The sequence below is a fragment of the Natrix helvetica genome (assembly GCF_964273705.1).
Source record: "Natrix helvetica genome assembly, chromosome: 1".
Lineage (NCBI taxonomy): Eukaryota > Metazoa > Chordata > Lepidosauria > Squamata > Natricidae > Natrix > Natrix helvetica.
In genome coordinates this window covers 35627399-35699487 of record NC_138548.1, presented here as the reverse complement: position 1 = coordinate 35699487, position 72089 = coordinate 35627399, and the positions used below count along the sequence as shown (strand labels likewise).

Sequence of the window (72089 nt, the reverse complement as noted above, 5' to 3'; positions counted from 1 at the left end):
GGGCAAGATGATGTCTGCTTTCCACATCGTGCCATGGGCCAGATTCCACAGTTGCCAGCTCCAATGGCTTCTGCTCCTGTACCAGAAGGCAAACTGCAGTTGTTGCCAGCTCCAATGGCTTCTGCTCCTGTACCAGAAGGCAAACTGCAGTTGTTCTACTCACAGAATCTCCCTGACCTCGGAGGTAAGGCTATCCCTACGCTGGTGGCTATCCCCTGCAGTTACACGGGGCTCTCTATTCCGCGAAACCCCATACATCACGCTAACAACAGACGCAAGTCTGCAACGTTGGGGAGCTTACATCCAGTCACAGACAGCCCAAGGTCTTTGGTCTCGCTCCGACCAAAGGAACAGTATCAACTGGTTGGAGCTGAAAGCCGTGTTTCTTGCCCTGCTCCGGTTCGAATCTCTCGTGGCTAATGCGTATGTGCTCATCCTTACGGACAATACCACCACCAAAGCACACATAAACCGGCAGGGCGGGACCAAAGCACACATAAACCGGCAGGGCGGGACAAAATCCCGACGTCTGATTACTCTTTCTTTCCATCTAATATCCCACCTGTTGTCGCTCCGGGTCGAACACATATCGGGGATCCACAACACACAAGCAGACGAACTCAGTCGCATGCACATAGATCCAGCAGAATGGAGCTTGCATCGCTGCGTCTTCCAACAGCTGACGGTCCGGTTTGGGATGCCGGTCCTCGACCTCTTTGCCTCCCAGGACAACACTCAGTTATTAAGGTACTTCACCCGCTTTGCAACTCCTGGGGCAGAGGGAGCGAACGCTTTAAGGAACTACTGGCCTCTGGGCCTTCTGTATGCCTTTCCACCTACCCCACTCATTCAGAGGGTGATCCGAAAGCTGCTGGTGGAAAGGGCAGAACTAATCTTGATCGCTCCTCGGTGGCCCCGCAGACCTTGGTTTGCCGACCTCATGAATCTCTCAGTAGCCCCTCCATGGCAACTGCCCCAATTCCCCTCACTGCTCCTGCAAGGGGCATGCCAACATCCAGATCTTCCGTGGCTGCGCCTCAACGCTTGGAGTTTGAGCGGGAAGCTCTAAGGACTGTGAACCTCTCCGCGGAAGTCATTCGAGCAATTCAAGCCTCCAGACGCCCTTCCACTAACCACATTTATGACGCCACTTGGACTCAATTCTCTCTCTGGTTCCAATCAAAGGGCGTTGCTCCCCTCAAGGCGTCTGTTCCCCATATTCTACAATTTCTGCAACGGGGGCTCAACCTAGGGCTCTCGCCAAACACTCTTCGCCGCCAGGTTGTGGCCCTGTCCCCAGTCCTCTCTGACCACGGCTCAGTCCCTCCCTCATGATCCTCTGATCCAGCGTTTCTTGAGAGGGGCCACCGACAATACACAGATTCCCTACCTGGGACGTCTCCAAAGTCCTGGAATAATTAACAGTCTCCATTTGAGCCTTTGCATTCTGTGTCCTTGCATGTTTTAACATTAAAAGTGGTTTTTCTTGTAGCCATTACTTTGGCGAGGTGAGTTTCAGAGTTGGCAGCCTTGTCCGCCAGGCAAGATTTATGCATCTTCCATCCGGACAAGGTAGTCCTTCGGCTTGACCCGACCTTTGTGCCTAAGGTAAATTCTGTATTCCATAGAACCCAGGACTTGGTGCTTCCAGACTTCTGCCCTCGGCCATCACACGAACTGGAACGTAAGTGGCATTACCTTGATGTACGTTGTGCTCTACGCATTTATATTAAACGAACTGCTTCTTTCAGGCGATCTGAGGTTCTTTTCATCAAGTTCCAACCTGGAGGTAAGAAAGGATCCAAGGCCTCCTCTTTGGACATTGGTCGTTGGGTAAGGGCAGCTATTTCTAGGGTGTACTCTGCACTCTCTCTGCCTGTTCCTCCTCACATCACGGCACATTCCACACGCAGCGCGGCCACCTTTGCGGCATGGTCCACTCAAGCCCCGCTAGAGGACATTTGCCGAGCTACATGGACTTCAATTTCTCCATTCATCCGACACTACAAGCTGGACAGATACGCCTCAGCTGAAGCTTCATTCGGACAGCACGTGCTGCAGTGTGTGGTTGTCACTTAAGTCTCTTCTCTATTTTTCTTTCCCTCCCAATGGAACTATTGGGCTTTGGTATGTCCCATGTCTGAATGATGTCTCCACCTACTTGGAGAATGGGCGTTGGTTCCTACCTGATACGCCCTTTCTCAGGATGGTGGAGACATCATCCAGCCCCACCCTGTTCCTTTGACTTACTACCTTCCTTCTACAGTGTACATTTCCTTTCTACTGTGTTCCTTGGGGAGAGATATTATATATCGTTTCAGATTGCTTACACAGTGGTCTACAAGTCACTCCATCTATTTCTGGGGAGTAGCCTCGTGGGCGTGTCTTTAATACTTGTAGACCCAGTCGTATTGGATCCTGACGGAGTCATACCCATCCCTGGATGATGTCTCCACTGTCCTGAGAAAGGGCGTATCAGGTAGGAACCAACACCCAATTCCTCTTGCATTTAGGATGATTCCTGTTGAAAAGTCTGATCCTGCTTATTCTACGTGTACTCAATATAAAGCTTGACTCAATGTTTCCAATGATCAAGACTTTCACATAGCTAGAAACATTTAGGGAACGATCAATAATTCAGGCTGTGCTTCATCTCTGCTGATTGTCTACCAACAATCCATACCTCAATGACCACATGTCTAATAATTTGCCACAGACATATTGCCAAAACTTGCAACACCAATTTGTAGGAGAACTTTCAACAATTTCAGCCAAGGAGACCAGTACAAATTTTGGTCAAAGTGCAAATTGTTTATTATGGTACTAGAGGCAGAAAAAGCAAATTTAAAAGGGGGAATGCAAATTCCATCATATAATTATGCAAATTAGAATACATATGATTTACCAATAACACAGGGTTAAGCATACTATATGTGAATGATGCATATGGTTGGCAAAATCAGGAATAGAGTGGCGTCTATATGGTAACCTTGGAATTAGAAAAATAACGGTGTATTGAGATAAGAAACAGTATTTTAGTAGTGCAGTTTCTAAAGAGATAATTTTATGGGTTTATCTTATAGCGGCCTTGCTTCTCAGAAACTTTGCTTCTAGTATCTTTTCTCAGCTTAATCAACATTGCTTGGCCTTCTAAATGTTAAGATGACATGGTCTATTGTTCGGAAAGGTAACTTGGGGGGGGGGCGCTTGGCTTGTCCTAATCAACACCTAATTTTCTCCTATGATAGTATACCTATACTTCAATAAAGCTTTCATCAAAGTGCTTCATGATATCTCTTTCATACCATAAAATATGGACTAGAGTATACTGTTAGATGGGCTCAAAGAGGGATAAATGATCTACCCTTATTAGCCTACATTGCAGCACGATTGCTGGTAGACCGGCAGATTGCTTTATGCAGTTGGTTGGCCATGATGAGAACAGACTGCTGGACTACATAGGTGCAGGTACAATAAAGCAAGGCATTGATTATGTTTTTTATTAAACAAAATTTTATTGGTTTTTAAAAAAATAAACAAGGAAAGGGGTAGTGGAATAAGTTACAAATTTTGGCAGTTACAATATGCAGGAGGTGGTCCCTCCCCCCGTACTCATACATTTCATTTATTAATACATTAGATTATTACAAATTGATGGTATTTTGTCAGCATATAAACTTTTATCTTCAAATAATTTCAATCACTTTACATCAAACAGATTTTCTTGTTCATTTTTATGATCTGAGTTTTCTCGATATTGCCCCTTCTCCCCCCACCAGCAGAGCTCCGCCCCCTCCCGTGTCTTGTGTGTCTGGTGTAGTGTCGTCAGGCTTATCTAGGAGGGCTCTATTTTTTTCCATAAAGGCCTGAGCCTCTATGGTTGTATTAATTCTGACTCTTGTGTCCTCCCAGAAAATTAGCATACCTTCAGGCATCAGCCATCTAAACCACACCCCTTTCTGGTATAGTTTCTTCGCTAGTAGCGAATAGTTTTTTCTTCTCTCTCTCACTTTCTTAGGGATCTGTTTCAGAATGGCTATTTCTCTATCCTGTTATTTTAGTGCTTGCCCCCTTTGTGCACTCAGAATCTCATCTCTTGTAGTCTTTCTAAGGAATTTAATGTGTACCTCCCTTGGAACATTATGTGTTCTAGCGTATGCTGAGTTTACTCTATAAACCAGGTCCATGTCCCACCCAATCTGTTGTTTGTCTTTTTTAATGTATTCAGCCAGAAGATTTGTCGTGATGTCCCTTAGATCTTCATCACCTGCCTCAATCACATTTTGAAACCTAAGGAAAAAGGACATTCTTTCAAATTCCATTTTTATCTGGTGGTTCTCTAGCTCTTGGTTCCCTTTCTGCACTCCCCCCACCTCCCCCCTCATCTCAGCCGTCTCCTCCTCCAAAAGATCCAGTCTCTGTGAATTATTAATCGCCCGGTCTTGGTTCTCTCTAAGCTGCTCATTCATCTCCTTAAATTGATTTTTAAAATCCTCCTGTCCCTTTAAAATCTGTTGAAACATCTGCTGAAAGTCCACCTCAGAAGGCTTGGGCTGAAGCAGGGAGGTTAGAGTCTGTTGTCCGCTGGGGCTGGACGCTGAGGATGTCGGGGCGGAGACTGCAAAGCCCGGCTTCCCCGGGGGTGGTCTTTTGGGTGGCATTATAATGAGCAAAGAGATAACAATGTCAATTCAGAGAGGAAACAATTAGGTAGGAAAACCGCCAAGGAGGTTACGAGGCAGAGTGTCCAGGCAGATAGGAACCCTTTCTGTATTCAGCTCCTGGCAATAAAGTAATAAAGTCCTTTGTTCCAAGCCCAGATTCCAATGTAACAAGAGATTTGTCTGAGTGTCACGGAGACAAAGTCAGGATGCCTGAAGCTTCTATGGGTGGAGTCATGTTTCAGTGTCTATGAAGATGACGGAAGTGTGCCATCTTGCCCTGCCAGCTCCGGGATCAGAAGGCAAAGACCAAAAGTTTTCAAAGTTTTCAGATCATCACCTCATTTACACAATTGCAGTCCAAAATCTGCCTTTGCTATGAGCGTGATTTCGTTGCATGGCTCTCCCCCCTCCTCCTCCTCTGGGGGCAGAGAGCAAAACCGTTTAAAGCCGCTTGTCCAAGGGGGGGGAAAAATCCCCCTCCCTCCAGTCACGCTTCTCCAAAACAAGTTGAAAGTCAGTTTTAAAAAGCTGACAATTTTTTTCCCCTTTCAGCCAAGTAAGGGAACGGGGGAAAGTTTCCACCTCACCACACAGCAGCTGCGTCCTTCAAATCTTGCTTTCTTCCAGCTGCCTCATTGCGAAGAGGCCGCGGCGCCTCCCCTCTTGCCTCCCGGTGCCTAGGGCGATGCGGGTAGCCCCCCGCGGCCGCCGCCGACTCAGGAGGTCCCCCGCTACGCCGCCCCCTTGGCAGGAGCCCCTCCAGGGCGTCCTGTGCCCCCCAGATCAGTGGGGAGCCCACCAGGAGTGCGCGGGGCGAGCAGAACCTGCCCGTCGCGAACCGCAGCCGGAATCGGAAGTTGGCATTGATTATGTTTTTATGTTATAGTTTTATGATCGCACTGGAAGGAAACATCAAATGGAATGCCACTGGGCAAATCCCATTTAGTGTTCTCTGTTCAGTTCTGGGTACCACAGTTCAAAAGGAACAGTGAGAGCAAGTTCCAACTAGGTTGCCAATATAGTAAAGGGTTTGGAAACCAAGTTCTGGGAGGAACAGTTAAAGGTTCAGGGTATATTTAACCTACAGAAAACAGACCTAATTACAGTAAGTGACCTCTGAACATCCTTTCAACCTCTTTCATTCTATGAATGTAGTTATAAAATATTGAAGATCTAGGTTTTTTTTTCCACCTGGCTGGTTTTTATAACTGTTGGGGGAAAGTGCTAAAATATAGATAATCCTTGTTTAGCAACCATGGCAAACTTGGTCATTAAGCAAAGCTGTCACTAAATGAAAATGCAAATGTGCGTATGACCTTCCTTCAGCTTTCCTTTACAGACCTCTGAAAGTCATACATGGGGAAATTGGACACAAAGTTATTTATCATTACATTTGTATCTGCAAAAGGTCCCTGTACAAGGCAATAGCTAAACGAAGACTTACCTGTTATTCAAGTTGGGCTTTGTGGACAGTGAGATATCAGGGCAGTGCAGAAATGATTTGGAAGAAGTACTTAAGAAGTATGAGCATAGCACCTTCCTGTATTCATTAAAACAGCTCCACCCTATTTTCAGGTTTCTGAACAAGACTAAAAGCAAATGAGGATGCTTAACAATTTACTTTGATGACAATCAGCAAAGCAGATATCTTCTTTATAGCTTTCATGGAAACTGAAAAACACATGGTTGAACTAATTGGTAGTAGTGACTCATGGTCATATTAGTGCAAAGTCCAAAGCACTTCTAAATCCTTTTTGAAATTGCACAACCCTATTTGATATTTGCATATAGCATGGGTCTCTATAACTTGTACACATAATCATAGGCACTGGAGGTAAAAAAGACAAGATAGCAATCACAGTATAGTAGCACAGCTGAAGCCTGTCTATTTGAACATGAATGCAACAACTTTGTTAACAAGAGCCAGAGCTGTCTTGTCTTTTTCTGACGACTGCCCTATCCCATGAATGCTTATATTCACATCACAATGAACCAAATAGCCATATTTTGTGTAAAAAGCATATCAATCAGTCAGTTAATCAATCATTTACTCAGGGCATCCCGAGCCAAAATAAAAAAGTTGCAATGGATGTAGGAACCTCAACAATATGCAATATGTGCCTTGTAATCTGAGTTTATATGACAAGTATATAATATTTTAAGGGCAGTTTGCTGAGCTTTTGCATCATAAGTCAGGATTGCTAAACTTTTTCGGGCAGAAAAGCAGAAATTAGTATGCTTTGGTATATTGATATGTTTTAAGAAGAAATTATATAAATTCTGCTGTGAAAACAATCTCCTTTGAGATGAACTCAGTTCCTGATGACATGTCCTTGCAATGATAAAAAAATAGTTTCCCATTGCATTCATTTCTAGACACAATAAAATAGCATCTCAAGGATACTGCGCTGAAATTTTTTTACAGCCCTATCTCCTGGCCTCAGTCTATTCAGCAAAAAATGCAGCCCAGTAAAACTTTACTGTTTATTTCTGCTAAAAGTTTAAATCTGTATGCCACATGTAAAGTATTTTGTATGAGTTTGGATTAAAGGATTGTGGGAAGTCAACTGCAGTGATTTGTAGAATATGGCTTATGGCTTTTATGAAGCCTGTGAATTCTATCTTATTCAATGACTTTTGTGCCATGTTCATTTCTTTTGTATTGTTTCTGGAGCTTGAACCGCCCCATATTTTATCCCATTTGCAACACTAACAATCCTTTTTTTCCTCATATATATGTTCTTAAACAGTGACTTATTTTTTAAAGGTTTTTCAGACTCCACTTACATGCATCATTTATATTTGGTCTTTAAAAAGAATAATCTTCAAAAAGGTGACATAACACCTTTGTATATATATTTGAAAATGTATATAAGAAAGAGGATTGGATTTATGTAATTTGAAATTATATTTTGCACTAAAATTATATTTTGCAGTTTATTGGAAATGGGTTTAATCTTTTTTTTTTAAACTTTTGTGATATGTGTTTTTAATGTTGTACGCCGCCCTGAGTCCTTTTGGAGAAGGGCGGCATATAAATCTAAACCTAAACCTATTTGATCTTGAAGAAAGAATAAATGTGCTGAGAACAGAATGCTTTTGGAGTTAGAAATGTATGACCTTGAAATTAGGAGGCATGGATATCTATGGTATGATAAAGCCAAGGTAAATGTAGATTTTAAAAATTGTCAAATTTTTATGGAACAGATATAAAACTAGGTTCTCAAAAAATACCTTGGTGTTTTCAGATCAGGAAGCATTTTACAATCGACAAATGATGTGTGTGAAATCAGAAAATTAAAGATAAATAGTAGACTTCCAAAGACATTTTAGAATTTTGTCAAGGAGAATGTAGAATAAAGATAAGTGTTGGGAGTAGAAGGATATACTGTACATGACAGGAGTTTTCTTGTCTACAGTTATGAGAAAGATTTTTAAAAGCTACAAAAGCTTTTGATTTTGAGTAATTAAGACTGAATTTGAAATGGAATTATGTACAAATGGTCAAAATATTATTGTTAAAATGTATAAATCTTTTGCTCAAGTATGAAACAAGAACAAATGGAAGTTTGTAATGATAAAAAGTCAAACATATGTATTATTACAAAGTATATAAATAGATCAGTGGGAAATATGTGGTTGGAAGGATAGAAAATTACACTAAAGAGAATTTTTATAAATTGATGTATTGCTGGTATACATCAATGGAAATACTGTTTTAATGTATAAAGGTTCTTCAAACATATGCTGGAAGTGTAACCAACAACAGTCTTGGTTGGATGTGTGAAATCAGAAAATCAATTACATTTACTAATAGAGAAGTTTTTAAAGATTCATATATAATTGAAAACAGAAACTTTATTTTGGAATTGTTGGATAGTTAAGTAGCTAGGGAAAAAACATGCAACTTTGGTTTTATAAATAACAACTATTTACAAGACTATTATATGCACAAAAGTGGAAGGATTTGACTTTACCTGCAATATAGGAATGAATGGTGAAATGATGAAACTTGGTAAGATGGCCAAATTGACTACTTTAGAGATAAGACATTGTCTAAATTTAATGATGATTGGAAACCATTTAATCGACTTTTTACAGGAAATAAAAAATTTAAGATAGATGGTTTTGATTTAAAAAAGCATTATAAAATGTAACCATAGAATAGTAGATTAATGTTTATTTATATTTATAACTACTATAAATGAAAATTGAAAGTCATTTTTTATAATCAGTAAAGGATAATATTTGTAGCTCAGGTTTGAAATGAGAGGTTCGTGGTGGTTTTGGAGCTTGGTCTTAGCACTGGTAATAACTGATGATATTATATAGTTTTGGTAATGAGAGTCTGCAAGAAAACAACTATGCTCAAGAGAGCACCAAGGACCCCTCATTTTTTGTAATCTCCCTTTTTCTTTTCTTGTTTTCTGCACTTGTCTTTGCTTCCCCCCCCTCTTTTTCATTCTAAATATAATTTCCTGTTACTTTTTATTGTTTTCAAAAGTCTAATAAAATTCATTTTTTAAAAAGTGAGTCTTCACTTTTTAAAGCAAAGTTATTGTCCAGCTTTGCAGAATAGAAAATATGTATTTCATTATACAAATATTCAATACCCCTCCCGCTATCCAAGATAAGTACTGTGGCATTCATGTAACTATATTGCACTTGCATCCGCTTAAAAAACTTGCACCATCAGAGTATCTTGGCACAATTGTCTATGGCAAGCAAAACTTGTGTGTGCACTTTTGAAATCATTTGTAGAGAGCAATTCAAGTGAATAATTAAACAATGCTATGACTCAGAGTAAATCATTGCTAAGCAACACCCTTCATAGTCTTATATACTTGTAGGAAAATGTTCAAGATAGCCTTTTGTGTAGGCATGTATATGTGTATGTACTATATATATGTATACATATACCCACACTATCATGGAACTTAAATATCCAATTTCATACAATCAACAAAAATAAGTTTTCTTATACAGTATTCTGTCAAGTTATGAAGTGTGTTGTCATGTATCCTTTTTTAAGGTACTTATTGAGGTGATGCATATATACCCCGTGCCCAAAGCCACAGATGAGGAAAAATCTTGTAGTTTTTGGAGATGGTACAAATCAGGAAAATGTTTATCACTCATTTTGCTGATTTGAGCTAAGAATCTAGTTGTGTGTCACAACGTTATGTAACCAAGGTCCAAGGTACTTTTGTAGGGGAGGGCTTGTGAGCATTTTGAAATAGAGCAGCTCCACTGCCTAGTTTGTATTTTTTATGGACTTTCTTAACAATGCTTTAATTTTAAGGGGAAATAGTTTGTAGGGATAGGGCTGTGAACATTTTGAAATGGAGCAGTTGCTTTGCTTTACTTTGCATGCCTGCATGCATGTATATATGTATGTATGTATGTATGCATTTATTTATTTATTTATTTATTTATTTATTTATGGACTACTTTTTAAACACTTTTAATTTTTAAGGGAGAAAATGACAAAACCAGATACCTGTTGATGTATCTTGGTGTGTAGTTATATCATATAGCAACTTTTGCTGACCGTTACCCTCAAAAAATCTGTTGGATCTCAACTCCTATAGTTCTCTGTCATATGACCTTAAATACATAAGAGACTATTTCAGCTCCATCATTTATGACCAGTGGAACAAGGATAGTGAAAATGTAATTCCAACTATATCTCAAAGGCTAATTATCCAAGAGCCCCACAATTTTTTGTAATCTATTGTTTTTTCAACAATATTGATGAGGTCAGAGAGGCCTGATCATAGAATAATGTTGCTGTGTATAATTTAAAGAGAATGAGTTTAATCAGTTGGTATGCCATGAACCTACTATGTGTTTATGGGATAATAGAGGTGGAGTTCAGTATATGAGAGCTTTCTTTTCTGGAGAATCAATTTCGTTTTCAGTTATTACTTATTATTAAACTTTTTTAAAAAAATAATTTTATTTTTACATCAACATCAATGCATGAACAGTGTGGCATCTGGGTATCATTCATTTTGATACAAATAATAATGATATGAATAATATTTGTTAGGTCAATCAAGCTTTTGTGATCTTAGTATCGATACACATATTTGTATTAAGATATAATCCTTCAGTATTTAATTGTTCAATGTTTCAATATGTCATTCTAATGCCAATCACATTAGTTGAACATATATAATACCATCTTTCAACCTCTGGTCTTCCCAGCTAGTTATTATTTTTATTCTATTATATTAAAGCATGTATACTAATAACCCTTTTAATTCTTCTTTCTAAGACAGTTCCTTTTTATCCATCATCTCTTGCCCTTTTTAATACTTCAATTTTTATTCGCTTTTTGGCTTGCCTCCCATATTCCTCTTGGATTTTTATCTCTATCTAGTTTAAATATTTCTCCCATTTCTACCGTCTTATACTGCCAGTCCTCCAGTGTATCTACCCAAGCCCCTACCTCTCTTTCAAAAGTATCTTCCTGCTTATCTGATTTCATTTTTAAATCTTTTAAAAGTTTTTTTCCCTTGATTTATTTCATCAGTCATTATTATTTTATCCATTTCTTCTTCTCTTGTTTTATTTGCTGATTTTTCTGTTCTATCTTTTCCTCCATTCTTTCGGTTGCCTTCTCCTTTCCCTGGACATTTTGATCTTTGTTTATTATCTCTTGTGAAATATTTTCTATTTTCCCATCTATACCATGTATTAGATTTCCTTATCTCCCTGTGGTTTTTTGTCATAGTATCAATGCCATTTTTTGTAAAAGTCCACTCATTTCCCCCTGAAGAAGTATCTCGTCATTTTAATAAGTCCCACTCTTTCTCAATATTACTATTTATTCAACTTCTATACCCACCTATCTCAACCAATGGCTCTGGGCAGTTATAATTCTAAAATTATAAAAACAATTAAAACAATGTTTTAAAACAACAAAAACATCCAAAAGAGAATTATGTAGCAACTGAAATAATTAATCGGTTAACAGTAAACCCAAGAAACAATGCCCTTAGCATATTAAGAGCCCCAGTCTCTGTTAGAATTATCATACTACTTCTGTTGATCTACCTTTTTCCTGTATTTTGTAGAAATATTCATGGATAGATTATACTGCACTTAATTTGCTTCAAGGTGGTAAAAATGGTCTGCGTAGATCAGTGGTTCCCAACTTTTTTGGGCAATCTCTAAAATCCTGATGTCCCCGTGACCTATATTCTTACTTTACTCAAAAAGTGAACTGTACTCTCACAGAGGAAGCCTAAAAGACCATTAACTTGGTTTAAACAAGGTTCAAATTGCCCCCATTAAAAATCAAATTCCCTCCCTATGGGATGTGGCCCCACATTGGGATCCACTGGTGTAGATTGAATGTTGTCTTTCATTATGCAGCTTTTCTCTTCCTTTTTTTACAGGCTTCAGTTATATCCCAAAGAAAGACTTCAAGGGAATTTTTCTCCCCCCTCCCCAGCAGCTTGGGAGACTTCAGTGTTGGAAAGATGGGTAACAGAAAGCAAAGCCTGCACCCTCCATTGCTTCCAATGGTAGAATAACAAAAAGTATCACCATGGAAGTATAAGATAGGGAAATCTATGTAAAAGTGAAAACCACTCACGCTGGATCACTAAATCTCCAGAACCGTGAGGCCTACAAACTTGAAATGTGGCACATATGTTCATCTTGGCTTCTAGGTGCTCGCTTAGAAAGGATTTTTTGAAATGACCATTAGATCATTAGTATTTGTTATATTAACATGCTCAGATGCTAAGGATTTCTATTTCCCCCTCTCCAACTGAAAAGATTTCTGTTCAAACTGCCACTTGGGCATGGCCAACGCATGATTCATCTGGCCTGCTGGCTGGGAGTTTGGAGAGGAGCCTGAGAGAGAGAAGGGGATAGGATAGGGAAGGATTCTGTGGGGCAAGCCTGAGAGAGAGAAGGGATAGAGGCTTCTGTGGGGCAAGTCTGAAGGAGAGGAAAGGGGATGCCGATCGTAGCTACCCATTTATTTTCAAGCTATGTCAATTTATCAAGCCTGATCACAGTTTCGTGTATTCACAGATATTCAGCTAGTGTATTAATAAAGGAGAATATTTGCAGCTCAGGGTTGACATGAGAGGTCCTTAGTGCTCTTTGAGTTTGTTTTCTTGCAGATGGTTCATTACCCAAACTATGTAACATCTTCAGTGCTAGACTAGCAATAGTTTGGGTAATCAAACATCTGCAAGAAAACAAGCTCAGAGAGCATGAAGGACTCCTCATTGGGAAATGTACTATTGGTTGCTTGTTCCATTGATAGGTGATCCTAAGAGACAGAAGCTATCTACCAAGTCATTAAGAAATTCCACTCATTTGAATGAACATTTATTTGCTAGAAACATGAATTGTGGCTAGGTGACCATAGAAGAGCCATAAAGCTGACCTGCTTGATATGCAGTCAAATGGGGGGAGTGGCACAACCATATACAATGGCCAAGGAGTGCTTTACGGATTATAAAACATCCATTCAATGGCTGTAGTAACATGACTGGTCTTAAGTCAAGGACTTTCTGTAGTAAACAAAATAGATTGCCTTCACTATTTTTTTTGACACAGCCAGGGCCAAACTCACCTGTTGCTTTCTTTGGCTAAGCCTATCGGACCCAAACTGACCCTCCTAATCTTCAGAGGAAGCTCACTGCAATCAGAAGGAAGCAAAGAATAGAAGCCTCACTCACCTGCTCATAGTACAGCCCGAAGTTAGCCCTAAGAAGAGAACTGCAAAAGTAATAAGTAGCATATGAATTAGGCATATGAATTTTGCATGAAGGCAATGAGAAGGTCAGCATAAAAACCTTTCTATAGCCAATGAAGCACATACTGGCTTCTTTTGGGTAGCCTTTGGCTTTCACAATTTCCCAGTGTTCATTAGCAGTGTTCCTTAATCTTTTCTAAACCCAGTTAAAACATACATCGTCTAAATTTTTTTCAGCAATGTTTTATGTTGTTAGTTCTGATTAGTCATATACATGGCACTCGGCATGCAATTACGACTGCAGCATCCCACGGTCACATGGTCAACATTTACAACCTTTTCTGCCAGCAGTCACTGGGGAAGCTGACTGGAAGTTGCAAGTCATGGTCACGTCATACTTTATGCCCACACAATTCGCTTAATGACCACAACTGGAACTTACGTCATTATTTTTTTGCTTTATGCCTGTGTTGCTGGTCCCAATCTTGGTCATTAAGGACTACCTGTAGTTCCTTTCTATATAGAAAATATTGTTTGGACTGTGTGGTAACTGGTTTTGTAGCCATTTATGTTTTTATTCTTTTTATAGGGTAGTGTTACTATTAGAAATGTGATTTATGACATCTTTGGGACTGATACAATGCAAGACTAGTCTACAGCTTCAACTGTCCGGTTTGCAAAAAAAAACACCTAAAAAACATTTTTACATTAGCCAGTCAGAATTTTTCTGTTTACTGTTTCGGATTTTGTTATGGAAAGATCCAGAGTCTGTGAATATTTTACAGAACAAAATAGGGTGAAGTTCCCAAACACTAAAACTAGATATTGAGGGACCCCCCCACCCCAAATCAAGCTTAGCATCTATATCTGGAAGATAAATGTTAAGGATATGTTTAAGAATAAGCATAAAATTCTGTGATGTTATGTTCTTGAAAGGTTCCAATGGATTTTCTCTAAATCCTGTTTTGGTAAATATAACATTTTGCCCTAAAAAGAGCAAGAATATTTACAATAAATATTTTCTACTTTAAAACACTTCATTAAGCTACTACTAAGAAAGAAATTTCATCAGTCCCTTTCTCATAAGATCAAAATTAGTACACAAAAATTACTAATATCAGAATAGTAATTTCATATTCAACTTTAATATAAAAAGATATTAGTCACTTCCAAATGTTTAAGAAAGATCTCCTTACAAATTGTGTGATCTGGCACAACTGAATTACAAAATTAGACAGTATTTGCCAAGATTAAAAAACATACAGTGCTATTTTCAAATTAGCTGTTTCAAAAGCACTTAAATTAATAATTAAGGCCACAGTCATGAAGCTACTTTCATATAAGCTGCCCCATTAAATCTCAGGAAGGGATAATCATGCAAAATGGTCTTAAGTTCTAATATATAAACAAGGACAAAGACATTTAATGATGTACACAGAAGACATGGATCTTTATGCATAGAACAGTTGCTTTAATTGTGCATAATGAACCTTACTGGTTAGAGTTAGGGTTAACTTCCTTTACACAAAGATATACTGCACCTATGACATGCTGGGAGAAAATGTGTCCAATATTTTGAAATCTATATTTGATCTCAGCATCACCAGAGAAACTATTTTCAAAGAATTTATTTTAAATAAGCAACCAATCCAATTTTAATCACAGGGAACAAATGCAAAATAGCTAAAATGGCCTGTGATGGTAATAGTTATATTGATATTGAAGCAAATGTTTATTTTGCTCAAAATAATTGTTTAGTTCTTTTTTTCCTCACCTTGCAATTGTTTTATCTATATCTCCAGTTGACAAGGAAAAAAATGGGCAATTTATTATAAATGGTATGTACTAGAATTTTTAGTAGATAATTACATGCATGTGAATGTATGTTTCTCTTAAATAATAATTTGCTGAGATAATATGTTTATAAAGACTCACAGGAATGCACATTTACAGACTGGCAAATAGAACAATTTAAGTTTGGAGAACTCGAAGGCCTCTGTAACAGTTGGTTAGTAATTAGTGCAATAAAGGGGTGTTTTCCCCTAAATATAAAAGTAAATGGTAAACTTCAGCCAATAATTTGTTTGATGACATAGTTATATAAATATTTATAAATAAAACCCATATAATTTATGCTTGAAGATAGCAAAAACATGGCTTGAAGTGAAGTTTAAATGCATCAAGAGTTCCTGAAGCCTATTGGAAGCTCTCCTCAGATGTTTAGGTTTCAAGAATAACTTGATTTCTAATACTCTACTTCAAGGCTGAATGCTGATAACAGCTCAGCTTGTAGTTAACAATTACACATACTTCTACTGTACTGCACTATGCAGGGGTAGTCAGTTATAAGGGAGAAAAGTCCCTTTTTCAACACAATTAAAAATACAACTGCAAATATTTCAAGATATTAAATAAGCAGTTTTGAGAGAGAATTCATAGCAAAAATATATCTTCAGAAAATAGCTATAATATTCTGAACACTGATACTTTTAAAAAAACTAATTTTAAAAAGAAAAAACAAAAATGAGAAATAGCTGCTTTACAATTTTTTCAAGAGCTCATGTGGTAAATAAACTTACAGAACATAGCATTTATGTGAAATTAAGGAGGGAAAAACGAAGCATTTTCTCTTTATACCAAATTAATTCCATAAAACAAAATAGCAGGTACTAATGCCAGGGGTAGTTGAAAGTTTCTTAATTTGAAATTATTAATAATTTTTGTTGGGCTAGGATGCAACTTAGTCCCTTGAGTAAGATGATATCACTAGAAGTGATGCACTGAAATTTTTAGTTCTGCCCCTTTTCCTGGGGTGGTTAAGAAAATACTTCTGGGAAATAATGTACTCATGGTGGTCACTTTGCTTCTGAATGGTGGTGGTACAATCTCAAGGTTCTGGTAGGCTGCAGGAAGCACTCCTAAACTAGACATTATGGGATTTGACTTCATTTGTGGTATTTTAAAGACTGGAGTGTCTTTAACAGTTGCACCCTGCAGTTATGAGATAGGCAAGAAAAAAGAATCCTGATATACTAATTTGCCCTTAATGTTAGAAGAGCCTCCTGGTAAGTTAGGCCTCAAAACTAGAAAAATACATGGTCAGAATACAGAGTACATGATTACACCTAGAGATCTTTTGACATGTCAGTGTGCTGCTGAAAATTAGGGAGTTCCCAAAGTAATCTGTAATATAGAATGGGTTGTAGTAGATTTAAATTAATTTTTTAAAAGCTTGGGCATGACAATTTAAATGTATGCTTTTGATTATCTCTGAACTGTGGCCACTAAAATATATACTTAACAAAACTGAACACTAGAAATCGTGGGTTAATTTTATAAATTAACTCAGTTTTGCAAAATGATGTGAATTGGGGGCAAGTCAGTAAGGGAAGATCACATCCAGGTTTAAGAGAACAAAATATCTCAAAAAGTTTTATTGTTTACAACCTAGCTTCTTCAAGGAATTTTTCTTAGTTTCAAGATTCAACCAGAATCTCTACAAAATGATCAAGCTCATTTAGATCAGACTTACAGTTAGAATTAGAATTTGTGGCTCCTTGAGGAAAGGTTTCAAGAACATCACAGTGTCCCATTTTTGTATTGCCCATCATCCCTGTTAATACAGTATCAAGATTGTAATAAGAACTGTCAACTTCTGAAAAAAGATCTTCAACAGCGTCAGAAGTTTTAGTTTCTAAGGTTTCAAATATTTGATCTAATGATGACTTATGGAAGTTTACTCTATTTTCTGGAATGCTATCCATCTCCCACATGTTTCCCTGCAAGCTTCTGGATGCTTGTAGTACAGCAGGCCTTAAGATGTCTACATTCTCTTGTGATTGTGTGTCCTCAAAATTCTTAGAGAAACCACTATATTCTTGAGCAAGCTTTTCTTCAGTTTGCTCTTTGGAAGAACGACAGAGAATATCTGTTGAAACAAGACGGTCCAGAGAGGCTGGTCCTGTACTCTGAGGATTTATCATCTGCCAACTTCCATCTTGAGTCATTTCTTCTTGGATCTGCCGTACGGTGTTTGCTATAAGCACTGAACGATACAGATTAGGTTCAACAAGCATGTGGCAGAGTTGAAGTTTTACCAATGACATGTCTAGCAGTGACTGGCGCTGAAGGTTATACGAAGGAATAGCTTTAAAGCCAGTAAAACTTCCTTCAATATCATCTTCACCTTCAATACGTTTCCTCTTCAATCCACGTACAAACATTGTGTCCTAGTGAAAACAGAAAAAATATCATTAGTTAACTATCTTCTAAAAAGGCTTTGCATATTAAATGAAAGTTGTTTAACATAGTGACAAAAACCTGTACTAATCGTAGGTGCTAAGAAAGCTTTTGATAATTTGAATTGGCAACTTTTGCTTAAAGTTCTGGAAGATATGAATTTTATTAAAGGAATCAAGCTTAATATATACATCTCTAAAGACCTGAATCATAGTTAATGGTATTTTGACTAAATCATGTGACATATACTATATGTAATGTGATTGTAGAAATATTGTCAAAAATGTTAATTTTAAAGTAAGAGTTTGATATATTTGTATTCATAACCATATTAAACCAAGTCAGAAATCATTCTTTTTCTTTTTTTCTTGAACCTTTTATCTATCTTTCTTGATCTTTTTTCTTTTTAAAACCTTTTCTTTGTCTTTATCTTTTAACCTTCTGTATTTGAAAATCAATAAAGTTAAAATGAAAGCAGCTTGGATATGCAATTGATAGATACATACCTTCACTCTGGAAGTAGAATGTCTAAAGAGAGGTATAAATATTTTACCCTAGTTAGCAATAGCAGGGGGTGTCAAACTTGGTTTCATTGAGGGTCGCATCAGGGTTGCGTTTGACCTCGGGGGTGGGGGGCGTGACCATTGTTTCTGTTAGTAACATATAGAACTAAAACTAGGATCTAGCATGAGTTACAGAATGAAAACTAAACTTTCTGCTTTATGATGCTCCAGAAACCAAGTCTATGTTGGCAGGAAAACATGGCACAAGTGATAAAGTGACAAGTATTGTTTGTTTGTTTTTGATTACAAACAAGTGATAAAGTAACAAGTAATTGTTTAATCCATTTTTCTTCCATTTTACTTCAGTTTATATACACTCATTCATTTTAGTGAAAAACCTTTGTCTCCTGCATTTATTACTTACCAATAATGGTGCTTGATGCAGTCCTTCCTCTTCTCCCATTTTATAGAAGATTCCATACAGCAGGTGGTCTAGCACCACCTACCTGAGACCAGTAAGAAGTGTATTCAGTAATTGCTAACTAGAGACTTTCTAGTTTGAAATTCAGTCCAACACATTGCATAGATTTCCTGCAAGAAATTCATTGTGATAACTGAAAATGTCTTCTATACATCTATATGTACATGTGTACACACACACACACACACACAGTTGAATCATGTTTTAAGTTGCTACTCATTAGTTGTATACAGGGTGGATTTGATTTAAATCATAAGAGCAACTGTCATCTCTGTCCCGTAGCAGCTCCTCCTGATCTACTGTTGATTCACCGACAATCCCATTCATTTTAATGGTAGGGCTGGTGATGCGGCAGTGACACAACAAGGTGAGGGATGTGGCAGGCAGATGTGTGGATGCCCCCTAACCGGCGCTGCCATGATGGATCTGAAATGACAGGTGCTCTTTAATATTATATTTATAAGCTGCTTAGAAGGTTTCACTTTCATTTTTACTGTTTGTCCTTCTTCCTCACACTTAGACCCTGGTGGTACATATGCATTTCTCTTCAAACAATCATACAGTTTGTAGTGTACATCAATTTGCAAAACAATGGGATAAAGAAATATTCCTGAACTTTGTTTTATGATTTATCTCATGGTTACTGTGAAATTGTGTGAATGCATCAATGCAGTGCATGTTATCTCAGCTTGCAGAGCTTGGATTCATTGAGTTTACAAAAAATGTAAATATTGGAGAATATATAGCCTCATGCTACATAACTAACCTCCATTTCATGCTGAATAAACTACCTTATTAATCTATCTTAAATATAAAACTACCTTTAGATAAGATTTTTACTCCAAAAGCATTTTATTAAAATAAATTTGATGTAAATAAATATAATTTTAAATTTAAAAATCTGACTTTTTTAAAAATGATTTTTATCCATCCTGGTTGTAATGAACTGAAAAATAGTACCCACTTTTCCAAATTATATTATTGCAGAACTAAAATACCATTCACAACTATAGCTTTATCAACCATTTAAATCTTAAAACTTTAAGGATATTGATACTACCAATTCCTCTTAGAAAATATACCATAGTTACTATAGACTGGGTTCAAAGAGTATTTAACAAATAACTGAGGTGAAAAAGCATATTTAAACGTAACTGAGGGGAAAAAATCTAGAATGATTTCTTTGAGCAAAACCATAATAAAAATACAAGATAAATTTTATTGACGTGGTCAACTAAAGTTTTATAAGGAACTGACAAATATTAGTCATAGATTTAACATTATGGAAATTGACTTTTGAAAATCAGTAGAATATTTAGGGATGTATGGAATCTAGTGATTAAAAAGTGGGATGAAGATGAGAATTATGATATAATAATGGATTACATTGATGCATGAAAATAAATCTTGTCCCATAAATGCAATGAAAAAAGGTGAGCTGGAAGGTAACATAAAAAGCTAAGAAGTTACCTAATTATTTAGCAGTGAATAGAGACTAGATACAAAATTAGTATGTTAAGAGCTATTGCTGAGGGGAATTTTAAGGAATTTAAAGTGTTGCTTAAAATTATGAGGATTATATTGCTGGATCCCAGAACAATGTTGTTGGCTGTGATTTTTTATTATTAAATTTATTATACAATGTAAACCACAATAGAAGGAAAATATTTAAACAGGCATTTTATTATTAAAAAGATGAGCAGTGAATGGCTTAATTAACAATTATGACTGGTACAGAAAAATGGATAATATAGTAATAAAACTGAGGTACAATGGTTCTAACACAGGCAAAATTACTACCGGATTGTTTATTTTTCCATTTAACATAAAAATACTACAGTATAGTACTTAGAACAGCTTTATTAAATGTTGGTGAGGATATTTTCATTCAGATGTAACATTATAAATCTAGCATCCTTTCCCCTCAGTTCATATTCTTCCTGTTGTATGCAGGAATTTTGGCAGATTTCGATCTCTGATTAATAAATTAGGCTATCCTGTTCTGTGAAACTAATGAGTTTAACTATATTTTTTATCAAAGGCAGCTAAATCCAAAGCATTGTTTGTGGCCTGTTTTCTAACTTTACAGTTTAGGGGCTGAAAACATTAAATAATGTCAGATGCAAAAGCTATTTTTTTCAAAACAACATTAATGTTCAACCACAGACATGTTTGTTTCAACACAGATGGGAGACAAAAGATACCTAATCCTGTGTTCTCTTGAAAAATAAAGCAAACCCACGAACTCCACTTTTTGTTAAAATCTAACTTGTCCTTGTAAAATCTATAAAAAGCGAACCATATTGCACAAGAATTTTTTGGCATGTCACTTGAACTTTCAAACCATCAATCATAGAGGGGAAATACATGTGCCATATTTCCTTGTGTGAAATGTGTGTTGGGATTAAAAAAAGTTACGACTGTAACTAGGCAACACAAAACCGATGAAAATAAACCTTTTCTATCAAGAGGCAGAAGAAAATAATTGTAGAAAACAATGTGACAAAGTTGCTTGTGTGAAAGCATAGGAAAGTTGCCTGTGAAATGAGACCAGATGGTGAAAGTTCTGAAAGTGGATGAGATGGAGAAGCAGAATCTGAAAGCGCTTGGAGCTTCGGGGAGGCAAAGAAGAAACAAATCACAAGAAAGATAATTCGGCAGTGACCCTAAAAAAAGTAGCGGAGAAGAAAACATTATACAACGGCCTTCCTTCAACTACTCCCAGACGAGTGGGAACTTTGTTATTTTCTAGTGAGCATGACAAATAACCGCGCTGGTTGGGAATGATGGGGGCCTGTAGTCCCACATTTATAGAATTTCAGGTAAAGGAACTAAAAGAGACGCGGCAGGAGGGAGCCAGAGGCGTATGGAGGAGCTCCTGAGGAAAAGTAGCCAACTGAAACAAGTGATTTGAAACAATAAGAAAACTCTCTGAAGCTGCTAAAGGGCGCCGGGAACGAGGGAATGATTCATTCCCTCTCCATCTCCACGGCCGCCATTTTGGAGCCACGGCTCAGTGATCCCGCGCGGGTCCTTCTTCCTCGACTAGCTCAACCACGTTAATTTCCTCCTTTTGCTTCTCGGATTTCGAAACTGGCGGCTCCCTCCTTCCTCTCCCACCGCGACCGTTTCTCCCGTACCCGCTTACCCGCTGACGAAAGCCGACCGCAACACGGAGAGCCCTCTCCTGCTTCAATGATGTCGGAGCCTGAGAAAAAGGGGAGGGACCAACGGCTGCGGAAGCCCCTCCCCCTTTCTTCCAGCTCCCTACTCGGGCCATCTTTTGTAAAACTCCACAAAGAAATGAAAGCCCCGCCCTATCTATCGTCTCTGACTTTCCATTGGGGGAGAGAAGGCATCTGTGCAACTTGTGAGCCCGCCCAGGACAACTTTAGCTTCCCATTGGGCAGTAAGCGAGGGAAATCCTTTCTTCTGAGACCAAATGTTCTATTAACCGGAGGAGTGCTTGGCTACTTACACTCTCCCTCTGGCCCCTCCTTCTCGTTGTTTTGTATAGGGCTTATCATTGGGGCTCAAACTTACTACGGTATTCAGCCCCGCCTCCCCGCGGCTAGGGGCCGGGTCTGTGCAGGCGAAATTTAAAACAAATCTGCCAAAGCCGGCGGGGGCCTTGGCTATCAGGGAGCCCTTGGCGCGGGTCCTTGGGCGCGAGTCTCGTCAGCTCGGCGGGACTGATAGCCTAATAGTCCTAACTGTTTCGGCTTTTCGTTCTTTAACCAGCATAACCATGCTTTGTTATCTCCGTGTAAAACTATGAAGTGGGAGAAAATTACACATGAGCTGCTAAATGCAGGTGGTAGATAGATAGTCTGAATGCAGATAGTAGATAAATAGTCTAAATGCAGATAGTAGATAGTCAGTGCTTCTCTTTTGAAAATCCGGAAAAAAAACAAGTGGAGCTCAGGGTTGAAATGCTCTCTGAGCTTGGTTGTTTTCTTGCAGACGTTTCTATTACCCAGACTAGGTAATGCAAGGGTGTCCAAACTTGGGAACTTTAAGACTTGTGGACTTCAACTCCCAGAATTCCCCAGCCAGCATGGCTGGCTGGGGAATTCTGGGAGTTGAAGTCCACAAGTCTTAAAGTTCTCAAGTTTGGACACCCCTGAGGTAATGTCACCACTCCTAATGACCAATGTTAGTTTTGGTAATGAAAAGTCTGTGGGCTCCTCGTTATAACCCTGAGCTACACATATTCTCCTTTATTGGTAAAACAATGGATACCCAGCATGCCAGAGTCTAAAATCAAAATCTATAGAAATGTTTCTTCGTATTGGCAACTTTTAAGATGTGTGGAGTCAGAACTCTTCGCATTTGCCTTAGGCACTGCATTGTGTTCTATCCCCTGCTTTATTTGCTGCTGCTTATATGGGTAGCAATTCCCACCCCTTAATCCTGTTGTGATTCCCTTGGTTCCCTCAAATGGTTTTGGACCTTTGGCCACTGATGCCTCCATTGGTTCCCACAGGACTGTGCGCTCCATCTATGGTATTAAAACTTTATAAACACATGAAAGGGAAGCTGGTAGGTTGCAAAGCAGCACACTAGCTTCCAGCATTATCTGGACCCAGCAGACAGTCTTTCCCCACTGCTGAGTGAACTGCTTTCCCCTCGTGCTTGAATTGACCAAAAGCAATAAAGGCAGTCCTCATTTAGCAACCCCAATTAGGACAGACAACTCCGTTATTTAGCAAAATGGTAGCTAAGTGAAAAATTATGTGACTATGACTGTACTTATGATTTTACTTTCAGAGCTTCCCTTTAAAATGTCAAAAGACCCCAAACAGCTGGGGGATGATAAAGAAACTTGTCTCACAAGAAATCAAGCGAGAGGACAAATCTTATATTCCTTTTCCCCACTCCCCCATTCTGGTGGAATGCTTATTGGGATAATCAGTAAGCAAACAATTGCCTTTAGTGTGAAACTGATTAGGGTCTTGTCAGTGTTAGGCAGAAGCTGCAAACTAATTGAGCTAAAGGAGCGGAGTATATTAAATTGCAGTTAGCACTTTTTAGAGCTCCCCTATGCTGAGAAAAAAAGCAGCTCAGGAAGAGATAGCTTGTTTAAACAGTCTGTCGGCTCTGGGAGGAAGAGAAAATGTTAAAAATAGGTCAGGCACAGGTCAATTAGTACACAAAAACTTGTACTAATTGGCTGTAAAATGATGAATACATTGGTTGCAAAGTTACTTTTTAATCACCATTAATCACAAATCATTCAAGGCAATTGCTAAATGAGGACTACTCACATGAGAGTTTCTGTCTGAGTATTGATTCCCATTCTACCTCTATTATGTCTATTTAAATACATTAAATACCTGGGGAACTCTAAGAAAATAGAGGAACATAGAACATCATGGATACACAATAGAAGAGAGATGTTTGAGCCCTGGTTAGATCTAAACGTGGAAAGGCCCATAGATACCATGATGTTGGGACAACCCAGAGTTTTGTTTAGAAGTGTGCCACTTCCCAAGGGCCAAGGGGAAACATCCATTAAAGGAAACAGATATGGTAGGCCTCAGAGAGCAAGAGGGGACGCTGGAGACCAATCATATTAGTCTTGCTTTATAGTAGACTAGCTACTATATCTGGTGGTGTCAGGGTATTTATTTATAGGGGCAAAAAATTTCCAGACCAAGCGTAATTTCTAACGTTGGGTTTTCCCCCTTACCGTAGGGAGCCCCCTTGTGGAGTACTGTGAAGCCGTTACCATGGCAACTCCACTGCAATGAATAGTAGAAGCCATTTTACGGCAGTACAGTAGAAGCCATTTTAAGGCACAACAGGCTGTATCTTAACAGAACACATAACCCGAGGGGTGTTAGGGGTGTATTACCTCACAGTGTTTTTTCCAGAGAGTAAGTCATCTGTGTACCAAGTTTGGTTGAAATTGCTTGAGGGGTTCCAGAGTTATGTTGGAACATACACACATATACACACACAGCCATTTTATAGGTGTAGATAGAAGAAGAAGATAGAAGATGCCCACTTTCACTACGCTAGCCATTTCTGAGAATTACAGAAACATGCCGACTCTTCCAGTAAATTTATGCATTTCTGGAGTATATAAAAGATTATTATTGTTTATTAAATGTATATAGCTGTCCATTTCACATATATGACTCTGACTGGCATACAATAAAATGATCTGAACTCTATTTTCTATCCCTTGTTTCCTAGCCCCCCCTCCCCCTCTCTGTTTGCGGTGCAGAACTTTTGGGTTCCTTCTCTTTTCTCAAATATGAAATACATGAAAAAATAGTAACATAAGCTCAAAACACTCTTAGCACATTTCATGCATACAGATGAGAAAAGAACATCTGTACATTCTTTTTTGAAAAGCCAAGCTTTGCGTATGTGTGGGATATGGCTCTGCCATCTGTGGCCTTCATCCTTTTGTCATGAAACTCAGCATCTTCAGCTACCAAAATATTGCCCTTGTGGATCAAAAGGATATTTGTTATGTATATAAATGCATCTAAAGACACTGCCAGCTCTTGTTTCTTTTGTCTCTTTCCTGCACATTGTGAAGTCTCAAGCTGCCAAAGCTGAAAACAAGAGTGTGATACCAACAAGGCTATTATTGAAATACGATGCAGGCATCTTCAACATTCAAGGCCAAGGAGCAAGTAAGATTAATGGATTTGTCCAGGGGAGACTGGATAGCAGCAATAGTAGCAACAGGGCAAAAAGCCAAGAAGACTATACTGTAGGCTTAAATGACAATTTGATGCAGCCATGTGGCCTCACTTTGATTATATTGCCTCCATCAAATAGGTGTAGTTGAAAATATTTAAATACATGCGGGGGGGGCTGCTGGGGGTTCACAGGAGAAGCTCTAGCTAAGATTCTGTGCAGTTCGGAGAACCCCCAAATCCCACTCTTGGCTGGCCCTGCCCACCCCTCCCCTCCCCTCTCCTCCCAGGAGTCTTCACGCAGCCTGTTTTGGATGCAGGTAAGTGCATGGCACTTGGGGAGGATTGGGGAGGGCGAAAAATGGGCCTACCAAAAGTTCATGAAAGTCAGAAACAGGCTGGTTTCTGGCCTCCAGAGGCCTTCTGGAACCTGGGAAGGCCGTTTTCGCCCTCCTGGAGGTTCAAGGAAAGCCTCTGGAACCCGGGGAGGGCAACCCCTCCCCCCCGCCGTGGTGCAGGAGGCCAACTAGGTTGCGCCCCCCATGGCCACACCCATCAAGCAACTGGGCAGAGAACCCCTTGCTAAAATCTTTGAAGCCCACCCTTGAATATATGTCAGTGAGAAGCCATGGCTCAGAGGGAATCCTACACGTCTTAGTCAATGATAACTCTGGTCGAAAAAAAGCCAGGTAGCAGCTGATAGGAAAAATCTTGGAAAACCATCCTAGGACAAATAGCACTCTGGGCAACTAAAGCTAACTGTTTCTGGACCAGAGTTTGTAGGCTGCTCTCTCTCTCTCTCTCCCCTTTCCTCCCTCCCTCCCATATTCTTAATTATAACACTAACAATGTTCATGACATTGTCACCTCAAAATTAAACTATGACCTGCTGATTCTTATCTTTAACAATTTGGATAGTGGGAAGCAGGGACGTGCGGTCAGGGGAGGCAAGGGAGGCAGAGCCTCATCTCTCTTCATGAAATAACAGTATATAATATTATATACTACATATATATATATATATATATATATATATATATATATATATATATATATATATATATATATATATATATATATATATATATATATAATATTATAATATTATATACATCCGCCCAGCCGCACCTGGGAGCTGCGGAGGCAGAAATGTTGTCGACGCTCCCGGATGATGAAGCCACGAAAGCGACTGGGGGACGTTCCCCAGTCGCTTTCGTGGCTTCGTCATCTGGGAGTGCCGGCAACATTTCTGCCTCCGCAGCTCCCGGCCACGGCCGGATGGATGTAGGCAGAGCGGTGCCGAGGCGGTCCGGGCGGACGAAAGAGCGAGCGAGCGAGCGATGGAGGTCCTCGGTCGCTCGCCCGCCGGACTGCCTCGGCGCCACTCTGGCTACCTCCGTCCGTCCGCGCCTGCGAGCTGTGGAGGCAGAAATGTTGTCGGCGCTCCTGGATGACGAAGCCACGAAAGCGACTGCGGAACGTCGAGAACCTTCCTGCCTCTGCTGGACTGCAAAGTCCAGCAGAGGCAGGAAGGTTCTCGTCGTTCCCTAGTCGCTTTCGAGGACTGCAGAGCGCGAGCCGGCGGAGCACGCTCAGGAAGGCGGGGAATGGGATCACGTGTGCTGGAAGCTGAGGCAGCCTCAGCCTCGAGCACACGTGGTCCCATTCCCCGCCTTCCTGATGACGTCACCAGCCTCACCAGCCATAAACCTCACCGCACGTTACTGGTGGGAAGCAGTTCAAGGTAATCTTCTCTTTTTCCTTATCCTAGATCACTGCTGAAAGAACAATGAACAGGTGTTGTAACTGTGGCAATGAAGACATGGAGTTTGTAGGAATGGATCCCATTGCCTATCCTTCCCCTGCAAGCCCAACCAGGGCCTATATTGCAGTGCTGCATCCATTCTTGCCCTTTTTAATCCCTCTGCAAATGCTGCTGCATGCCAATGAATGTTTAAGATGACTCAAGGATGGATAAGTGAGCCCTTCAATGCAACATTGGGGAAAGACTCTGAGTGAGGACTCTGCTCCCTGGAAGAATGTCATGGGGGCCAGCTCAGCTACAAAAGGTAAGACATCTTGACTTTGGCATTCTCAAGCCAATGAACTTCTTCTTTATATAAATGGAAGGACTTATTCCCATGCAAAATATATCAAAGTGAAGGTAAAAGTTTCTCCTGTCCAATTATGTCCAACTCTAGGGGGCAGTGTCCCATCTCCATTTCTTAGCTGAGGGGACCAGTGTTGTCTGAAGACATTTCTGTGGTCATGTGGCCTGAGTGACTATACACTGAGACAGACAGAACTCTGTTACCTTCCCATCGAAGTGGTAACTATTTATATACTCACATTTGCATGTTTTCGAGCTGCTAGTGTATTTGAGTGTGCTTATATAATCCAAGTTTATGCAATTTAGTTTTAGGCTCAAAATAACTTTCCAGAAAAAAATCAGGGTTATAGTATCATAGGGCATTGTAGGAAGAGAACCATGTTAGTCTATGGTGGCTAAAAATCAGTAACCTAGTATCTTCTCTGACCATCACATTTTATTGAAAGGCATAAGCCTTGGTGAACTTCTCAGGAGCACAGAACATCAACAGGTTTAGGAAGTTGAAGAAGACGTCTTTCTGTGCGATGTTGGACAAACGGTATCCAGATATTTTCAGTGTTGCTTCATCTTCCTTTTTCTTTCTCACTTGCTTTCCTTGGTTTGAGCTATTGCAGTTATCTTACCCTCTCCCTTTTGGACACAGTCTTTGCTAAAAGTGTTGGGTATTCCTTAGGCTGGCTTTGTCTCTTTCTCCAGATTAGGAAGAAGCCGGGTGGGATGGAGGTCTGGGAAGGGGAAGAAATCCAACTTTTGCTCCAGAGAAACAGGGAGGGTAAGAAAATGAAGCCAGTAGCAGCAGCAGCAAATAACTCTGGGCCTGTAGCCTTCCAAATTCTTCAGGAAAGAAGCAGAAGGGGGAAGGACCAGGGAAGGCAGCTTGGAAACTTGAAACAGAAGATGAAGAAAAGGGAATTTGAGTAGGAACAAAAGAAACAGCCCCTGAGTTGAGGGAGGAGAAACAAACCAGAACAAAGATTCAGCTTTTACCTGGGGGGGGGGGGGTCATGAGTTTAGACAACTAGGAATTATTATTTTTTGCACCAACTGTGGATGCTGAGGTTAATGGAGGCATTATTCTTCACTACCCCCAGTGAAAACAAACAGGTTAAAAGCAAATCAGAGCAAGCAAGCAGAGTGATTTGGTCCAGATGCTAGGCAGAACAAACATGAATGATTCAATACAGCAGAATCCAACATAATAGCTAGTTAAAGAGGTTGGTGCGATATGACCAAGTCATGAAATAATTTGGATGCAAATATACAGGAAAAAAAGTTAACACGACACGTTATATGAAAACATTTATCCATTCTTAATGAAATGGGTAGAAGATTAGGAAGGCAGACAAGGGCTCCTGCAGCAAATGGACTCTGGTGTTTTCCTTCAATCTGTGCATTGACAGACAAATATGCTGTCATACTGGCATACATTGCGACGTACTGCATTTGGACTGATACAACATGCAAAGTACTTTTGAATCATTTTCATTTTTGCATAACCATCAGAGATTTTCTGGTAATAACAGGGATGTGGTTTGCCACTACCTTCTGTGATTCTCCCCCTGCCCCACACAGTTTTTTAGTCTAGGTTACCACGTAGTATTTCCTTGTCCTCTTACACGTTTTGACTGTTTAATTTTTCATATCTAATCAACACTTTTAATAAGATAAAAACTAACACAAGCTAGTATAAAGGCAAGGAAGAAAAAAGAAAAAGACATCAAAGCAAAAAGTGGAAGAAAAGCGAAAAGTAAAGAAAATAGAAAAGAAAGAAAAAAGATAAAGAAGTGGCTTCAGATATAAGTATTAATATATTTTAACTTTTCTCTCTAAATGTCTACGGATATTCTCAGTCATCCAAGTCATGGTTGTCCCAAAGGTGCTTTTTTCAAGTGGCAACTTGACTTTCTGTTTTTTCTTTGAAGACATTTCACTTCTCATCCAAGAAGCTTTTCCGGCTCTCTCTCTCTAAGGTTACATCATATTGCTCTTATTTATATGGTGTAATTGGTCTAATTGTCTAGGCATTAAAACAACTCTGTTTAACTTCAAGATCAAGCAAAGTCAGTTGAGTGCTGCAGTCTGTACCTACCTGCTACAAAGACTATAAGACAAGATTTCTCCCATATTATTTGTGATTCACCCATGGCCACCACTTTGCTAGCCAATTCCAGACTGGATATGGTTTCCAGACTGGAAACTATGAGACTATGTTGTTGTTTATATTGCCACCAAAAGTTGTTTCTGTGGGTTAGAAATAGAATTAAATAGAGTTACAGAAAGTTAGAAAATAGAAAGGGGCATGCTAATTTCTTTGCACAAATTACATGGGGCTGCCCTTGAAGAGCACCCAGAGGCTTCAGCTAGTCCAGAATGCAGCCGCGCGGGTTGTCATGGGGGTACCTAGGTGCTCCCATGTTACACCCCTTTTAGGCGGCCTGCACTGGTTGCCGGTTGTTTTCCTGGTGCGATTCAAGGTATTAATTATGACCTTTAAAGCGCTCCATGGCTTAGGCCCAGGGTAGCTGTGAGACCACCTACTGCCACCAGTAGCCTCCCACCGTCCAGTACGATCCCACAGAGTTGCCCTCCTCAGGGTGCTGTCGGCCAGACAGTGTCGGCTGGTGACCCCCAGGGGGAGAGCCTTCTCTGTGGGAGCGCCTTCCCTCTGGAATGAGCTGCCCCCGGAGCTTTGCATAATCCCTGACCTCCGGTCCTTCCGACGCGCCCTAAAAAGTTGGCTTTTCCATCAAGCCGGCCTGGCCTGTTAATTTTAATTTATTTTAAATGTATTGTCTTTTAAATTCGGTTTGTTTTTTTTTGGATATGTATTTAATTTTTTTTAACTTTTGGGATGTGTGTTTTTTTAATGTTGTACGCCGCCCTAAGTCCTTTTGGAGAAGGGCGGCATATAAATCCAAATAAACAAACAAACAAACAAACACAAATGATAAGCACCGTTAGTGAAATAAGATAGCTTTGGGTGCCATCTGGTGACCACATCTATGCATTGCAGCTGAAATAGATGTAAAAAAAAAAAGATCTATTTTCTCTTTTAGCACATGAACCAATATTATAGTTCAGGACTAGCATCCAGCCAGCCGGAATAATATTTTGAGGAACTGTGATTTCAGTGAACATTCAATGAATAATGTATCAACAAAGTGATTAATAGTAAAGGAAATTTTCTGTGTGGAAAAAATTCAAAGCATCATACTTGTTAGAGAGAGTAGGAGGTCACCATTGCCATTTATACCCTGGCTACTAGAAATTCATGCATTAATTCCAAAGCAGAATTTTATACAATTACTATGTGGTACAGTATTAGAGAAGAAAGAGTTGGGTTCAAATGCCATGGCACTTTCTGAGTGAAACTGGACCAGTGGCTATTCTAGCTGAGTTTGTATATATAATTCTGCAATCTTAGAAATAAGGATAGGATTAATTTGAGACTCGTCAGGACTTAATTCCAGGCTGTGGACAGAGTTTGCCTACAGTGTTGCATTTTAATCACTGTGCCAAGGCAATGTTCTGAGAATGTCTAAACCTACAGAAAAGATGTCTAAGGGGAAATAAGTTAACATCTTGAATTCTGTGAACAGTAGCCACATAGAAGTAGATCTAGTCATTATTGCATCTGGGGGCTGCCTAGGTTAAGCAATGCTGTTTTAACCAAAGCCTTTTGCAGGAAGCAAAGGGACGTGGTGGCACAGTGCCTAAGACGCTGAGTTTGTCGATCAGAAAGGTCGGCAGTTCAGCAGTTTGAATCCCTAGCGCCACGTAACAGAATGAACTCCCATTACTTGTCCCAACTTCTGCCAATTTAGCAATTCGAAAGCATGTAAAAATGCAAGTAGAAAAATAGGAACCACCTTTGGTGGGAAGGTAACAATGTTCTGTGCACCTTCTGCGCTTAGTCATGCTGGCCACATGACTACAGAGGCATCTTCAGACAATGCTGGCTCTTTGGCTTTGAGATGAGCACTGCCCCCTAGAGTTGGGAACAACTAGCACATATGTACGAAGGGGGAACCTTTACCTTTACCTTTGCAGGAAGCCCAAGAGAAGTTTGGGGTTGATCTAAACTCCAGCTAGTCAGCCTGGCTTGGACCCTTGTAAAAAAATTTTTTTTTTTTTTTTAGAATTGTAAACCACCCAGAGTTGCTCTGTGGCAAGATGGATGATCAATAAAATTAATAATAAATAAATTGCCTTAGAATGTAGGATCAGAGCCAGTGGGTTAAAAGTATAAGGGAACATTTCAGCCAGGTTAGAATCAAGAGAAACATCCTGACTGTGCTGTCAGCGAGCGGAACAAACTGCCACATCAAGGGATGAGTTCTTCATTAGGAGATCTTGAAATGGAGGCTGGATGATCAGTGATGTTCTAGTAGATCCTGGACTTGGCAAGGAGTTGATCTAGATGATCTAAGGGCCCTTCCAACTTAGAGTTGAATTCCCTTGTATACTTCAGAAGTCGGAAAATATATATTTTCTGTGAACATATACAATTTGTGCTATCAGTTGCCATATAACCTATAGATATCTGGAACTGCATAAATTCAAAATTGTGTTTGTGTGAACAATAAGGAAATACAATAAAGACAGGAAATTTATTCAGGAACAACTTATCATATTCAAAGATATTCTGACCATTACTTCAGCAGTTAAAAACAACCCAACGCCCTAGAACACAGGTGTCAACTAACCATGTCACATGGCTGTAATGTGACATATAGTGACATTTTTTCTTTTCCCGGGGCTGGCGTGGGTTTGGCCTGTGCGTGACGCATCTGGCCTGCAGGCCGCCAGTTTGTCACACCTGCCTAGAAGGTATCCCAGAGCGGTAGCATTGCTTATTCACTTTGCATTTGTTTATGCCTTGTGCTTTTTTTTTCATTTTAGTCCTTTCCTCATTAGCAAAGAATTGATAAATGACCCAAAACTATATTAGCAGCTTCTCCATGATGCCATATGATCCTTCATCAATGCATCATTATGTCTTCAGCATTGAATGGACATATCACAATATTGTGACTTTATTGTGAAGGCCCGCTGACTAAATTCAATGTATGAAGATCAGAATTCTCTGAAAGAGATGGCGACTACCAGAGAAAGAGAATGTTTCAGTGCATTTGAAAATGTTATCCACATTCAGGTCTTTTAAAGGAGCCACACAAACTTTCAATAGTGAAGGGCAATAATATTGTCTTCTTTATTTCCCAGCATGTGTGTTTATGATATCAATGGGATTCATCTGATGAATGAATTCCACACGCTCTACATGTGCGATACATCTCACGCCTGACATTTTCACCAGCCAGCACATAGATAAATGGATCTGCAATGCTCTTGGCAGTGGAAAAGCACAGAAAGATCACAGAAGTAGTATATATGTTTTTCTCAAATGTGCATACCTGATCTTGGTGCCAAAAAAAGATAATGGCTCTCACAAGGAGCACAAAATGGTAGGGAGCGAAGCATAGTACAAATACAGAAATGATGGCAATTGCCACGTTTCTCACTTTAGCTTTCTGGTCCGGGTTGAGGCTGCAGCTGGTCTTAATACTTTGAAAAATTCTGTAGTTTGTGAAGAGAAGGACCCCCAGAGGAACAAGAAAGCCCAAGAAGAACCGGCTGATATTGTAAAGGGCCAAATTGTCATTGAGAGGAGTTTCAAAGCAAGTCTTTATGGTTTCTTCCTGGATACTTCTGTTGAAAAACACAGGGCAATAGATTGCAGCAATGGTGCCAAAGAAGGCAACCGTGACTATAGTAGCAGTCCTTTGGGACCTGAAGCATTTCCCTCTGCTTTCCAGTGCACGTACCACAGCCTTGTAGTGATCGATAGAAATGCAGCACAGGAGAAGAATGCTGATGTAGATGTTGCAGAAAAAGATATACCCGGTCACCAAGCAGGACGGTGTCCCCATACTCCAACGATGGCCATTTTTCACATAGATGATCCAGAGGGGAAGGGTGCTCAGGTACATAATGTTGCACAGGGACAGGCCAAACAGGTAGATGGCTGTGATATTTTTTTTGCAAATTTGTACGAGTGTCACAAAAGCAGTTAGGCAGTTAGCTGGTAGGCCTATGGCAAAAATGAAGCTGTACACTACAATCAGGAGCTCACGGCTTTCTTCGAATGGCAGGTCTGTGGAATTGCACATACTTCTGATACCCATGAGGTCATTCCACAATTGCTTCCTTCATTTGGAGCCCCTGTTAACCTAAAAGCAAAATAGGTTTGGTTAGGTAATCTAATCTACTTTCAACTTCATTCCTAAAAGCCACGATTTCTGCACAAGCACAGGTGTTCCAAGCTTTTTAAATTCAGGCTGATTTGTCAACTATGACATTAGCTATGTGAAAACAGCTTAGCTTCATTCACCCAGGCAATCTTTTGTATAGATCACTGCAATACATTATGCATGTCACAATGAAGACAAGTTGGAAGTTCCAATTTAATGCTACTTATAGAAACTTGGGTACTGACTCGGATTGAGCATTATATTAAACTAACATTGCATCATCTTCACAGGCATATAACTTGATTCAGTTCAAGGTGCTGGCAATAACCTACAAAACCTTTGACCATACTACCAAAAGAAACTTTATTTCCTGTGTATGCTGGTTTATTGAGTCCTGACTCCTGACTCCTGACATATGGTTAACTGAGAGTAGGAGTTCTCAATAATAGTTCCCTGGATAAAGAATTCACTTTCCAGAGAGATCCACCCAGGGGTGTCAAACTCGTGTTGTCACGGCATTGTCACGTGACGTATCACGACTTTTCCCCTGTGCTAAATCAAGTGTGGGCGTGACCAGTGCGTGATGCATTTGGTTCGTGGGCCGCGAGTTTGACGCCCCTGATCTAGAATATACTCCATTATTCTAGGAAGTGATGCAGGATAATAGTATATGATGTTTACTGAGAGTTGTTCTGCCTCCTCTGACTAGAAACCAGGCGACTGAGCTCTAGTCCTGTTTTAGGCATGAAAACTAACTGGGTGACTTTGGGCTAGTCACTCTCTCTCAGCCCAACCCACCTCTCAGGGTTGTTTTTATTATGGGGAAAAAGAGGAAGAGGAAGGAGTATTATGTAAGTTCACCATTTTGAGTTACTTATAAAGTAATAAAGGTGGGCTAAAAATCTAATAAACAGATGAATCATTGGAAAGTATATGTGTTCTTTAGTGATCTTTCCCTCCAGAAGGAAACCTGATTCATGTGGAATTGTCACCAGGTTGATTGCAGGACGTGTGTGTTGTGTGTGTCTAAAAACTTCAGTTGAAGTTCCTGTCATGTATCAACATCATTATTATCATTATTATCTTCTGTAGAAACTATGTTATTACCCTAGAGCAGGATTCTCCACCAGTGGTGAAATTCAATTTTTCTTACTACCGGTTCTGTGGCCGTGGCTTGGTGGGTGTGGCAGAGGAAGGATACTGCAAAATCTCCATTCCCACCCCACTCCTAGCGCCAGCCAAAGGTGGTAGTTGCCAGTTCTCCGAACTATTCAAAATTTCTGCTATCACGTATCCAGAAGCTGCTGAATTTCACCCCTGTTCTCCACCTTGGCCACTTTAAGATGGGTGGATTCAACTCACAGAATTCTCCAGGCAAGTCTACTCATCTTAAAGTAGCTAAGGTGGAAAAGCACGGCCCTTTAGAAACATCAGTGCTTGCAACTCTTGAGGTGAATGTACCCTTTCTTCTAATTCAGGACTGTAAGCACACAACGAAATGGCTGGATTAAAATATATCCTCTACTCGTTGAGCCTTAACCTATGCTGCCCCAATCGCCTAGCTCTCCTCTGCCTCAGTCAGGAGCCCAGAAAGTTAAAGGTGTTAACACTTTAATGAGGTGAAACAAATCAAAGATAGCAACTGGAAATTCCCTTGGATTTCTTCCTCCTCCCACAAGCCAGCATTGTTGCAGCTCAAGTAGAAGATGGATCTTGCTTACTACTGGCAGTTCCCTCTTAATTCACCCTGTGCTCCTCTGTGCCTGCAGCCTGACAGCTGGGCTAATTTTTGGTACAGGCTTAGCACTCTTTCAGAAAAGGATTAGACCTGTGTCCAAACATACACTGGCTGACAGGTTGCTGGGGCAAAGCATTTCCACGTTACCCCCTTGTTAGATGGGCAACTTGATAAGCTATTAACCCCAATGTTCCAAGCACATGCTCATCTTGTTTCAACCTAATAAACTAATTTAGAAGACGTTACTGGTATCTCTTTTCCTGTTATAGAACCAGGTGTCTTTTTTTCTTTTCTTTTCCATAGCTCAAGTCAAAATGGCCATGGAGCACACAGGTTGAAAGGGAGTGTTTCTTCTCTGGCCTAAAATGGTCAATGGGCAGATTTCAACACGACTCGATCAGCAACTACACCAATGAACAAGGATCAAAATTTCAGCTCTTATTTTTGTTTGGGGTGAGGATAAAAAGACAAAAGGGATAAGTCAAGCTTTGCAGATTGTAAGATATTTATTTTGAACTTTGGAGGTGGAGGTGAATACTTGAAATCAATGAAACTGTATCTCTTTGGAATTGAGCTGGAGAACATAAGTAATCTACTCGTTACGCATTCTGCCATGGAGCCTAAATCAAGACTTGGAGATCATTTCTCAACAATGTCTATGGAGATTCTCAGTCATCCTGGTCATGGTTGTCCCAAAGGTGCTTTTTCAAGAGGCAACTGGACTTTCTGGGTTTTTATCTCTGAAGATATTTCACTTCTCACCCAAGAAGTTGCTTTTTTTGTGGATGAGAAGTGAAACGTCTGAAGAAGCTTCTTGGATGAGAAGCGAAACGTCTTCAAAGAAAAACCAGAACGTTCAGTTGCCTCTGGAAAAAGCACCTTTGGGATTTCTCAACAATCATTCTCTCAGAAACAACATTGCATGAGGTGTGTGGAAGAGCTGAAATCAGAAGTCAGGCATCAAAAGCTCAAGCCTCCTGAATTGCAGCTGTTTGCAGTGAACCCCTTCAATCGGCCAAATATGCAAAGGACCTTTTGAGACTAATCAGTGCATAATGTAAACAGCATAGAGATACTTTCCCTGGAGATAATTTTTTTAAAAAACCTCTGATTAAAATCCAGCTACACCTACTGTAGCAACTTCAATAAGGAATCCTCCTGATGTCTTAAAGAGTCATAGTATTTGGACCTAAGGTTTCATAAACTGCTCCAGGTGTTGTGAACCTGTAACCCTCCAGATGGTGATGAATCTCAGCTACCATGGCCAGTGGGGAAGGATACCGGAAACTACAATTCATCAGCAACTGGAAAGCCACAGAATGTGAAGCAGAGGCCACTTTGCCAATGCACAAAGTTTCAATGAAGATAATACGCAGCTGAATATATACTGTATGTTGGAGCAGACTCCCTAATATATAAAAATTCTTATGGCCACTGGGACTTCCCCAGTCTGATGTTCTCCAAATATGCTGCATGTACAGATTCTGGGAGATAAAGGGCATTGGGTTGAAGAGAGTTTCATTCTCTTTGCTTTGAACTGGTATTGCTGTCTTTTACACTAGTGTAATAGGAAATATGAAAAGCAAAAGGAAGTGAAATGGGTTGGGTTACACAGGGTTGTTCAGGCGTCTTGCAAAACTAATAGAGAAGTTGATGATGCAAAAAGTGTTGCAACACACGAGGCCCCAATGTCTCAGTTTGAAAAAGGCAGTTTTCAAACCATATAACCCAGCCTGGCATCCTGCTGATGAATTAAGACTGCCATGCCCATAAACTTGGCTAAGTTTAATGAGGGATATCATAGCCAAAATGGAGTAGAAGAAGCCTATTCTATTTCAGCCAATATGAAACATCATACTATTGAGTGGAGTAATAGAAAAAACATTATAATATATCTTACAGTCCTTGAGTAAGCCAAATTTTATTTATTTATTTAGTTGTAAAGGTAAAGGTTCCACTCACACATATGTGTTAGTCACCGATTCTAAGGGGCGGTGCTCATCTCCGTTTCAAAGATGAGCGCTTTGAAGAGCCAGCGCTGTCTGAAGACATCTCCATGGTCATGTGGTTGGCATGACTAAATGCCAAAAGTGCACGGAATACTGTTACTTTCCCACCAAAGGTGGTTCCTATTTTTCTACTTGCATTTTTACATGCTTCCGAACTGCTAGGTTGGCAGAAGCTGGGACAAGTAACGGGAGCTCACTCCGTTACGCGGCGCTAGAGATTCGAACTGCCGAACTGCCGACCTTTCTGATTGACAAGCTCGGCGTCTTAGCCACTGAGTCACCATGTCCCTTCTTATTTAGTTGTATCCCACCTTTATTATTTTTACAAATAAATTGGTGAACATAACCAACACACCTTCCTTCACCTATTTTTACCAGAATAACAAGAGCCCTGTGAGGTCATTGGGCTGAGAAAGTGCCTGGCCCAAGGTCACTTAGCTGGCTTTCACAGTTAAGGAGAGATTAGAACTCCCACTTTCTAACCTGGTGCCTTAACCATTAGACCAAACTGGCCAGTTGTTTTATTTATTTGTCATATTTATATAGCTGTTCATCTCGGAAACAAGTGACTCTGGCTGGTGTATAACAAAACTAAAAAACAATGAATATTTTAAAAACAATAAATATTATTTTAAAAAGCTCTAAAATTTGTAAAAGCATAAAGCTAAAAGATTATGTCTATCACAGGAATTATCCAATTAACATACTCCATGCTTGAATTAGAACCATGGTGGCACAGTGGTTAGAATGCAATCTCACTGCTTACTCCAGGAGTTCGATCCAGACCGGTTCAAGGTTGACTCAGCCTTCCATCCTTCCAAGATTGGTAAAATGTGGGCCCAGATTGTAGGAGCCAATATGTTGACTCTGTAGACTGCTTTGAGAGGGTTGTAAAGCACTATGAAATGGTATATAAGTTCTATTGCTATTTGACTAAGGATTATATGTACAGTATGTTCTATGTAGGCCTATTTTCTATCCACCTTTAACATAAAACGTACAGATGTGTCTACATTTGGAATATTCTCATGTATTTCAGTCATCGCATCTCAAAATTAATCCCGTAGAGAACTAGAAGATGCAGAATAGGACAAATGAAATTATTGATTGAATTGGAACATTTGATAACATGCAATTCGTAATATTTGTTGGGCCTTACTTACAAACCGTTGGTGAAGTGTGATTTAGAATCTGAACAAATCATAGATTGCCAGCTCAGTGCAACATTTGAATGCAGTGATAAAAGATACCGTGGATAAGTCCAATGGAAGAAGAATATTAAATTCACTCAGAACATTATACTTAAATAAAATTGGTGCATGATATTTTATCTTTGATATTTTTTCATTTCTGATTGCTAAAATAGAGAATTTTAGAATTCTGGAAAGATAAATAGGTCATGTCTGTCTGCCTGCCTGCCTGCCTACCCATCTTTGGTATCTATCTATTATATTTAGAAGCCACCCATGTCTGTCATAGTTTAACTCAGGCAATGCATAAAGTTCAACAATTCTGGAAAAAATGATTCATTCTAAAATGAAACAAAAGTTGAATTGCCATTTCAATATATGATATCACTGAACTTTACCAAACCATACATCTCTACATATACTGAATTAGCTTTTTGCATTATAACTGCTGCAAAGATATGCTTCTTCCTGGAAAGGTTGTCTGATTCCTTCAACAAAAGAATGGCTAACCAAATTCTGAGGGTATTTTTCAAGGTCTAAAAACATCATATTTTAAAAATCAACATTATTAGCAAGTTGAAAAAAATCTGTATAAAAAGGGAGAACATTTGGGGCTTTTCATTGAGTAAGAAAGATACATGTAGGTAGAGAACTCTTTTTTTCTTTGTTGTATGATACCAAAATTAGGGGTGATGCAATAAACATGATGGAATAGATCAGGGGTGTCAAACTCGTGCCGTCATGTCATCACGTGACATATTGTGACTTTTCCCCCTTCGCTAAAACGGGGTGGCTGTGGCCAGTGCATGACACATCTGGCCTGCGGGCCACGAGTTTGACACCCCTGGGATAGATAAAATAGTAACCTTCTCATTATCTGCAGAAGGAGCTTCTCATTATCTGCTACAGAAGGAAGGAATTCACTACCCAAAGAATGGGTAGCAATGTTCTTTTAAAACACTGTACAGTATATTGAATTAATAGAGGATCAGGCTATTAATGTCTCAGTTGGTGGCTCCTGATAGCTGGATTGTCCATCTGCTTAAAAAAACCCTTGACATTTCACCATACGTATATGGTTCTTTCCGTTCTCTTAACACATAAATAAACTCAGAACATTTTAGTCAGTTGTCTCATCTAGAGTTAGTCATTAGTGGCGTTTCTAAGAGGAAGAAATGAAAAGTGTCCTTTTGGATCATTTAGACATTGGAGATGTACGTCAAAACCACAAATAGGTAGGCACATGTTTAATATTTTCCTCAAAAAACACCTAGTAGATACAATGGATAGCTTAACTCCAAGTGGTGCAAAGTAAGAATGTTTCAATCAAGAAAATGAAAGCAGAGAAATTGGAGTGGAATTATGTGATAAACAAATATGAGCTGAAATCTAGTATTACCAAAATAATTTCTTTGAAAAAAAATATGCTCAAACAAATCCCAGACTTATCTTTGAAATAAGTCCAAAGAAGAGTTAAGAGTTGTTAACCTAATCTTGCGAAGCGTCTTCTCCAGCAATATTGTACTGCAAACTTTGCTAGACCAATTCTCAAATACAGCTCGTCTGTATGGAATATTCCACTGTATATCAGACATTAACACAATTGAGCAAGTCCAGAGGTATTTTACGAGAAGATTACTCCACTCCTCTGCTCGCAACAGAATACCTTATGCCACCAGGCTTGAAATTTTGGGCTTGGACAACCTAGAACTACACCACCTATGGTCTGACCTAAGCGTAGTACACAAAATTATCTGCTACAACGTCCTACCTGTCAATAACTACTTCAGCTTCAACCGCAGTAATACATGAGCACACAATAGATACAAACTCAAGGTAAACAGCTCCAAACCTGATTGCAAAAAATAGAACTTCAGCAAGAGAGTGGTCAATACCTGGAATGCAACTACCTGACTCTGTTGTTACATTCCCAAACCCCCATAACTTTATCTGTCTACTGTTGACCTCACGCCATTCCTAAGAGGTCAGTTAGGGGTGTGCAAAAGCGCACCACCGTGCCTAATTTCCCTGTCCTGTCCCCATTTGTACCCATATCCTCTCTTCTTATTCATGTTTATTCTTATTCCTGTTATCTTGTACAGTACAAGAGTGACAAACTAAATAAATAAAAAATAAAATAAAACTTCTACCTCATGGGAAGACCACTGTATCCAGAAATTAATGAATTTAACTTAGATACAATTAAAAACCAAAACCAAAGGGGCATATGACTTTTTGTAAAACCAGTTAAAAAAGCACAGTGAAGTATGACTGCTTAAAGACAAATAGCATTGTTGAAATCTTACCAGAATTAAAATATTGCTAGTTGTGTGATGGGTGCCCGCATAGAACACATTTTTAAACCACAAAAATAGCAGCAAGGACTGAACCAACATATCACAACAATTAATATAATCATAAAACAGACCTCCATTTGTCAGTGTTCTATCGGAACTTCAGAAATAAAATATTTCTTTCTGCAAAAGAGAAGCAACGCTTACCTTGATAGTATGCAGCAATCTCATATTATGACTTCTGAATTTACCACATGTGTAGAAATACTTCAAGATGATGATAACCACAAGGGGATTTTTTCAGTAACTTCTCCAATCAGCCCTCACTCTTGCCACTGCTGCTTTGCCTATTCTCCTTTAACCCCTCTCATTTGGGTTAGAAAATTAGAAGAATGTGAAATATAGATAAATGGGAAGATACCAAGGGGGAAATGATTCATTAGAGTTGATGCAATTGTTAAAGCAGACGTGCTGTTTTAAATAGCTCATGTGGGAATTTTTTTTTAAAAAGGGGGTTGAATACCAGTGAAGTGCTATGCTTACATGTGGTCTAAGGGTTTTCTTCCAAGTCCAAATAATGATTGACTTTATGGTCTGAAGATACTATGTAGTCAGGTAAAAATGGAAATACAAGTGAATAACTAGACTCAGGGAGTATCCAGGACTCCACAATTCAACGCTGAACTACATATATTCCCTTCTCTTAATATTTAACCCAAGTAGATATATTTACAGGTAGTCCTCTATTTACAACAGTTTATTTAGTGACTATTTGAAGTTACAATGACACTGAAAAAAGTGACTTATGCCCGTTTTTCACACGACATTGCAGCATCCCTATAGTTACATAATCAAAATTCAAATGCTTGGGAACTAACTCATATTTATGATGGTTGCAGTATCTTGGGGATGGGGTCAGACAAAACAGGCCCAAGAAACTACAGACCAATCAGCCTAACATCAGTACCTGGGAAGTTACTGGAAAAGATAATAAAAACAAAAAAACATCTGTGAACAGCTAGAAACAAATTAAACTAAATTTTTATATTTTTATAAACTAAAGTTTTAGATTTTTATAACTAAAAGCCAGCCTGGGTTTGTTAAAAACAGATCATGCCAAACCAATCGTATTTCATTCTTCAACAATGTGACTAAATTCATAGACTAGTAGAATATAGACATACTACAGTTAGACTTCAGCAAGGTATTTGACAAAGTAGACCACAACCTACTTCTTGATAAGCTAGAAAAATGTGGTATATACAGCATCACCACCAGATGGATTTGTAACTGGCTGACAAACTGTATTCAATGAGTCGTCCTTAATGTACTAGACCTACATGGAGGAAGTAAGCAGTGAGGTTCCACAAGGTTCCATCGTAGACCAAGTACTCTTCAATATCTTCATAAATGACTTAGATGGGGGAATAGAAGGGAAACCCATCAAATTTGCAGATGACACTAAGCTGGCAGGAATAGCCAACACCCCAGAAGACAAGCTCAGGATTCAAAAAAGATCTTGACAGACTTGAACAATAGGCCTATCCAACAAAATGAAATTTAATGTGGACAAAAGCAAGATTTTACCCTTAGGCAGGAAAAACCAAAGGTACTGTACAAGTACAGATTAGGCAAAACGTGGCTCAAAAACAGTAACAGTGAAAGTGACCTAGGAATCCTAGTGGACAATAACTTAAATATGAGCAGGAGAGAGTGGGGATCGCGTGTGCATGCGTGGGGTGGGGTATTGCGCAGATAGAATTAGGGTGTGGGCATGCCTGTGTACAACCCCCCTCCGCTCCCCCTGCTTTTGGCACGCAATGGCAAAAGGGTTAGCCATCACTGGTATAGGGTCTCCTGTTTGAGCAGTATGTTGAACTGGAAGACCTTCACGGTCCCTTCCAGATCTATTCTGATTGATTGATTGATTGAATTCCTCAGCCAGCCACAAGTCTTAAAGAGTTAAATTTGCCTCCAGAAGTTCTGAGTGCTCCAAAGATGGAGGTTTTAAAGAAGAGATCGGACAACCATTTGTCTGAAATGGTAATAGAGCAGGGGTGTCAAACTCAATTTCATTGAGGGTCACATCAGCATTGTGTTTGACCTTGGGGAGCCGAGTGGGTGTGGCCTGGCTGGGCATCACCCATTCGGCGTCACTCCTGTCAGGGGCACCTGTGGTGGTCCAAGCGCTCTGCCAGTGAAAACGGGCTCCTGCAACAATCTCCTGCAACCCTCTGGCAGTGAAAACAGAGCTTGGGAGGGCCGCACGCAGCCTCCCCCAAGCTCTGATTTTCCTGGCCGAGGCACTACAGCCCAATCCTTTGCTGTTTTCAGGGCTGCTATGTGGGCCAGATCTAAGCATCCCGCGGGCTGGATCCTGCCCCTGGGCCTTGAGTTTGACAACCTTGCTATAGGGTTTCCTGCCTGAGCAGAGGGTTAGACTAAAAGACCTCCAGGGTCACTTCCAACTCTATTATTCTGTCAGTCTGGGTCATGTGGTCATCTTTGGCAAAGTCAATGGGGAACCAGATTCACTTAACAACTGTGTTACTAACCTAACGACTGCAGGGATTCACTTACCAACTGAGGCAAGAAAGATTGTAAAATTGGTCAAAACACACTAACAACTATCTTTGCGTAGCAACAGACAATTTGGGCTCAAAATTTCAAATTGTAAGTCAAAGACTGTCTGTACTCAAGAGTTTTAGCCAGTGAAACTGAGCATGCTGTAGGTTCTGAATTGCAGAGATTTCAATAAAAAGATCACGCTTCTGGTTTTGTCAATGCAAGTTAGTAAGGAAAGTCAGAGGAGTGGTAAGGGATATGGTAGAACATACTTAGATACTTCCAAGATCACCGAAATTTTGTTGGGGACTCTGCATGACTTGTGAACTATGGATTGTTACACCTGCTGTTCTTTGTCTTCTCTCCCATTGTGTTTCCTTCCTTCTCCCTTTCTTCATAGTCATTCTGCAGTGGGAGGGGAGCAAGTGGGGGAACAAATGGCACCCAATGGCAAATGGTTTCAGGATGTCATAACTCAGCTGATGGATGCCATTCACTTTATTTCACGTCTCTGATAACATCCTGAACCACCAGATGTCATTTTCAGTTACATCAGATCAAAATAATTTTTTAAAAAGCAGATTTGTAGGAAACCAAAAAACCTGATAGCTTTGAATTTTACTTTTCTAATGATTCATAATTCACAATTCTGTTTGTAACATTCAACAAAAAATGAAGGTCAAAACAAGATGTCATCCTAAGTGGCTTTCCAGGCCCATTATTTTCCATCATTGCAGCCCTTAGTTACAGCTATGAACTCTGCTTACAGGGGCCATGCTACGAAGTCCTGCATTTATCTCAGGGGTTGCTACAAAGAAGAGGGAGTCAACTATTCTCCAAGGCATCTGAGTGTAGAACAAGAAGCAATGGGTGGAAACTAATCAAGGAGAGAAGCAACTTAGAGAGATTTCCTGACAGTTAGAACAATTAATCAGTGGAACAGCTTGTCTCCAGAGTTGTGAATGCCCCAACACTGGAAGTCTTTAAGAAGATGTTGGATAGTCATTTGTCTGAAGCGGTATAGGGTTTCCTGCCTAGGCAGGGGGTTGGACTAGAAGATCTCCAAGGTCGCTTCCAACTCTGCTATTGTATTGTATTGTATTTTGATTTAAAGCAACATTGGTAATAATAAGTCTTTTGGGAAGGTCTTGACAAGTGGACAAAAATGCCAAATCCCATCTGAATATCTTGTGTTCCAATATCTCAGGGGTTGCCACAAAGAAGAGGGAGTCAAACTATTCTCCAAAGCACCTGAAGGTAGAACAAGAAGCAACGGGTGGAAAATAATCAAGGAGAAAAACAGCTTAGAACTCAGGAGAAATTTCCTGACAGTTAGAACAATTAATCAGTGGAAAAAGTTGCCTCCAGAAGTTGCGAATGCTCCAACGTTGGAAGTTTTTAAGAAGATGTTGGATCTTTGTCTGAAGTGGTGTAAGGTTTCCTCCCTAAGCAGGGGGTTGGACTACAAGACCAACTAGAAGATCTCCAAGGTCCCTTCCAATTCTGTTATTCAATTCTATTCTATCCAGCTGACTGTGTGACGATCCAAAACAATCATAATTATAATATGGGGCTTGTGCGCTCTGAGGAAGATGAGAGCTGCTGTATGTCAGAGTTTCAGCCATACAGAACAAGTATCTCATCAGAGAAAGAATGGCTTTCCCATAAACAACAAGGTGAGACACAATTTGCAGAAATTCTTACAGGATCTGGTCGTCACCTGTGTCAACAAGGACCGTGTTAGGGTGTTGGAATTCCTGGACATCTGGTGAAAAACAGGCTACAGGACTCAGGACTATTGGCTGAACAACTGCAGGACTACTTGAAAAAACGTTATTTACCTGTTACACATACAGTATATGAAAGACTGAAAGCAAAGAAATAACAATCTGTTATTACAAATCCAATCCAATGAGAAGAAGATATCTAAAAAGAATGTCCTGGTTCTGGAAAGAACAACATCCAGAATCTGAAAAAAACAGAACAGAGGCTAGCAGATCAATTTTGATTTATAATAAGAAATAAAGTATTCACGAAAGTAGAATTGGAAGAACTGCAAGGGTCTAGACCAGGGGTGTCCAAATTTGGGAACTTTAAGACTTGTGGACTTTAACTCCCAGAATTGGCTGGGGAATTCTGGGAGTTGAAGTCCACAAGTCTTAAAGTTCCCAAATTTGGATACCCCTGGTCTAGACAGAGCAAAGAATAATAATAATAATTTTTATTTGATTAGCCGCAGCCCTCTCCCGAAGGACTCGGGGCGGCGTACAATCAAAACAAATAAAAATACACATAAGACAAACATATATACAAAAAGAACAGAGACATATACATATGTGCATGGAGGAGAGTTGACTTATAAGAAATAGAAAAGAAATAGAAGCCTTGCCAGAATAGCTTAGTTTAGTGGAAAACTCTGTGAGTAAGTGATAAAGGAAGCAAGCATAGCTATTGAATCATTTTCATTCCCACACCAGACACTCTCGCCTCTGCCGCCTTCTCAGAAAGAATAAAGCCTTCTAAGTAAAACAAAAAAGGAACTGAAACAAACAATAACTGAGCCAAATTTAAAAGCAAGGCTGCCTGCACTAAAGCTTACAAAGAAACAGGTAGCACTACTACTAGTCCTTGACCTACGACCACAATTGAGCCCAACATTTCTATTGCTAAGTGAGACATCGAGTTTTGTCCCATTTAATGATCTTTGTTGCCTCAGTTGTTAAGTGAGTCACTGCAGTTGTTAAATTAGTAACGGTCGTTAAGTGAATCCAGTTTCCCTCTTGACTTTGCTTGACAGAAGGTTACCAAAAGGAATCACAGGGCTCCAGGACACTGCAACTGTCATAAATATGAGTCAGTTGGCAAGAGTCTAAATTTTGAGCACGGGACCATAGGGATGCTGCAGTGGTGGGATTCAGCCAGTTCGCACCTATTCGGGAGAACCGGTTGTTAACTTTCTAAGCAGTTTGGAGAACCAGTTGTTGGAAGAAATCTCCTTTTGTTTTTTCCCACTTTACAGGGCTAATCCTGTAAGGAAGGCAGGAAGGAAACATTCTGGTGTTGCTTCTAGACTCATCTTTATTGCCCTGCTTACAGAAACTGCCTCTCCTGTTAACCCTCATTACATTGTAACAGCTAAGGCGAAGCGCCCATCGATGTGAGTGACATTGAGTTGGCCACTCCCGCCCAGTCACATGCCCACCAAGCCACACCTACCAGCTGGTCATTAGGTCAGAGAACCGGTTGTTAAATTATTTGAATCCCACCACTGGGATGCTGCAATGGCCATAAGGGTGGAAAATGGTCACGTCAGTGCTGTTGTAACTTCGAACGCTCATTAGATGAACTGTTGTAAGTATGGAACTACTTGTATTAAAATATGCCAATACAGTGATTTTAATATAAGCATCAGCTCACTACAGGGAGAAAAAAAACCCCAACTAATGTACAGCACAGCTGCAGTTAAACCTGATTGCCTGTGATGCAAAATCAACGAACAAGAAAAAGAGCCAAACTGTGTGCCCCCAAAATAGAAGATCTGGATGGAAAATAAGACCAGCATGTTAAGATTAGATGCAAACAAGCTAGAACAGATGAAAGGAAAGCAATTGAAGAACAAGACCAACGAGTACCTGACGAAGAAATATCACTTAGAAAGAAGGAAGATCAAGGAACCACTGGAGATAATAAAGCAGCAAATAACAGCTATAGCTAAGATCAGCAGACAGGAAGCTCAAATTACACACAATAGTCAAACTCTTAAATTTCAGTAGAATTAGAACTACAGGCAGAATCATTCCTAATCCATCAATGAATGAGAAAACGCCTGACAAGGAATAAACCGTGCAGTTCTGAGTCAGTACTGAGTGAAGATGAACTGCATGGTTTGTGGTTGAAACATTTGACTTGTTGTAAAGCAGTTTAATAGCATTCAGTATTGAGGTGAAATTGGAGATTGGTTAACATCTGGCAGATGCTATTTGACAATAAAAAAACCAGCAAAAGGGACAGCACAGGGCAATTACAAGTCAATTACCTGCTTACCAACAACTTTCAAATTGCTAATTAAATGCAGTCCAATAGCATCTAGTTGAAAACAAGCTCCTGCCACCTGAATAGAAAGGAATCTGCTGAAGCAACTGCCCAAAGACAAGATCAGCTCCTAATTGATAAGGTGATTTTGAAAAACTGTAAGGGAAAACCCTAACCCTAACCCTCAATGTGGCTTAGATTGATCACAAGAAGACATTCAACTCCTTGTGAACAGTAATACCAAAAGTACTAATAGTAATATGTCACTTGAGGCAATCCCAAAACAAAACAGGAGCACTATTAGCATTGACAAAATCACAATTAGTCAACTGCAAAAGACAGCATTACTTGGAACAGCTTATACCCTGCAGCATTTAACACCATTAAACAACAACATCTGTCTATCTTGGGTCCTTGGGAAGAACTAAATAGTTGGATAACAATGCCAAACATCCAGTTTAAGCATTGGGTGGACTATGTGACCAATATAATAATTTATCATCATTACCTGCCAAGCATATTAAATGCATTGCTTTCCTTATTGCTCATCGCTAGCGTCTTCTCAACCTTCAGTGAAACATATTAAAATGATCAAACCTTTATTGATAGATTCTGAAGGTGGGAGTTCTAGATTGCTGTTAAGCCTTCTCGAGATCATCATCGAACTTTCTTCTTGAATTTGTTTCTTTTTTTAAAAAAAAGTTTTGCATTCTTGGAAGCAGGAATTAAAAAAAATATAATAAAACTATCTGTAGTGGGATCAAGGGACGTCAAGTGTGAAACCTATATTGTGTTGTATGTGTGTGTATTGTGTGACTGCATGGACCTAGGAAAGAAGCAGAACCTGTGACACAGGATAGAGCTGCTTTCAGCATTTTGAGAAGAGAAGTGGCACCTGTGCTCTCCTATAGATGTTCCAACAGAAAACTCAATGAAAAGCCCCAAATGTTTTGGATCTTTTGAGCTTTTTTTGTGTTCCATGTTGGTCTTCTGGTAAATTGTATTCCTTTTCTTTGATAATTTTTTTTCCATTCTCTTTGAATTGTAAACTACCGAGAATATTTGTGAAGTCAGGAAGCCTTAAACTTGAATTAAATAAGTAAATTAGTACAAAGTCTTAGATTTGGGTACTTATTCTCAGGAATTATATTTACAGTATTCTATTTAAGTCCTTAATTCAGTTCGATCTCTGACAGAAAGCCACTTGAAGAGACTAGAAACATTTGAAATATGGATTTACAGGCGGCTGTTACATATAAATTGGATTGACAAAATCAGAAATGAGGAGGTGATAAGCTGCCTGGGAAAGCCAAGGAAAATCACCAAAACCATAAAAAAGCAAAAGTTAGAATATTTTGGACATGTGATGCGACACCCAGAAAAATATGGCATACTTCTCTTAATCCTCCAAGGAAAGATTGAAGGCAAATGAAGTCTAGGCAGAAAAAGAACACCATGGCTTCAAAAATCTATAAATCAATAAATCCACAGGGGTACACAGGGGTATCTGCATGTGGGATGTACCTGAAAAACAGAAAAAGTTTGATTGCACCATTGCTGCCATCTTTACTTAAAAAAAAACAATAACCACATTATGCAGTATAAATTTGTTTATAAATATTTGTTTATTGTAAGTTGCCCAAAGTCACTCAGGTTAGATGGGTCATATAAGAATGTGATGAATAATTAAATTAAACCCATCCATCAATCCATCTGGCTTACATCTGAGGCTCACGTTGTCTCACACTCACTTGGCCCTGGGTGGAGACTCAGGACATTGCTTGCTTCTTGAAGGTTGCAGCTATTATTGGATATTTAGTTTTCTTGAAAGTTGATGTCTAACTTTGCTCGGGACTTTCAGGCTTCCTGAGTCTTCCTGTTTTACACTTTCCCCTGCTCTTGAAGACTCTGAAGAATCTCTAAAATTGTTTGCAAGGCCACTGCTGTTACTACAAATGCTGGTAGCTCTTCCTGTAGGTTTCGCTTTTCAGGTCAGAAACCGCTGTGGCTTCCCATGTCTCTGTTCTGCTCTTGAACTTTCAGCCCTTTTAACCAACTTCTTCCTGCCTGTTTTTTGCTCAAATCTTGATCTCTTCTATCTTGTTTCTTTCACTGTGCTGCCCTATTTCATCATTAGTCAGTCCCTATTTTAAAGGGTTGGTACATAAAATAAAGAAAGGGTAATGCTCTTATAATATTGGGGAAGTTTTAGTTAATTTTTTTTTTGCTGCCTGTCTTTCACTATACAGAATAACAGAGTTTGAAGGGACCTTGGAAGTTTTCTAGTCCAGCCCTCTGCTGAAGCAGACCTCATATCATTCCAGACAATGACTGTCCAATGCCTTCTTCAAAACATCCAGGGATGGAGCATCCACAACCGCTGGAGGCAAGCCGTATCATTTTCTTGCCTAGTTTGACTTGAATTCCTAATGTAGGGTCGTGATGGCCCAGTGGTTAAGACTTGGGCTTGTTGGCTGGAAATTTGCCAGCCCAGGTTCAAGACCCAAGGGCTACATGATAGGGTGAGCTCCTGTTACCTGCTCCAGCTCCTGCTCACCTAGCAATTCAAAAGCGTACAAATGCAAGTGATAAATAGGTACCACTTTGGTGGGAAGTTTATGGTGTTCCATGTGCCTTGGTGTATAGCAGAGGTGGGTTGCTGCCGGTTCGGCTGAACCAGTAGTGGAATTCAGCCCTGGGTCATCACAGAACCAGCAGCGACCCAGGCCTGACATACCCCCGAACCAGTTCCCTCGCTGCCGCTTGGCCACCGCCATTTTGGATTTTGGTGACTGCGTGTGCGCAGTTCAATGTAAATTGTTCTGTATGTGCATGGAGAACAATTTACGTTGAAGAGTACACGCATGTGCAGCGTGCGTCTGGCATGCATGAGCTCGAAGCATGCGCACATGTTGCGTGCGGGTTGCAAACTTGCAGTAACGCCGGCAGCAACCCACCCCTGGTGTATAGTCATGCTGGCCACATGACCTTGGAAGCATCTTCGGGTAACATTGACTCCCCTGGCTAAGAAAAGGAGATAAGCACCCAGCCACCCCTCTTAGAGTCAGACAGGACTGGAAAGAGGAAACTGTTACCTTTGCCATTATTCCCAATCTATTTTATGGTACTGCTTTTGATAGGTTGAAGTATATGGCACCTTGAACACCTGGGGGAAGATAGGATATAAATTTAATAAACTTCAAAAATGGATGCTTTTGAAGATTAGCATGAAGGGAAACTTATTGGTTGGGAGGGGCTGCTCAATTCATGAATTTACGGTAACTCTTTAAACCCTGAAAAATGCCACTTCCTTTTCCTTTTCTTTCCCTTCTTCAAAGTTTCCAGTCACCATTTCTCATTTATTCTCAGTTAGGTATGGAAATCATTTTGGGAAGTTTCACTATGATTGTTGCAAGTTGCTAAGAGACATGACTCTACACCAGATGAACTCTGGGTTGTAAAACAATCAGAGAAAGTGCCATAAAACAAATGGAGTGGAGCATGTTAGTCCTGATTGACCTGGGGCCTCCGTGTTTTTAATGTTTGTTTGTTCTCATTAGAACAAATGCCAAGCATTTATCCTTACACCCTGGTTCAAAATGCAACAGGGTATGAATGCATTTTTAAAAAATCCTCCCTTTTAGCTGCAGAATATGTGAGTATGATTGTATATCTACTCTTAAACACCAGGTGTATACTGTGTATATTTACCCAGTTATTAGATGTAGAAATTAGTAATTTAAGATATAAATGAATCAACCCAGACAGTACACTGTTCTTTAAGCACATATTGTATGTAAAAGAGAATATATATTAATCCCTAATCCAAATATATCTTTCCATGAAAATAAAACATGGAGCTCAGCTATGTGAAATTAGCCCATCACAAAAAATTTTCCCAGAGAAATCAAAAATATTAGCTTAGACATAAAAAATTTACAAGATTGAAGAATGCTGATAAGCATGAAAAAATGCTGGGAAGTGAGTAGAAGTTTTTGTAACTTACATGATACGCTATATGCAACGATATACTGGGCTGCTATATCCATTGCCTGTATATTTTCATTTGATACAATAGAATACAATAGTAGAGTTGGAAGGGACCTTGGAGGTCTTCTAGTCCAACCCCCTGCCTAGGCAGGAAACCCTATACCGTTTCAGACAGATGGCTATCCAACATCTTCTTAAAGACTTCCAGTGTTGGGGCATTCACAACTTCTGGAGGCAAGCTGTTCCACTGATTAATTGTTCTAACTGTCAGGAAGTTTCTCCTCAGTTCTAAGTTGCTTCTCTCCTTGATTAGTTTCCACCCATTGCTTCTTGTTCTACCCTCAGGTGCCTTGGAGAATAGTTTGACTCCCTCTTCTTTGTGGCAACCCCTGAGATATTGGAACACTGCTATCATGTTTCCCCTAATCCTTCTTTCTCTTAAGCTAGACATACCCAGTTCCTGAAATCGTTCTTCATATGTTTTAGTCTCCAGTCCCCTAATCATCTTTGTTGCTCTTCTCTGCACTCTTTCTAGAGTCTCCACATCTTTTTTACATCGTGGCGACCAGAACTGAATGCAGTATTTGCATAAATCTAAAAAGAGGAATTGACACCCCATCCTTCTTTCAGCATAACTTTCCCTCCACCGTCTGTAAATCAATTTCTGCTTCAGTGTAACGCATCTCTTCTCCAGTTTAAATGACTCCTTTTATGGAAAATCCCTCCTTCCTTCCTTCTCTCTCTCTCTCTCTCTCTCTCTCTCTCTCTCTCTCTCTCTCTCTCTCTCTCTCTCTCTCTCTCTCTCTCTCTCACACACACACACACACACACACACACACACACACACAGACACACACACACTAATTGAAATGTAATATAAATTCCATTATAGGAGATCAGATGAATACATTTGTTAGAAACATGGCTGGGCCATTCTTGTTACAATCACAATTGTATTTCCATTTATATTTCTGAATAGTTGAGGCTGATTTTAAAATGGGCGTTGCTAAGCTGGAGGGCAGGAAATCTTCAGTTCTCTGTTTTTCTTACTTTTTTCCCTTTGTAACGGCTTCAAAAATAAGTCACTGAGTTTCTTCTACAAGAAGGAACAGGAAATGGCTGTTTTTTAAGCAATACCAACTGATTTTTAACAACGAGGATTCCAAATGATGTTAAGCATTATTGAACAGGAAGTGAACATAAGTGAACAGGGGAAAAAAGGAAGGTACTGTTTCTTTTGAAAATGTGGGGAAAAAAGAAAAGAAGGAGGAAAGAGTAGAGCTTATCCCACATGAATATTATATAGTAGAAATTCAGTTAAGTTTACCAGCTCTTTACTATTGGGGAAAGGGTAAAATGGTCTTTAAGAAGTCACAACAGTCCACCCCACGTTGAGTTGGACTATAGCAGGGGTGTCCAAACTTGGGAACTTTAAGACTTGTGGACTTCAACTCCCAGAATTCCCCAGCCAGCATGGCTGGCTGGGGAATTCTGGGAGTTGAAGTTCACAAGTCTTAAAGTTCCCAAGTTTGGACACCCCTGGACTATAGCTTCCATATAGTTCATGGAAAGTGGTCATGTTGATTGTTGATGAAAAATATATGAAGAACACTGAACTGGAAATATCTGAATTCATATTATAACACAATGAATGACAATGTAATACTTATACATTTTCTGACATTTTCTTAACTTTAATTTTCTTTGTTGGAGATGAAAAGGTAACAGAATATTGACCTACATGCTCACAATTGAGTAGTAAGAAAGAAGAAGAGGAGAAGCAGAGGAAGTTAACCAGCTCCTTATGGATGGTTAATCTGATTTAATAGAAGTGCTTTGTCTAAGACAGTGGTTGCCAACATTTTTTTGGCCATGCCCCACCTAAGCATATTTAAAATCCTGATGCCCCCCCCCCCGTGACATATAATTTTTACTTTACTCAAAATGTGAACTCTACTCACACAGAGGAAGCCTAAAAGGCCATTAACTTGGTTTAAACAAGGTTCAAATTTCCCCCATTAAAAAATCAATTTGTCCCCCTGTGAGGCATGAGCCCCACATTGGGAACCACTGGTCTAAGAGGGGGGAAATCAAGCTGTTTTCACCTATTTCCTCTTTGGCAAAGGAGAATTAAGGCAGCTGTGCACAAACTCCATATGACATAGTGACAGATGTATTGTCTTCCAGGTGTCTACCTAAAGGTTGTGTTGGAGAAGTTATCAAATGTATTCAAATGTACCAATGACCATTATTTGTCCTTGACTCATGTGGGGATGAATGACACTCGCAGAAGAGATCTTGAAAGGATATCAGTCTTGGGGAGGAAAGTGAAGGAAATGAGATGGCAGGTACAGTACCGTATTTTTTGGAGTATAAGACGCACCTTTTTCCCTCAAAAAAGAGGCTGAAAATCTGGGTGTGTCTTATGCACTGAATACAGCATTTTTTGCCTCCTGAACCCCCACCCCTTCACCAAACTGGCCGTGCATAACCTCTAGGGAGCTTTTAGAGAGCTCCTGGGGGCTGGGGAGGGCAGAAATGAGCAATTTTACCTCCCCAGCCCCCAGGTGCACTCTATAAGCATCCTAAAGACTACCCATGCCCTTTTTTAAAACAAAAAACTGGCCCGTTTTTGCGAAGTGGAGGAGCACTCCAGGAGCACTCTGCAAGCCCCCTAAAGGCTATTCATGCCTTTTTTGGGTGGGGAAATAGGTCCATTTTCATGAAAATGGGCTGTTTTTGGGAGGTTTGCAGAGTGCAAAAACTTTTTTTTATTTGCCTCTTCAAAACCTTGGTGCATCTTATTCTCCGGTGCGTCTTATACTCCGAAAAATACGGTACGTAATTCATCAGCATTTCCAGATGGAAATCCTGGTGCCAAAAGAGGAAGATATACTAATAACAACCTAAGAGAGTGATTTGGATAATTTTGTTATACTGGATTTACCAAAGAGGCTTTTAAAGTGCTGAAGAATTTTGTCAAAGAAAAACACACAAAGAAATCAAGTTCTAGGATATTATTTGCAGAGATTGAGGATCAAGATCGTTACAAGTAAAAGGAAGGAATGTAAAGTTAGTTTATTTGATCAACCCTTAAAATAGATATGTTGTTATTTCTAGTAAGCCTTAATGGACTTTTGCTAGTTAGAACCAAAATGATGAGAGTTTAAGGAATTGTTTATAGATAAGATATGGAAAGATGAGATCATTTGTTTATTTTAAGAAAAGGTGATACATTACTAAAATAGTTTATACTTGTGATGAAGGGGAAACCATTTCTTTATATATTTCATTTCTTTTTTGTTACTATATTATATTTTCCTTTTCTATTTTTTCTGCACTTTTTCTTTTTTTCTTTTTTAGTTTGTATTAATTTTTATATCTATTAGTAAATATGTGTACTTTTTATCAAAATTACTATTTTGAAGAAGAGGTGTATAATATATCTCTTTTAGTCAGGTAAATAGCTCCTTTCTATGAGGCATAATATAGTGGTTATTTTAAAACCAAGTATAGATTCTAAATTTTGTACAAGTTATAGACATAGCTCATTAAATAATGCTGATACTGTAATATTAACTGCTTAATTACCATTCATAATTCATCCTGCCCAGTCTGGATTTATTAAAAATAGACAAGCATCATATAATTTACATTTATTATTAGAAATGCTAGATATAGCTCAAGATAGAATGGACACTGCAGTATTAATATTTTTACATCCTGAATTAGCTTTCGATAAGATCCAGATTAATTTTTTAAAGCAAGTGATGAATAAATATGGTTTCCCAGTATTTTACTAACTGGTTGGAAATGTATTTTTTGTTCCTGTGAGAATTGTAATAAACAAGTTTATTTCTGATGCCTTTTTGAGTTATAGCATGGTACCCATTTTCTCCTCTGCTTTTTGATTTTATTTTTGAACAGTTAGCAATTTGTTTTTGGTAGTCTAGTAATATTACTGAAATTGCATTGGCCACTTTTGAGTATAAATAATATACACTGGTGATATTTTAATAATTCTAAACAACTTGTATTTCATTCTTGGAGTTTATATGGGTGGTTCAGCATTTTGATATGTGTTGGCTTATAAGATTCATTGGGATAAAACTTTTCTATCTCTTTTAGATTAACTTTAACTTTTATTTAATTTATAAACCGCGCCCTCTCCCAGAAGGGACTCGGGGCGGTGTACAGTCATATTAAAACACAATATAAATACATACAGATATAGATAAATATAGATAAATATAGATGGAGGAGGTAACATATAAACTGTACAATAATAATTAAAATTAAAATTAGAGATACATTAAAAACTACCCCTAAAAAGCTACCCCAGAATAAAATGTTTGCCAGGAGGTAAAAATGGGACTATAAATGGGCTAGGCCAGCTAATTGGAACAGGTGGGTCTTGAGTTTCTGTCGGAAGGAGCGGAGGTCGGTAGTGGTTCTGATATCGGGGAGAGGTCGTTCCAGAGGGTTGGGCCCATCACAGAGAAGGCTCTACTCCTGGGCGCCGCCCGTTGGCATTGCTTAGTGGACGGCACCTGGAGGAGTCCCTCCCTGTGGGAGCGAATTGGTCGCAGGGATGTATGAGGTAAGATGCGATCCCGCAGGTAACTAGGTCCTGTGCTGTATTGTAATATATACAATACAACAATGTAAAGAATTGGATTTTGTTTCTATTTTAATGGCTATATCTATGTGGAATATAAATTCAGTAGATTATCAATATTTGTGGGCCTTGTTGGAAAGTTTTACTTATTTCCATTAAAATCCTAGAAATTGCTGATTTTGTCTTTGAGTGTTTCATTTCTCAGATGGTGAACAGCAAGTCATGTCTGAGCTTGGCTGGGTGATAGATTGGATTTTGATATTGAGGCTCTTGAATATTTTTCCGTCCCATTCAATCATATCTGATGCTTGGAGATTGCTTAGACAAGTCCCTGCAGTTTGCTTGGCAAGGTTTTTCAGAAGTGGCTTACAAGTTACTCTTCACACATTACTCTTTTCTAAGGCTGAGACAAAGAGACTAGAGGTCACCCAACTGGCTCTGTGCCTAAGGTGGAGTAGAATTCACAGTCTCCCAGTTTCTAGCCTGATGCTTTAATCAGACTGAAGTATTTAACTCTACTTAAAAATCTGGGGCAATATGTTCTGTTGGAAATTATGGATAAAATCTAGAATAAACACTTCAAATCAATGATTTGAATAATAATATAAATCAATTCTAATATGTTTTGAAGGCTCAGTGTAGCTTGGATGTTTGGCTGATTCCAAGAAACCTGGGGTATTTTAAACTTTGATGCGCTCACCATCTAAAACTAGCCCCACATCCTATGAGTATCAATAATTTAAGAATATTTTTAAAGTTGATATTAAGGACAATGTAGCTGATGGATTAAATAACAGGAACATCCAATAATGAAACAGTAATGTTTGCAAGTCTTAAAAATGTCAAATTGATTTCAGTGGATTTCAGTTTAAAACTGATTCAAGAAAATATTTTATTTTGAATTTACTGGACAACTCAAAGGATGGATTTCAAATTTTCACTGTTGATGATGTAAATAATTTGAGTGCTCGCTGATTCATATGATCAGGACATGTAAATCCGTGCTATATTTTGGGCATAATACTTTGCCATATATAAATAGGATTGAGAGTGCATTCCAGAGATTCAAAGCAAGAGAAATCACAACCCCAAATGACCAGGAGATGAATTAAAGGAACTTTAGCTGGATTTCCTTAGAAGAGTAGGCATGAGAAATCCAATACAGAAGGTTTTAATGTGTTGTAATTCCAATATACAAAATTCCAATGAAAGCAACAGGGAGAAGGAAGAACTGAATCACAACTTTTTTTCATTTCAAAATGTTGGGCAATACAATGCAAGCCAAGTTTTCAGAAGCATAGGTTATGTTTTTAAGTTTTTGTTTAGTGTTGAAAAGACAATTAAACATGTACTTCTTGGAAAGAACATTTCTACGAAGGGATGTACAGCTATTTGTAGTGGTTTCTGTACTGGCTTGAACCTGCAACAGAAACAGAAATGTCTTTTGCCCTTGCTTCAAAACACTGCTGTGTGAGAAGAACTATCAGTTTCTACCTGGATAAAGTTTAAACACAAAATACAAAATTGGGATATTGTTATTGAACATTATAGTGAAAAAAGTTATGTTGCAATTCATAAATTTGAATTAGCGCTAGGAAAAGTGGGATCTGGCCAAGGAGTAAACTGAATGAAATGCAGTGCTTGGTTTTATTAACTAAAAACTTCAAAGTTACTGCAACCAGTATAAGCCTAGACAAGCCCAGGCTAGCTGTCTGTTCTTAATGAGATATTTAATTGGATGACTGAGAAAAAAATTATCCACAAGGCATTGAAGAATGATAGATCAACAACATTTTATAGACAAGAAACTGCTGTAATGCTTTGTTTAAGAAAAACATTTAGTTTTTGAATAGGCAGGTAAGTCCTCCTGATGTTTGTTTTTTCCTACAAAAAGAGAAAAATGGGCTTTGTTCACCTATGAATTCATAGTCAGATCAGACAAAATTAACTTTTGTTCATATTTTTAACTTTTTAAGAAAAATTAAGAAAAGAAAGCAGGGGTCTGATTTTTTTTCCCTGCCTGTTTTTATAATCTGGATTTTCATTTGCTTCCAGATTCTTTTGCCAGTGATTTTCAGTTTTATTTATGGTCATAAGTGACAGAATGTATTTTTCCTCCCTCTCCCTAAAAAAACAATCTCCTTTCCTTTGTGGTATCATGAGTTGTATAGACTTCATGTTCTGATGTGTGCCTGGAGAGGAGCTCTTTCCAATGGCTTTTCCAGAGAGATAATTGAAGTAGGAAGTCAAGGAGGCTGCAGGCTGGTGGAGCAAAAAAAAAAAAAAAGTACATTGAAAGATGGGGCATTCACATATAACCTAATAGAGAGCTCCTCGTAGCTAAGCACCTAAAAGCTTTTCAGCAAATTTTCTTCTCCTTTGAACATTGTCTGCATCCTGTTTGTCAGTACATTTTATTTACCTTTGAGCTGACAGGATGCAGTATGTTGACTCGATACATAATCACTACTGCAGAGATCCTAACTTGCACAGTATAGTGTGTACATGCTTGTCACTTGTGAAATTCAAGCTCAAATGTGTTGCTGAGCTACACTCAGCACAAGCACCGTTTTACGAAGACCGAATGGATGGCATGGTTCTAAACCAGGGGTGGGTTCCTGCCAGTTCTAACCTCTTCTATAGAAGAGGTTCCACAAATCTACAGTGCCATTTAGAACCGGTTCCAGCTCCCCCCCACTTGCGTCAGCACATCATCAAGATGAAGAGCGAGAGGAGGCATTCTGGGAGTTGAAGTCCACAAGTCTTAAAGCTGTCAAGTTTGAACACCCCTGGGGGTTTTTTTCTAAAGGGTTAGGGGTGCAAGGGTCTTGTAACTTGACAGCTTTAAGACTTGCACACTTCAATGCCAGAGTTCCTGAGCCAACATGACTGGAGGAGGAATTCTGGGAGTTGAAGTCCACAAGTCTTAAAGCTGTCAAGTTTGAACACCCCTGAGGGGGGCGTTTCTAAAGGGTTAGGGGTGCAAGGGTCTTGTAATGTGACACCTTTAAGACTTACGTGCTTGTTGAGTTCTGCCGAGCCTGGCCAGCAGAGGGCGTTCAGGGAGCCCTCTGATTGGCCAAGGCGCGGCTCCAGCCGGCGGGAGAATTGTCGAGATTTCATTGGTTAAGCCGTCTGACAGCTGCAAGTATAAATAGCTGTCAGACGGCCCGCGTTGTGTTCCTGTCAGCTAGTTGTTAGAAGAATAAAACCTGTTGGACTGACAGCCGCCTCAGACTCGTTATTGAGAATCTAACACTGGCGACGAGGACGGGCGACAACACGGACCCTCACACGGTGCCACCAATGGCTTCCAACGCCGTTTTCTCCCCGTTCCGCCCTGAGGCTGAGGCATGGGAAGCTTTTCTCGAACGATTTGAATGCTTCCTCATCGCCCACGACCTCACTAGCCTATCCATGGAACGGAAGAGAGGAATCTTCTTGAACTATTGCGGGCCAGAAATGTTTGCCACAGCCCGGGCTCTAGCTTCCCCGGATCCTGCCCACGCACTGCCGTGGGACGAGCTGATTCTCCGCCTCAAACACCATTACGAGCCCGCCCCATCTCGTTTTGCCCGCCGTCAATACTTCCGTCGCTGCATCCAAAAGGACGGACAAACCATCGCTCAGTATATAGCAGCCCTCCGTGCGGAGGCTATACATTGTGAATTCAGCGATCTCGACGATGCTCTGCTAGAGCAATTTATTTACGGCCTCCGCGACGTCAAACTGCATAGACGGATCCTGGCTCGCCCTGAGCTCACCCTAAAAATTGCAGTCGACGATGCCAGGGCTTACGAAATGGCTGACCAATCCACGCCGGATTTCAGCCACCTCAGCCACCTACCTCCATCTGCCTATCTGCCGCCCTCTTCCTATGCGGCTAATGCCTCAGCCTATGCTCCATCTACAGCTTCCTCGTTCCAAACTGAAGTGGATCACGCCATCGACCGCCTGCAATCACTGTCAACTAGAGATGCGCGTTCCTGCCTCAGTTGTGGCGGCCGCCACCAACGCTCCCAATGCCGTTTTAGAGCCGCGCTCTGCCACCACTGCGGCAGAAAAGGACACCTTGCCGCCGTTTGCCGTTCCACGCCTACTGACCGACGGCCTTCACAACAACCTCCACAGCCGCCACGCGCTACTGCTCGTATGCCTGCCCGGCGTCAAAACTCCCTCACTGTTGGTGACCCTAACGCAGCTTTCCCAGAATGGCTGGTAGACTCGGCCTCTTCCTCTGCGGAGGGCCGAGGTAAGCTGCACCTCCCTGTATGCATTGAGGGAGTTCCTACCTCCATGGAGGTTGACACGGGATCGGCGCGATCCATCATGTCATGGGCAACCTTCCATTCCTTATTACCATCAGTCCGCCGTTCCTTCCTGGGTCCCCCTGACTGCCGACTCCGAGACTACCAAGGCAACCCCATTGACTTGCTTGGCTGCGGGACCTTTAACATTACATACGGCTCCCGGCATGCCATTCTGCCACTGCTAATTGTAAAAAACAAACTATCTTCCTTGCTGGGGCTAGACTGGTTTAGGGCGCTAGGTCTTTCTATCGCTGGGGTTCATTCCCTCGTACCTTCACCTATGGCCCCCTCTGACTCCATTTCTTCTCTCCTTACTGAATTTGCTGATGTTTTCCACCCTTCCCTCGGCTGCTATACCGGCTCCCCCATTTCTCTAAATCTAGACCCTTCTATTGCTCCAATCCGCCTAAAAGCCCGCCGATTGCCGCTGGCCCTTAAAACAAAAGTCGATGATGAGCTAGATAAGCTCATCAGTCAGGGCATTCTTGAACCAGTGGATTTCTCCCCATGGGAGACTCCCATCGTTGTACCGTTAAAGTCCGATGGATCCATAAGGATCTGCGCGGACTTTAAGTCAACTTTGAACAAAGCCCTCCAATCGCATCCCTACCCTGTGCCCGTTGTCCAGCATGTTCTGCATTCACTGGGCAAAGGGCGCATTTTCGCTAAGCTGGATCTCGCGCAGGCGTACCAGCAGCTGCCCGTGGACGACACCACCGCGCTTGCGCAGACAATTGTAACTCACCGCGGGGCATTCAAATGTCGGCGCCTACAGTTCGGAGTCAGTGTAGCCCCGGGAATCTTTCAAGGGTTAATGGAGCGCTTGCTCCATGCCATTCCCGGGGTCACGCCGTACTTCGATGACGTTTTGATCGCAGCCCCCAACATTGCGGAGCTCGTCAAAACGCTGCGGACCGTCCTGCAGCGCTTTCGCACTGCTGGACTACATTTAAAAGCCACAAAGTGCAAACTGGGGGTTCCAGCCGTAACCTTCCTAGGTTACCGCATCGATGCCGAAGGCATCCACCCCGACCCCTCTAAATTAGAGGCAATTTTGTCGGCCCCCTCCCCTACTAATAAGACCGAATTACAAGCTTTCCTCGGTCTCCTAAATTTCTACGCCTCTTTTATTCCCCACAAAGCCTCCTTGGCTGAACCCCTCCACCGCCTTCTCGACTCCACGACTCCGTGGAGTTGGACTAGCCGCGAGGAACACGCCCTCGCGGCTGTCAAGCGCTCCCTCACCTCACCCCCAGTCCTGGCCCAATACGATGAGGCTCTCCCCCTCACCTTGGTTTGTGACGCTTCCCCTTTTGGGGTGGGCGCCGTCCTTAGCCATGCCTACGCTGATGGCTCTGAACGCCCAATAGCGTTTTACTCCCGCACCTTATCAAAGGCTGAGCGCAATTACAGCCAGCTTGATAAGGAGGCACTGGCTGCCGTTGCGGGGGTAAAACGTTTTCACCATTACCTCTATGGACGGCCTTTCGCCCTAGTTACTGACCATAAGCCCCTTCTTGGCATCATTGCCGGGGACCGCCCAACTCCCCCAATCCTATCACCTCGCATGTCCCGCTGGTTAGAATTCCTCTCCGCATACTCCTACTCCCTTTCCTATAAGCCCGGCGGGCACATTGCCCATGCGGACGCCTTGAGCCGCTGCCCCTTGCCTCTTCCATTGGAAGATCCGGCCCCGACGCACTCTATCTCCCTCATTGCTGATCTCACCTTGCCTGTGTCCGTCACGGACATAGCTCAGGCGTCCCGCGCTGATCCGTTAATACAACGCACTATGGCCGCCGTATCTCGAGGATGGGCAGCCGGCTCTCGTGACCCACTCTTACTGCCCTTCTTTCGCCGACGTTTGGAGCTCTCCATCATGCAGGACTGCCTGCTGTGGGGCTCCCGAGTGGTCATCCCTTCCTCCCTGCGCAGCGTAGTGCTGTCTCGCCTCCATGACGGCCACCCCGGCATAGTCCGCATGAAGGCTCTTGGCCGCGGCTATGTCTGGTGGCCGTCCATGGATGCAGACATCACTTCCTATGTCCAGCGCTGCTCGGCCTGCCAGGGTGTCCAGGCTGCCCCTCCTACCTCGCCACCCCGCGAATGGGAACCACCTATGGGCCCATGGAGTCGTTTGCACATCGACTTCATGGGTCCTCTTGAAGGTCACTCATTCCTACTCATAGTGGATGCCTGGTCGAAATGGGTCGAACTCTTCCCAATGACCAGCACCACCTCCAGGTCCACCATCCGCGTTCTCAATGCCCTTTTCACTACTCACGGCCTGCCCGATGTCATAGTTTCGGATAACGGGCCACAATTCTCTTCCTCTGAATTTCTTGCCTTCCTAACCTCTCTCGGCATACGCCATGCCCCCGTTTCTCCACATCACCCTGCCAGCAATGGTCTGGCAGAAAGGGCCGTACGCTCGGCTAAGGATGCGTTTGCCCGCATGTCCGCCCTCCCATGGCCCGAGCGCATCCAGACATACCTTCGTTCCCAACACACCACCCCTTCCTCCTCCACGGGCAAAGCTCCCTCTGAATTACTCATGGGCCGCCGCCTCCGCTCTACCTTAGACCGTCTTAATCCTCTTTTTTCCATTCCTTCCTTCACCCCCTCTACCCCCCCAAGGGCCTTTCTGGTGGGGGAGGAGGTTTTCGCCCGCAATTTCGCAGGGGAGCCAAAGTGGGTACCGGGAAGAGTCACCGAAGTAACAGGGCCCTGTTCTTACAGGGTCCTCCTCCACGATGGGAGATCTTGGCGGCGGCATTTAGACTTGTTACGGAGGCGACCGGCAGAAGATCCAACGCACGCAAACCGCGGACTACCACAACCAGGCCCTGACAACGCCGCCTGCCGGCCCGACTCTGTACAAAATCCTGTCTCCGATTCCGCACATCGCGCTCCCGGTGCGCTGGTTCACTCACCTGTTCAGTTGAATCCGTTCCATGGGGTTGGGCCCGCCGAAGCCGTTCCTCCAGCGAGTCGTCATAGGGGCGGAGCGGACACTCCTTCCACCTCGGACGAAACGCCATCTTCGCTTAGGCGTTCCCAGCGCGTGCGCAGACGCCCAGGCTATCTCGACGATTACGCATGCGCTATCCGGGGGAAAGGGGTGTTGAGTTCTGCCGAGCCTGGCCAGCAGAGGGCGTTCAGGGAGCCCTCTGATTGGCCAAGGCGCGGCTCCAGCCGGCGGGAGAATTGTCGAGATTTCATTGGTTAAGCCGTCTGACAGCTGCAAGTATAAATAGCTGTCAGACGGCCCGCGTTGTGTTCCTGTCAGCTAGTTGTTAGAAGAATAAAACCTGTTGGACTGACAGCCGCCTCAGACTCGTTATTGAGAATCTAACAGTGCTTCAAATGCCAGAGTTTCTGAGCCAACATTTTGGTTGCTAAGCAAGAGCGTTGTTAAGTGAGTTTCACCACATTTTACAAGTTGGCCACTTCCACTCAGTCACATGGCTGCCAAGCCACTCCCACCCAGTCACATGGCTGGCAAGCCACTCCCACAAAGCAGGACACACCTACAGAAGAGGTTCTAAAAAATTTTGAAACACACCACTGTTCTAAACCTTCTCCTAGGGGTGTGCATAAGAGAACTAGCATGCCTACCGTTCCTGTCCTAATATTTTCTTGTATTCATATTCATTTCATGTATACATAATCATGTTTATACTTATATCTGTTGTCTAATTCATGCTTGACGTAACAAACAAACAAACAGATGTGTGCTGGATGGTGACTTCCATGTGAGCTTCCTTGTTCTGCATCAAAACGTTCTTTTCCCTCATTTTTCTTCTCCGGTGGGATCAGTCTATCAGGGCAACCTGGTCTACCCAATTATGGGCTGCATCATACTGCTTCCATTTTCCTTCTCTTCTTTCTCCTGGTCTACCTGCTGGATTTCATTCTCTCTCACACAAATGTTGAGTCTAGCACACCAACCTGTCTTCCCATTTCTTATATTTGGCCTTCTCTTCCTACTGTGATGTTTGCCACAGAATTTACATCTGTAAAATTCTATTTTTTGGCCCTGAAATGGTAAAATACTGGCAGATATTTTTTAAAACAGGTTCAACAGAGGAATAATAAAATACTGGCTCCCTCCCCCCCCTTTATTTTTCAACCAGGCATACACTAATTGAGGGCCAAAATTAACTTTGGTCTGGACAGAATGGTCACTGGCTGTCACTATGGCCAAAATGAAATGAAGGTTTGAAATCTGGAAATGGATGTAAGTCAGCTTAGTTTCCAACTTGTTTCCTTATAGGAAACAACCCACTGAAGGCCATGGACTGCTATTAGTATGTTACTACCTACTACATGGCATACTACATGGCATTCTGTATGGGACTGTGGAAAGTTATCACCCCGCCCTCTCCCAGAAAAATGAAATATCCTAGGAAATATTGAAAAGGCAGAATATTACATTTCCCTGGATATGAAAAGGAAGAAACATGTTTAAAGAGATTAGCTCCTTGTAGCTTCCTGCCTCCACCCACTTTGTCAATGGGCCATTAAGGTGGCCAAGCCAGTCCCTTTACATAATAAAGAGTTCTCCCCTTCAACTCCAGGGGGATGGGATTAAGGCATGATAATATTGGCCCTTTACCCAACTCACCACATGGCATCTGAGAACTCAACCAAACCTGGATTCAAAATGCAGCCTAGAGAGTTGCCCCTGCATGGCCCCATGGGAGTCTGACAACCAATCAGAAGACAAGCTCAAGATCAAAGGCCAGAGAGGGCATAAAACCAGGGACTCAGCATCTCAGTCTTTCCTTTTCTTCTTCTCCACCAACATTGAAGCATGTGATCACCTTTTCTGTTCAGGGCTCAAGCCATGTGGTCCTGTCCACCATTAAAACCATCTTTCCAAGCAGCCTCCATGTCTCCAGTGTCTTTTTCCCCACTTGGAGCCGAACCCAGAAGGACATTTCTTTTAACAGGACATGGGTACAATTAAGTCTGGGGACCTAGCCTACTTTTTTCTCTTTCTTTAAATTCAAGATTTGCTCCCCCCCGCAAACAGGTTATTATCAAACAATAACCATTCTCCTTGTTTCTTGCACTCTAAATAAACCAATAACCTTTTGGTATTCTCTTGCCCCGTTTCTATAATCCAAAATGATTTCTCTCAAAATGATATTCACTCTGAGAGTTGCATATACATTTCCTGAAAACTGATCACTGACAAGATACAAAACTAACGTAAAACATGGGTTGGATGCAAATAGGCTATTTGAAGTTTATGGGAAAGTCAGTTCTTTAATTACCTGTTTATAAGCCTTTTTCTTCATTTTAAATTGTCAGGCATTTGTAGTGATGTTTTTTTGAATAGTTTTTCCTTATTTTAATGAAGCTATCTGTGATTTTATTTACTGTTTTGTGTGTGTGTGTGTTATCAACATCATAATCGTTTTAGCTATTGTCTATCCACTGCAGGATGGACCTCTTCCACATATTTCCAATCAATACAGTCCTGAGTTTTCATATGTATGTATGTAATGTATGTATGTATGTATGTATGTATGTATGTAATGTATGTATGTATGTATGTATGTGTATAATGTTAATTTTTATTTTCTTAATTTTTAATAAGGGATGTGTATATGTATAAACTTCATTAAAAAATTAAGAAAGATAAAACTAACAAGAACTAATATTTAGAGTGAGAAGATAAAAAGGGAAATAAGAAAAGATCAAAGCCAAAAGTGCAGAAAAGAAAAACAGAAAGAAAGTATGAAAATGAGATGTTTGATTTTCTTTTACAGTAGTTTTAAGTATAAATAAAACTCTTATTCTATGGTTACATCATTACTTACATTTTTATAATCTATTTTTTATTCTAATCACATATAGATACAGAAAGTCTATATGGAGTTTCCAGTCAGTATTAAACTTAGACAATGTCTTCTCTCTAATTAAATCTATCAATTTGCCCATTTCAGCAAGTTCCATCTTCACCATCCATTCCCCCGTTCTGATTAAAGTCAAATCTTTATACCTTAGTACCAGAGGTGGGTTGCTGCTGGTTTGGCCCGGAATGGCCGAACTGGTAGTAGCGGCGGCGGGAGGCTCCACCCACCTGCCCGAACGCTTCTGCACATGCGCAGAAGTGTCGCACCCACACACCCGAATCAGTAGTAAAGAAATTGGCAACCCACCTCTGCTTATAATAATGTTGCTGCAGTTAATTTATTTGCTAAAAATGTAACAGTAATTCTGATACAAAGATAATATACATAGATAATATCATCTTTAATAGTTCATGCTGTGTAAACTGAACGTATAAAACAGCATCATGCTTTGGAATAGTTACAAGATAAGATCATTAATTAATATTTAGCTGCACAATACATAAAGTTATGTTTGATAGTGGTTATTACATGGCTTACATAATTTATTGACATGAAACAGTTTACATTTCAAGAACATGTCTTGAATAACTTTGGATTTCGTCATATTTTTGTTAATTGGATTAAAACGTGATATTCTAATTTGTCAGGATAGTTACAAGTAGAATTATGTTATCAGTTACCAAAATGTTTTGGGAAGTTATCAAGAATGTACACTATTTTTTCTTTAATTTGATTTTCTTACTGAAAAATTGAAAAGCATTTGGGCTTTTAGCAGTGGTGGGATTCAAATCATTTAACAACCGGTTCTCTGCCCTAATGACCAGCTGGGTAGGCGTGGCTCAGTGGTCATGTGGCTGTGTGGGCGTTGCCAACTCAACCAGGGACGTGCGGTCAGGGGAGGCAAGGGAGGCAGAGCCTCACCTCTCATCATGAAATAATAATATATAATAATAATATCCACGAGGGAGTTTCATATATATAAGAGGAAGAGGAGGGAGGAGGAGGAGCGCGTGCAGGGCGGTGCCAGCTGGGCAACCGACGGAGGCAGGAGGGTTCTCGGAAGCGCCAATAACCTTCCTGCCTCTGCTGTACTTTGCGCGCTCCTCGTGACTGCAATCGATGTCCAGAAGTGGCAGGGGCTTAATGACGTCACCTCAGCTGCCATGCACGGATGGATGGAGGTAGCCAGAGTGGCGCTGAGGCAGTCCGGCGGATGAGCGACCAAGGATCAGGCTGCCTGATCCTCCATCGCTCGCTCACTCGCTCTTTCGTCCGCCCGGACCCCTCGGCGCCACTCTGGTTACCTCCATTCGGCCGCGTAACGTCATCAAGGCGAAGTGACTTGGAGGCGAAGTGCTTTTCAGTGCTTTTCTGTGCGTCTGGCATTTAGGTAGATAGCCAGATATCCTAAATGCCAGACGCACAGAAAAGCACTGAAAAGCAGCTGCTGTTGGGGATCGCGGAGCGCGAGCCGGCGGTGCGTGCTCAGGAAGACGGGGAATGGGATCACGTGTGCTGGAGGATGAGGCAGCCTCAGCCTCCAGCACACGTGGTCCCATTCCCCACCTTCCTGATGACGTCACCAGCCTCACCAGGCATAAACCTCACCGCACGTCACTGAACGTCACTCAGATCAATGGGCGCTTCGCCTTAGCTGTTCCAATGTAATAAGGGTTAACCGGAGAGGCAGTTTCTGTAAGCAGGGCAATAAAGATTAGGCTAGAAACAACACCAGAATGTTTCCTTCCTGCTTTCCTTACAGGATTAGCCCTGTAAAGTGGGAAAAACAAAACAAAAGGAGATGTCTTCCAACAACCGGTTCTGTGAACTGCTTAGAAAGTTAACAACCGGTTCTCCCAAATAGGTGCGAATTGGCTGGATCCCACCACTGGGTTTTAGGTTGTTGAAGTAAAAAAGAAATATTTATTATATACTGATGACATATTATGTATAATTAATAACTACCAATTCTAATTACTACAATGTATGGATATGGGAGAAACAGTTTGGTAATTAATCAGTGTGTTCCATTAATTGCAATAGCTCAGCGTGCTTCCTAAAGGTTTTTAATTTTCAAGGGAAATTTTAAATATTGGGATTTTGCACTTTATTTAATTTCTACTATATTGGAATAATTATTTCAACATTCTTTTATTTTTTAGAGGTAAATCTTTTAAATTATTTAATTCAAATTAATACTGTTGAAAATTGATGGATTATGTGCCATCAAGTCAGTGTTGTTTTTCAGCAACCATATAAACCAATTTTTCTCCATGAAGATCTCTTGCTAATCCAGTCCTTCAGATCTTCCAATGATTCATCCACCATCACTGCAGCTGAATTCATCCAACTTGCTGCTGATTGTCCTCTTTCCTTTCCTTCCGCCTTTGGCAGCATTAGACCCTTCTTTAGAGCAGGGGTCCCCAATCTTTTAGACCGCAGGGACCACTGAATTCATAATTTTAAATCCTGCAGACCACAGCACGGAGACGGCCTTGGTCGCATTGGTTGATGATCTCTGGAGGGCCAGAGATAGGGGTTGTTCCTCTATCCTGGTCCTATTAGATCTCTCGGCGGCGTTCGATACCATCGACCATGGTATCTTGTTGCACCGGCTAGAGGGGTTGGGAGTCAGGGGCACCGTCTTACGGTGGTTTGGCTCCTACCTCTCTGACCGGACGCAACGTGTGTTGGCAGGGGAGCAGAGTTCGACCCGGAGGTCACTCACATGTGGAGTGCCACAGGGATCGGTGCTCTCGCCTCTCCTGTTCAACACATACATGAAACCACTGGGCGAGATCATCCGTGGTTTTGGGGTGGGATATCATCTGTATGCTGATGATACTCAGCTATACATTTCCACCCCGAACCACCCCAATGAGGCCGTCGAAATGATGTCCCGGTGTTTGGAGGCCGTACGGGTCTGGATGGATGGCAACCGACTAAAACTCAACCCTTCCAAGACGGAGTGGCTGTGGCTTCCGGCCCCCCGGTTCAACCAGGTGTTTCCATCTCTGGCCATTGGGGGCGTGCAACTAGCCCCCATGGAACAGGTGCGCAATTTGGGCGTCCTCCTAGATGCCCGGCTGTCCATGGATGACCATGTAACAGCTGTGGCAAGGGGGGCGTTCCATCAGGTTCGCCTGATGCGCCAATTGCGCCCCTTATTGGACCGGGATGCCCTACGCACAGTCACCCATGCGCTAGTGACGTCTCGCCTGGACTACTGCAATGCTCTCTACATGGGGCTTCCCTTGAGATGCACTCGGAGACTACAGTTGGTCCAGAACGCGGCCGCGCGGGTGATTATGGGGAGGACTAGATACTCCCCTGTAACACCTCTCCTGCGTGAGCTGCACTGGCTTCCTGTGGTCTACCGAGTGCGTTTCAAGGTTTTGATTATGATCTTTAAAGCGCTTCATGGCACAGGACCTAGTTACATGCAGGATCGCATCCTGCCCCACACATCCCTACGACCAATTCGCTCACACAGAGAGGGACTTCTCCGGGTGCCGTCCACCAAACAGTGTCGGGGGGCGACACCCAGGAGCAGAGCCTTCTCTGTGATGGGCCCAGCCCTGTGGAATGACCTCCCCCGTGACATCAGGATTATTTCCGATCTCCGCTCCTTCCGTGTACAGTTGAAGACCCACCTCTTTCAATTATCTGGCCTGGCTCAACCGTAATTTTTTCGTATTCCTCCTGACTGTCTTTTTAAATTTTAAATTTTTATTGTATATTGGGTTTTTATTATTGGGGTATGTTAATGATTTTAATTGTCTAAATGTTGTAATTTATTACCTCCTCCGTGCATGTATGTCTTTGTATATATGTATGTTTATGTGTCTGTACACACGTGTTATGTTTTATATGTTCTAGTGTACGCCGCCCCGAGTCCTGCCTGGAAAGGGAGCGGCTAATAAATTCAATATTATTATTATTATTATTATTACTAATATGATCTACCTAGTGACTGTCTGGGTGGGCGTGGCTAGGTGGCCATGTGATTGGGTGGCCATGGCCAACTTGATGTCATTCAGATCGAGGGGCGTCTCGCTGGCCTCTACTCACCCCTCCCCTCCCAGCCACTCCTCACCCGCCCAGGCTTCTTAGGGCCTCAACAAGAAGCAGCTGCTGGAGATAAGCAGCCACCATGAGAAAGAGTTGGCAAAATAGCTGGCTCAGTTCAAATTGGATCTGACAGAAAAGGAGGCTCAGCAGAAGCACCTCAACGAGGACTACGAGCATAGGCTTTACAAGCAGAGGGAAGACCTGTGGGAATGCAAGGCCAGGTACTAGAACCTGGAGGTTCAGTGGCCTGAGATAGTCAGCCAGTTCCAGGCCATGATGCAGTCCCACTGGAACAAGGCCCTCTTTGCCACCAGCGGTGCTTTCCTTCAGCCTTTGCCCGAAGCCCCACACCAGGAGGCTTAAGCAGACCCCAAGTCAGAATTTCTGCCCCCCCTGTCCTTCACAAAAGACCCTGAAGGGGGAGACTCTCTGCAGCAACACAAGCATTCATTGTATGTATCCGGCCCAGGGCCCGTAGTTTGAGGACCCCTGATTTAGTGCAATATGAAAAATGCAAATAATTTTTCTGTGGATTACTAAAATTTTCTTGTGGATCACCAGTGGTCCACAGACCACCAATTGGTGACCGCTGCTTTAGAGGGATTCAGTTGTCACATAATGCGTCTAAAGTAAGTCATAAATGTTTTGATTCTTTTATGAGTTTATAGAGGAGAAGGAATGTTACTTCATGTCAGAGTTTGACTATTATTGTGACTATTATTGTGAGATAAACCCAGGAGCAAAACACAGAACACAGAGCATAGAGCCTTTATACAATTAATAGTGGTTTATATACAAATATATACAGACATGCACATTGGTAGATAAATCCCTTACCACTCAGCTACGAACACAAGGAGAGAAAATGAGATACACTAGGAGAGAGAGGGACACGCCCTCTCATGGCCTCCTTTAAGTAGACAGCTTCTTAAAGTGGCAGTAACTCTGCTGACTCATTCTCATTGCATCACCTTACATATTACAGATTACAACCTTACATCGACTGGCAGCTATGAAATCCTCATTACCTGTCACTTCAAGATTAATATATACCCTTAGAGCAGTGAGTCTCAACCTTCCTAATGCTGCGACCCTTTAATAGAGTTCCTCATGTTGTGGTGACCCCCAATTATACAATTATTTTATGTTTTCCATATTTTTTTGAAAATATGTGTTTTCCGATGGTCTTAGGGGACCCCGGTGAAAGGGTCATTTGACCCCCAAAGGGGTCCCGACCCACAAGTTGAGAACCACTGCCCTTAGAGGGAGTGTTAAGACACTGAGAAAAATTTTAAGGGATGAACAACAAAAATCAAAATATTAAAATCATTTCTTTATTTAAATTGCAACTTTCATGTGAAGATTGGGTTTTTAATGTTGTTGATTTTCCAGTTTTATCACTGACTATATTTGTGACCTCTATTTGTGAAATAAAAATTTAAGAGTCATTATAAGTAAAATTAGTAAACCATTACCTGATCCTTTTAATATTTTGTTTTTTGTTGTTTTACTTAATAGATGCAATAAAAAAGGCTATTTTGGCATGGTTTTTATTACTTTTTAGTCCATTTGCTTCTCTACAATTAAAGGTTGCAAAATATATTGGTTAATGTTTGGGAGGAAGTTTAGGTTTAAGCATTATATCCATAAGAAACGTACACTTTTAGATAATCCTATTTTGAAAACTCTGGGCAAATCTTTCTTTTGAATTTCTTGAGATGAACATGTTATTAATGCTAATTGTTAACCAATTGTTCAAAGCATTTGGGGTGCCAC

General features: G+C 40.9%; 2 protein-coding genes across 2 annotated transcripts; both read right to left on the bottom strand.

The window, feature by feature from the left end:
- Window positions 1–14514: 14514 nt before the first annotated feature.
- On the bottom strand, window positions 14515–21868 carry CDCA4 (cell division cycle associated 4). Its single transcript, XM_081951015.1, has 3 exons — window positions 21761–21868; window positions 18556–18722; window positions 14515–17618 (listed from the first exon to the last, which is right to left on the bottom strand). The coding sequence occupies exons 2-3, from the start codon at window positions 18592–18594 to the stop codon at window positions 16866–16868; spliced, it is 792 nt and encodes a 263-aa protein (XP_081807141.1). The 5' UTR covers window positions 18595–18722; window positions 21761–21868; the 3' UTR covers window positions 14515–16865.
- Window positions 21869–31852: 9984 nt separating this feature from the next.
- On the bottom strand, window positions 31853–41238 carry GPR132 (G protein-coupled receptor 132). The gene is made up of 2 exons (XM_081939193.1): window positions 41068–41238; window positions 31853–33608 (listed from the first exon to the last, which is right to left on the bottom strand). The coding sequence occupies exon 2, from the start codon at window positions 33561–33563 to the stop codon at window positions 32619–32621; it is 945 nt and encodes a 314-aa protein (XP_081795319.1). The 5' UTR covers window positions 33564–33608; window positions 41068–41238; the 3' UTR covers window positions 31853–32618.
- Between the last annotated feature and the right edge of the window lie 30851 nt (window positions 41239–72089).

What these genes read in the sequence shown, in the direction of transcription:
- GPR132 (XM_081939193.1), bottom strand. Translation starts at nt 33,563, where the DNA reads ATGGGTATCAGAAGTATGTGCAATTCCACAGACCTGCCATTCGAAGAA.
- CDCA4 (XM_081951015.1), bottom strand. Translation starts at nt 18,594, where the DNA reads ATGGGAGAAGAGGAAGGACTGCATCAAGCACCATTATTG. An exon ending in TGCATCAAGCACCATTATTG is followed by an intron (nt 17,619 to 18,555) that starts GTAAGTAATAAA and finishes TGTTTTCACTAG; the next exon opens with GACACAATGTTTGTACGTGG.